Source organism: Saccopteryx leptura, chromosome 8 (assembly GCF_036850995.1).
Source record: "Saccopteryx leptura isolate mSacLep1 chromosome 8, mSacLep1_pri_phased_curated, whole genome shotgun sequence".
NCBI lineage: Eukaryota > Metazoa > Chordata > Mammalia > Chiroptera > Emballonuridae > Saccopteryx > Saccopteryx leptura.
Genome location: NC_089510.1, coordinates 7832228 through 7898620, shown reverse-complemented (window position 1 = coordinate 7898620; position 66393 = coordinate 7832228). Strand labels below are relative to the sequence as shown.

Sequence of the window (66393 nt, the reverse complement as noted above, 5' to 3'; positions counted from 1 at the left end):
GGGTGGACGCTGCTGGTGTAGAGCGTTTGAGTATTACTGGGTAGATTCGCTCATCATCCCTCAATGATTATTATCTGTTTCTAGGTTATAGGAATCATCTCCAGTCTCCAGCTTCCATTTTCTTACTGTCCTAGTCCATCCTACACACCACCTCAGAGTCTTCTTAATTGTGACTTTTAGTGATATTCCTCAAATGACCATTTAAATTCCTTGTCATTTATGACTTTCCTTAAATTATTCTCAAATTTCTTGACATTTAAAATTATCCATAATCTAGCCCCCAAGCTGATATTCCAAGTTTGTCTCCATAGTTCATTTACAGTATCCTTTTTGTGTGTGTGTGGGGGGGGGGGAGCGAGAAGGAAGGGGAAAGTTGTCTAATTAAGGGCACAGCATGGAGTTAAGGAGACAAGAGCACTAGAATCAGACAGCTCTTGGTTTGTGTAAAGCCAGAAGCCAGGGCCAAAAGGACAGCCGCCCGGCCCATGCAGGTTCGCATTGGATTCGGACAGTCGGTAAAGAAAACAACGGAGCCAAAAAACTGGTGGGCCATTAGCTTTAATCCTAGCTTGCACCCGGCGGGCAAGTAAAAACACACACTGGGCTCCAAAACCCACTCACATTCAGTGCTCACAAAGCTACTGACTTATCCGAGTTTCCTAGAATCAAAGGTTTCTAGCTCACCAGACTTATTCACTTCTGTTCCTCATCTCCTTCCTTCTCCCTGCACAAACTCTGCACTAACTGGCTTCTCACTCAGCACTCCACCATCTTGGCTGCCTCTCCTGGCCTCCTCCACATGGCCTTTCTCTGCTCTCTGCTGTGCTCTCTCTGCTCTCTCATGCTAATCTCAGGAACCAAGAGAGCAAGCTCCCGTTCTGCCGCCATTTTATAGTGTAGAAACCAAAACCTTTAATCCAATATACAAAATAGGGAAGTCTCTAATACAAAGTCACTTATCAGAGACATGATGGGATTGTACCACCCCACATCAAAAAGGGTGGGAAAGGCTTAATCCCAAAACCAAGCCCCAGGCTACAAGGATTCTGCCTGCCCACAGCCCCCAGAGACACACATTAATATCACCTGGGCAATGGCCTCCACATGGGCAGCGCCATCTTTAACAAAGTGAGCATAATATATTTTATCTGCCCAACAGTTTGGATCTTAATTCGGCCTCTTTCTAACTATGACCTGTATGTGATTGTGGAACTTTCAACTTACAAAATGATAATACTGTTACTCACCCACTTAGGATGTTGTGAAAATTGAATGAGACAGCATATGTTTAGAGGAGCTTGGAGACACATAAGGAGCTGACACACATCTGACCAGTCTTATTTGCCTCCCTTTCCCCTGTTGTTAGAGTGCGCTTGGTAATATGATAGTCTACAAGTTTTGACCTGTGTAGGATTTAGCAACTGTTGCTTATAACGAAAAGACTTACAGCCTGACCAGGCAGCGGAGTAGTGGCTAGAGCATCAGACTGGAACGCAGGGGACCCAGGTTCAAAACCCTGAGGTCACTGGCTTGAGCGTGGGATCATAGACATGACCCTATGATTGCTGGCTTGAGCAAGGGGTCACTTGCTCTGCTGTAGCCCCCACCCCCTCCCCCAGGATCAAGGCACATATGAGAAAGCAAACAATGAACAACTAAGGTGCTACAACAAAGAATTTATGCTTCTCATCTCTCCCTATCTGTCCCTCTCTCTGTCTCTGTCACCGAAATAAAAAATAAATAAAAATTAAAAAAAAAAAAAGACTTAAAGCCTCATCATTTGTGAGTTTTTCACATTTGTGAATTCTTTGGTGAGTTTCAAGATGAAGCTGGTCAAACAGTCTTGTGGTTTGGTAGAGTTGGATGTCACCAGCAGATTGAAAGGAATCCAGGACTGTTAAGCCTGGAGCGATGGGGGGTGTGGAGAGACTGCCCACTGGAGAGCCGAGAGAAGCGCCTGCTGCACAGCCCTACACCCTTTCGGAGACAGCTGTAAAGGCTGGAGAGAAGGCTAGGTCAGACACAGTGGATCTCGTGGGAGAGGGCTTAGAGATGGGCTCTCCGACCTCAGGGAGGAGATCCAGCTGGGTTGGAGCTCTTTGGCAGTTACAGCCTCACAGGTTTCCCTCTGGATGTGGAAGAACCGCCCCGTCACTGGCCTGGAGGAGCTGTTTAGAAGGACCCGCCCATTGGGTGGGGAAGGGGGCAAGGTTGGGATTCCTTAAATGGGCTTTCAATGCCCCGTTATGCAGAAATTCTATGACTTCCTTCCTCACCCTCCCAGGAACATCGGTTTTGCTCTGGAATGTGAAAAACAGATGGTCCAATCAGTTGCCATTTCCCCCCCTCAGTACATATCCCAATAAGTACCAGGAAGTCTAGTCTATTCAAATCGAACAGATCCACCTCCAGCTCCCACTGCACCATTTCCTAACTGCCTGACTTGGGATGAGTTTCATAATCATTTCGAACCTGAGTCCCCTTATCTGTAATAAGAAAATAATGATAATTGAAGCTTAGCAGGCCCTGGCTGGTTGGCTCAGCAGTAGAGCATTGGTCCAGCATCTAGAAGTCCTGGGTTCAATTCCCAGCCAGGGCACACAGGAGAAGCACCCATCTGCTTCTCCACCCCCCCCCTCCTTCCTCTCTGTCTCTCTCTTCCCTTCCCGCAGCCAAGGCTCCATTGGAGCAAAGTTGGCCCGGGCCCTGAGGACGGCTCCATGGCCTCCACCTCAGGTGCTAGAATGGCTTTGGTTGCAGCAGAGCGACGCCCCGGATGCCCCCACCCACCCTGCCGCTTCTCACTTCAGAAAAATACAAAAATAAATAAATAAATACAGCTCAGTACTCCTGTGAGGACCTTACATCTAACCCAGTAGAAAGAAAGCATTCAGAGAAAGTTGACATTCTCCCCCCCAGACAATGGAAATAGTGTTGGTAAATATTTTTTGTTTTCTTTTCAGTATATGTCTAGAAAAATTGACATCTACTTTTTTAAAGTTGATATATTTTATGATGAGTCAAGATGAAAATAGTTTTTGCAGTCTGGTCCTTCCCTTTCTGCCTAGCTCTCAGTAGATCAGTCTTTTGATACAGAGGTATTTAAAGTTGGGTCACCATTATTCAACTACATTCTTGGTTTGTAGTCCAAGAACATAAGGCAAGACAGCTAACTTACTTAGCTAAGTTTGTGTTGAATCTTGCCCAAAGATGTGAACTCAAACATTCCAGAAGAAAATTTGAATTATTTCCTGTTTGTTTTTCATTTATTTATTTATTCATTCATTCATTTATTCTGTGACTCATAATAAGCTTAAGAAACAAATAGAACACATGAAAATATGGATAAAAATCTAATGACGATGGCACCCTAGCTTTGTAAAACAGCTTTCCGATATATAAAATATCTTTTTAAAATATTATGCTATGTAATCTTTAAAACACTCTCAGAAAGTCAACTAACTTGTCGCAGGATGAGCACTTCCAAGTGACGGTGCCAGGAGTCAAATATAAGTTACTGGGTTCCCAGGTCAAGGTTGCCTCCACGCGACTTCACTAACTGGCTTCAGTAGTTTGTGCACGTACTTCTGTTTTAGCAACGACGACCGCCTTTTGCTCAGAAGGTATGACTAAGTGTATCTTTCAGCCAAGCAGACCAACGGGACACAAACGATGGGTGCAGCCCGGGGAGATGAAGGACAACGGGGGAGACGCTGTCAACTCTCACACCATTTCTGTTGCTTCTACGAACAACCATCATTTGTTGAAAATCAGAGCTTCCTTTGCCATGTTCTAAACCTGAGTTCTAATCACATCAGCAAATCCTAAGAGGGAACTTTATTGACTTCTTTTACTAGACGAGGAAACTGGCACTTGGGGGTTTTAAACAACCTGCCAAGGCAAGTAGGTGTCATTGCCAGAATTTAATCACAGGCATTAAAACACGGTAGATGCTTATACTCCCAAGCGCCCAGCTTAGGCGACTGTGGGAAACTATCAACCAGACTAGGAGACTTTCAAGAAGCAGAACCACTCGCACCAGGTGCAGACAAGCACACTTGGGGCAGAGTTCTGTGTCCCCCTCGACACAGCTGTGTAAACTGCAAGCTTTCACTGTATGGGGCAGAGTTCTGTGTCCCTCTCGACACAGCTGTGTAAACTGCAAGCTTTCACTGTATGGGGCAGCCGCCCTGAGGGACCAGATGCCCACGAAACAAGGCATAGAAAGAAGTGGTGGGAAGATGCTGAGGACCCGTGAGGAAGAGCAGAGCAGCCCCTCACGTCCAGAGCTGGCTGGGCTCCATCAGTTCCACCCCGGCCTGGCACTCCGGGCCAGGCCTTGGTCTTCTCCTGTTGGACATACTTTCCAGATCACTAACATCAGCAACGCCTCTGTGACCAAGACGGATCGAGGCTAGAACTCCATAATACTGTCCGAACACACATGAAGAACATGAACATTGTTCAAACCTTTTAAATAACCGAATGCTCCCTTCTCCCGACGAGACTGCCGTTTCTCTGCCAACTTGAGCTTTCGTGCTGCTTCCCTTCTCCGTCCCATAGATCAGATTCGTTACGATATCCGACTATAAAATGACCCTTACTCCCTCAACTCCTGTCCTGTTCACCTGAGGCAGAGCAGGGGTCACATACAAGAAGGAACACTTGGGAATGTCACAGGCCGGAAAGGAAGGCCGACTGGGATCTCTGAGAATGTTATATAATGCTCTTCCTTTCCACACCTTACCTCTATAAAACAGAGCTCCAGGGGAAGAAGAGTGGATTCTAGCTGACAGAGCTATAAGACACAGGCTGTCCCGGCCCTGGTTTGTTGGAGTCCCAGGTTCGATTCCCAGCCAGGGCACACAGGAGAGGCGCCCATCTGTTTCTCCACCCCTCCCCCTCTCCTTCCTCTCTATCTCTCTCTTCCCCTCCTGCAGCCAAGGCTCCACTGGAGCAAAGTCGGCCCGGATGCTGGGGATGGCTCCATGGCCTCTGCCTCAGGCGCTAGAATGGCTCTGGTTGCAACAGAGCAACGCCCCAGATGGGCAGAGCATCACCCCCTGGTGGGCATGCTGGGTGGATCCCAGTCAGGCTCATGCGGGAGTCTGTCTGCCTCCCCATTTCCAACTTTAGAAAAATACAAAAAAAAAAAAGGATGCTAGAGGAGTTTGGAGCCTCTGACATTTACAGTTGCAGCAAACATTAAACACAGTCCAACTCCTAAGCTAGATTACCATAAATCCTCACACTGTAGGGTTGCTTACTCAATCCCTATTACCAAAGACAAAACTTTCATCTTTGAGTGAAAAAAATTACCAGGCACACCAAAACAAACAAACACTCAACAAGGAAAAAAACAAAAACAAAAACAAGAGAAAACAGTCTGGAGAGACAAAGCAAGTATCAGAACCAGACTCAGAGATGACACAGGTGCTAGAATTGTCAGACAGTGAATTTAAAATAACTAGGACTCATATGTTAAGGGCTCTAATGATAAAGGTAGACTGCATGCAAAGACATAGTGTAATATAAGTAATGTAAGTACAGAGACAAAAATACTAAGGAAAAAGCGATTGTCACAGAAATGAAGAATGCTTTCAATGCTTGTAGACTGACACAACCAAGAAGAGAATCAGTCAGCTTGAAGATCAGTCACTGCAAACTTCTGAAACTGAAATTCAAAGGAAAAAGAAAAAAGAAGGAATGAAAACAGCAAACAAACAAACAAAAAACCCAAGAGCTGTGGGATAACTTCAAAAGATGTAACATACACAGAATTAGAATAAATACCAGGTGTAGGAAGTGAGATAAATAGCTGAAGTAAGGAAGGCTAAAAACTTTCCAAAATTAACGACACCAAACTACAGATCCAAGAAGCCCAGGGAACAACAAATTTCAGAATAAACAACAACAACAACTTACACCTAAGTACATCGTATTCAAAATACAGAACACCAAAGACAAAGAGAAAAGCTTGAAAGAAGCCAGAGGAGGGAAAATATCTTATCTATAGAGAAACAAGGGTAAGAATTACAAAACTGAAGTGACCTTACTTCATCCCCCAAGAGCCATTCCGGTCACTGTCTTTATCTCGGTTAGTGGAACTTCAGGCTTCTCATAGCCTAGGCCAAAAAAAAAAAAAAAAGGTTGGATTTATCCTAGCTCTTTCTCACATTTCACATTCAGTCTGTCACCTGTTCAAAAATATATCTAAAATCCAGCCACTTCTCATTACGTCTAGTGATACTTTTTGGTTCAAGCCACCATTGTGCCCCTCTAGAGGACTGTGAAAGTCTCTTAAATAGTTCCTTTGCTTCTGCCCTTGCCTCTCAACACAACAGCCAAAGCGACCCTTTAAAAATATAAATTTTTTACTTACACACTTGAAACCAGTCTGGCTTCCTGCCGCCATGAAAACCAGTAACACAACGCGGGTGCTGGTGCAAAAGAAAGAGGTTTACTCAAGTGCTGGCCACCTGAGAAGGTGGGGGACTCCTGTGCTCAAAAACCCATCTTTCTCTTCTGGTGCAGGCAGGGGATTTTATAAGGAGGGAGAAGGGGCGATGTACAAAACAGAACGAAGGAATCCAAAGAAGAAGGAGAGACTTCTGTGCTGAGGGGCTCAGCACACTTTGTTCAGAGAACCGATTGGAAGCCACATACATGTCTTCAGAGCTGGCACCTCTGAAAGTCAGAGTCCCTTCCTTTGGTTGTTCTAGGAACTGAATGAAGCCCAGCAAGGAACTTCTAAATTAGGTTTTTTGTTTCATGCAACAAGTGTCTGTCTATTCCCACGGTCAGGCTGTCTTCTTGGCCTGGAACGAGAATCAGAATTGCAAGCCTCATTCTGTGTGGTGGGAGTGAGAAGTGGTTATTTCTCTTGCTCAGATGTTAACTCTTCGTGTGCATCAGCCAGAGGGGAACAAATCTTGTCGCTGTGACGAGAGCTTGGCTAGAGGTGAAAGCACAGGATTGATTATACACTATTATGGGTTACAGAATACGTCACTGTGATTACTAAACCAGCAATATTGGATCGTGGTTATAAGAGCGACAAGCTGGATTTAGCATTTTACAGGAATCCTTTTACACACTGACTTTGTTAATACCTTCTTACTTGGCTCTACATTGTGGCTGGTCAGACTAATACCAATCGGTGCTATCGCCCGTTTATTTCTGGTCACACCCTCAAAGCCTTGCAGTGTCTCCCTCTGACTTACAGCGTGAAATCAGTCGTTCTTTGTGTGGCTCTCAAAGCTCCTTAGGGATCTCCTCTCCCATGACCTCCTCGGTCTCACCTCTACTCCTCTCTCCTCTGCTCACTCAGCCCCAGCCAAGCTTGCCTCCTCGCTGTCCTGTGATCACACTGGCCACACTCGTGGCAGGAAGCCCTTGGACTCTGTCGGCCCGAGTGTCCTTCCCTCAGCTGTCCTGCTGGTTCCCTTCTTGGCCTCCTCCGGCCAAGTCTTCACTGTGACCCTCTCAACGAGGTCTGCTCTGGCTACCGGTGGAATGATGCCATCTGCTCCACCTCCCTTCTCCCCAACACTTGGGATCCTCCCTATTTTTTCTTTTGTCCATAGCCCTTATCTTCTAATTTGCTATAAATATTTCTTATTTATCATGTTTATCATCTATTGTCTGTTTCTCCTTACTAAAATGTAAGCTGTATAAGGACAGACATTTTTGTTGACCCTGTTGACGTATCCCCAGCCTAATGGGCCTAATACTTATTGGCTGAATGAATAATACATCATAGGTCGCTTTGTAACTGGTAGCGTGGCCTGGGAAAGCAATGACAGCATCAATAATAATCATCATAACCATTTCAGGGGTGCTTTCTATGTGGTAGGTGTCTCGCAGCCTAAGGAGCAGGAAGGAGAACACCTGCCCAGAGTCACACAGCTCGTTGGAGACAGCGCCAGGATTTGGACGCCCAGGGATTTTGGCTCCAGTGCCCACGTCCGCAGCCAACCTGATGTGCCGGGGAAGCAGATGATCTCTGCGCCTCAGGCATTTTTCTCTTTGGTACAAAGTGTGCTAGATTATTTTAAGGTGCCTTTCATAGCCACAAAAATCTATGCTCTGTCACTCTGCTGCAACATTTTACCTCCTTCACTATTTTAAATCAGCTTGGCTGGTTTCAAACATTCAGATTAATCAAAACTAGCATAACGCCAACTCTTGCTGTTGGGAATAGTCGGGACTCTTGAGAAAGAGGAACTGGGGAAGCTTGGAACAGCTTATTCAATGGCCAGAGATACTGGCATATAAAAAGGCAAGTTCAGCCTGACCAGGCGGTGGCGCAGTGGGTAGAGCGTCGGACTGGGATGCAGAGGACCCAGGTTCGAGACCCCGAGGTCGCCAGCTTGAGCGCGGGCTCATCTGGTTTGAGCAAAAGCCCACCAGCTTGAACCCAAGGTCGCTGGCTCCAGCAAGGGGTTACTCGGTCTGCTGAAGGCCTGCAGTCAAGGCACATATGAGAAAGCAATCAATGAACAACTAAGGTGTTGCAACATGCAATGAAAAACTAATAATGATTGATGCTTCTCATCTCTCTCCGTTCTTGTCTATCTGTCCCTGTCTATCCCTCTCTCTCTGACTCACTCTCTGTCTATGTAAAAAAGAGAGAGAGAGAAAAAAAAGGCAAGTTCAATTGTATTGGCAAGAAAAAAAGGGTTTTTTTTTTCTTTTTTGTTTACCAACTATGAGCCGTTTCTACTTCACTGTGTATGAGAACTATACATGTTTAAGAAGTCATGTCGTCATTCCTGTATTCACTGTTCAGCAAACACTCAGGGGGAGTGTGTATGTGCTGAGCCTTCCTCCAGGTGCTAAGAGAGCAATGACATTTGTGACATCGGGCAGCAGAACGAGGACAGGGGGCCTGCAGGTGGTGGTACGGCCCCTCCAGAACACGGCCCATAAGAACACAAACCTTATTTTCTGTCTGTGCTTCCAAATCAACTGACCAACTTGTGTATTTATTGACTACCAAAACCAGTCTCCTTCAGTGGATGAATATGACATCTTGAAAGACAGTAACTGTCAAAAAAAAAAAGGGGGGGAATTTCAGGGCAATTTTGGAAAGGACTCAACAACAGCTTGGAAACATGGCTCTATCATGAAAATGTCTATAACCTACCAGGGCAATGACATTGAGAACATCTGCATTCATTTGGATATGCACATTCTGGTGTGTTTCTTATTAAAATGGTTATAGTATGTTACACAACTCTTCAGCTAAAAATAATGGGTTGACTGCAAAAATTGATTGTTAATTCCTCAGCTGCCCCTCAGGATGATGTCTCTTCCGGTGAAGCCTTTTCCAATGCCGTTGTAACCTCAAACGTAGGTAAGATAAACAAGGCGAACTGCTGCTGAGGAAAAATGGCCACTTAAAATGAATCCACATGAAACTGGAAGCAAAATATTTTTTTATTTTTTTAAATTTTCATTTATTTATTCATTTTAGAAAGGAGAGAGAGAGGGAGAGGAGAGAGAGACAGAGAGAGAGAAGGGGGGAGGAGCTGGAAGCATCAACTCCCATATGTGCCTTAACCAGGCAAGTCCAGGGTTTCGACCTCAGCATTTCCAGGTCAACGCTTTATCCACTGCGCCACCACAGGTCAGGCCTGGAAGCAAAATATTTGATGAGAACTCTATTGTTAGAAATAAATCCAATTAAGAAGATACGATCATTTTATCTTGCATTAGTTTAAATCCTACTTTTTTGACTTACAAAAATGACAGCTTTACATGATCCATGTAATTTTAATTAGGCTTGTAGGTGCACTAAACCTTAGAATGAACCGAAAATATGAAATTCAGGGTCATTTGGACTTGAATAACAGAGCACATATGGAGCCCTCAGCTCACTTCTGACCTTGCAGTACCTTCATGAATAAATATTAGAGCAATTCCTAAGGTATTTATTAATCTACAATATTCAAATCATTCTTTTGACATTCATATCCTGTCCTACTTTTCGACTTTGTTTTCTTAAAATATTTACTTGTGTAACTCTGCCAGACCTCATCAGAACTGAGTGTGCGAGCAGTTCCCCGTCACTTTACATCCTGGATGATTTTCATCTTGTTTTCATTTTATTTGCAGCAGGGAAGTATCAGATATATTGACACAGGGAATTAGAAAAGATATTTGTGTCACACGGAAGAAATGTTTAAATGGAGATTAACATCGTAAGTGATCGTGTATCAGTTCTCGTAGTTTATTGGTGGAATCCTTAGGGTTCTCTACAGACAGTAGCACATCCCCTGCAAATAATGACATTTGAACGTTTCCTTTCCAATTTGGATACTTTTTATTTCTTCTTTTTGCCTGATTCCGTGGCTAGGGCTTCTAGTACTGTGTTGAATAAGAGTGGTAAAGTGGACATCGCTGTCTTGTCCCCAATCTTAACAAAACGCTAGTAGTTTTCGCCCAGGGAGTCTGATGTTGGCTGAGGGTTTGTCATATACGGCCTTTGTTAGATTGAGGCATGTTCCCTCGATTCACACTTTGGTGAGAGTCTTCATCATAGATGGGTGTTGGATGTTATCAAATGCATTTCCTGCATTTATTGATCTAGTCATGTGGTTCTTATCCTTCGTTTTGTTTATGTGGTATATCACGTTTATTGATTCGTAGTTATTGTACCAACTTTGCATCCCTGGAAAAATCTTACTTCATCACGTTGTGTGATTTTGTAAATGTATTGCTGGATCCAGTTTTCTTTGCTGAGGATTTTAGCATCTATGTTCCTTAGAGATATTGATCTATCTATATATTTTTTTCCCTTGTAGTGTCCTTTTCTGGTTTTGGAATTAAGATAATGCTGGCCTCATAAAATGAGCTTGGGAGTCTCCCTTCCTTTTGAAGTGTTTCAGAAATTCTCTGAAGATATCAATTACATCTATCTGATCTAGTATGTCACTTAGGCCACTGGTTTTCTTTCTCTTTCTTTCTTTCTTTCTTCTTTCATCTTTCTTTCTTCCTTTCTTTTAATTTTATTTATTGATTTTTTTAGGGAAAGAAAGGGGAGGAGAGAGAGAAAGAGGGAGGAGAAGGAAAGAAGCAAGAAGCATCAACTTACAGTAGCTGCTTCCTGTATGTGCCTAGACTGGGCAAACCCAGAGATTTGAACTGGTAACCTCAGCATTCCATGTGGACGCTTTACCCACTGTGCCACCACAAGTCAGGCAGGCCACTGTTTTCTTGTCAATTTTTTGTTTGGAAGACTTATCTACTGGTGCCTATGGTGTGTCAAAATACCCAACTATGACTGTGTATTCCTGTCGATTTCTCCCTTTATGTCCATCAATATTTGTTTTCCATATTTACATTCTCTTATGTTGGGACATAAATATTTACAAGGATTATACCCAGGGGTGGGATTCAGCCAGTTCACACAGGTTTGGCAGAACCGGTAGCTAAGTTTCTTGTTGAGTTTGGTGAGCTGGTTGTTAACATGGCGCTTGTACTCAGGGTTCTCTCTAAGGTGGGCGCCTGGGCAGCCGCCTGGTGTGGGAATCACACATTGACATTCTTTCTTCTTTTAAACGTTCATCTGCAAAACAGCATATTCTAAGCACCCGTAGTCATGTCCATTTCAGCCAGAGGTGAAAAGAAAATTGCAAGTAAAGACGCCAATCAAGAAGCAATATGAAAATATCTTAAATAACACTTTTATTGTTTTTTGTCAGGTATCCTTTAATATTTTTTCATTAATATTTTAATACCTTTTCTTATAATCTAGTTTTGTGTACCTCTTTTATTGTTCTTATTTTAAGTATCACATGCCTAAAATAATAAAGTACTTTCCGTATATCGTTTTTTTATACTTAAAACGGACATTAGGGCAGAGAACCAGTTCTTAAATTATTTGAATTCCACCACTGATATATATATATATCTATATATATATATATATATCTATATATACACACACACACACACACATATATATATATGTGCGTGTGTGTGTGTGCGTGTGTGTAAAGAAATCCCAGACCAAGCAAACAACCAAAGAAGAAAGATAGTAAAGATCTGACCAACAAAACTCAAAATTAGCAACTTCACCAATTGGACACATATAGATGCCTGCACCCAATATTTGGAGAAAACATATACTTGTACATAGAACATTTACAAATATTAGCCATAAAACAAGTCTTAAAAATGTTCAAAGTGTCAGAGTCATACAGACCACATTCTATGATCACAATATAATTAAGATAGAAATACATAAAAATGACAAAAACTGATATATTTGGGAATTTTAAAGCACATTTAAAAATTCATAAATCATAAAGTAGAAAATATTTTTAACTGAATAAAATAATGCCACATTTCAAAGCTTATGAAATGTAGCCAAAGTACTTAAATAGCAATGCATAGTCTTAAATGCTTATTTTAAAAAGAAAGGTTGAAAATTAATAAGCTAGGCAATCAATTTAAGAAGTCAGGAAAAGTATAATGGGATAGAAGCAATGGAAATAAGAGAGAAAGAATCAATAGAAGAGCATGCATGCATAAAATAGAAAAAATTCTCAATTAGGATTAGCTGGCAATACTCTCCGTCTTTCTGAAAACTAGAAAATAAAAGGGTAGGAAAAAGGGCTGTCACACACAGACGTCATGTCTCGTTCTTTCCTTCTTTAACTCCTTAAATGGATTTTACAGAGAAGATTAGAGGAAGCACTGGCCGGGTAGCTTAGTTGATTAGAACAGTGGTCCCCAACCCCCAGGCTGCGGACTGGCACCAGTCTGTGGGCCATTTGGTACCGGTCCACAGAGAAAGAATAAATAACCTACATTATTTCTGTTTTATTTATATTTAAGTCTGAACGATGTTTTATTTTTTAAAAATGACCAGATTCCGCCTGACCAGGTGGTGGCGCAGTGGATAGAGCGTCGGACTGGGATGCGGAGGACCCAGGTTCAAGACCCCAAGGTCGCCAGCTTGAGCACAGGCTCATCTGGTTTGAGCCAAACTTGGACCCAAGGTAGTTGGCTTGAGCAAGGGGTTACTCGGTCTGCTGCAGGCCCACGGTCAAGGCACATATGAGAAAGCAATCAATGAACAACTAAGGTGTCGCAACAGCACGTAAAACTGATTGATGCTTCTCATCTCTCTCCGTTCCTGTCTGTCTGTCCTATCTATCCCTCTCTCTGTGTCTCTGTAAAAAAATAATAATAATAAAATTTAAAAAAAATTTAAAAAAATGACCAGATTCCCTCTGTTACATCCGTCTAAGACTCACTCTTGACGCTTGTCTCGGTCATGTGATACATTTATCCGTCCCACCCTAAAGGCTGGTCCGTGAAAATATTTTCTGACATTAAACTGGCCCATGGCTCAAAAAGGGTTGGGGACCGCTGGATTAGAGCATCCTCCCACTATGCCACGGCTGCTGGTTTGATTCTCGGTCGGGGCACATACAAGAATCAACCAATGAGTACAGAAATAAGTGGAATAACAAATTGATGTTTCTCGCTCTCTCTCTAAAATCAATAAAAAAAAACAAGATTAGAGGATAATTGTCTTTAAAGTATTTATTCCTTCTAATTATTCAAGTAATACATTTTCAAAGGAAGATTTTAAAATACAGAACAATGTAAAGAAATATATTCCATAATCTCATCATTCAGTGATAATTATTATCAACATTTAAGTATGTTTTTCAGTCTTTTTCCTGTGTATCTGAAGATTCGTACATGTCTACTTGTAATTATACTGTTGTTTAAAAAGCTAGGGCTCAGCCTGCACATAAAAATCTGTATGGAGCTCTTTTAATCAAAGTTGCATCATTGGCATATTCTCTTTCAATACTGACTTTTGAGTGGTTGTGTTAAATTTCATTCAGTGACAGATATACTGTATTACCTTTGACTGGGCCCCTGTTTTTCGGTAATGTTTCCAGTTCTGTGGTGGAGTCGTTCAGCAGATACCTCCCCACGGCCCTCTCTAGATAAGGTACCACGTTGGACTCAAACACGGCTGAGACGGTCTAAATGTGTCTGACAAACCAATTCAAAGTCTCACCCAGGAATGACTACCAGTCCGGTCCGGACAATGTTTGACCCTGGGCTAAGAGGCCGCGGGGGGTCAGCTGGCTGCCTGTGGCTTGAGCGCCCGTCTCGGGTGTGTCGGCTGGGTCCAGGGCAGGGGGGGTTCAGGTGGTACCCAGCGTGGCCTGCTCTCCAGAAGCTCACTTCAGCAAAGGCCGTGGGCGGGGCAGCTTCTCTTGAAGAAGGCAGTAGGCTGAACGGGCAGCACAGAAAGAGGTGTCCTCCAGACCGCTGGTTACCACTGCTCAGGTTTGGCACGGGGTCACTGACGTGCTGGCTCAGCATTGTTGACAGCGCCCACGGAGGAGAGTGGTGGGGAAGGGTCAGAAGTGTTGAGGCCCGTGGGTCTCTGATGGAGACAGGTGCTCAGTAGGGCAGCCACGAAGAGCAGAAGGGCTTGGTTTGAATAGCCAACACTGAGGGGTTACTATGCCCATTTTGTGCTGGGCCCCGTGGGTGATGGGAAAATATCAGACATGGCTGCTGTTCTCAGGGAGGTCTTGGTCAGTGTAGGTAGAAGAATTATCAGTGTTTAGGAAGAATTATCAATGTTTTGCTTAATACAATTTAAAAAAACAATAAATACAGATAGTGATAACTCACCAGGACAATTATCAACGGGTCAGTGGTCACTTTCTCTAACCCACTGACCATGTCCTCAACTGCTGTCCCTTGTAGCACACCACACCCATCACCAGGAGTGAGAACATAATGCCAAGGGCTCAGTTAGGTTCTATAAATATACCTAAGACTTTTTTTGGCTTATCTATTTTACTACTTTCCTCGTTGATCATTAATTAAAGTGTTATTCTGTATAACATTTACTGGCCCTCAAGGTTGAAAAAGCATAAGCTTTTTTACAGGTTAGAAAAACAGAAAAAAATTTTAATAGTAAAACGAGTTATTAAAAAGTATTTTGATAGTAAAATATAATAAATCTTGGAAAATATCAAAAAGTAGGAAGAAGAGTCACCTATAACCTAAATTCAACCACAGTTGACATTTTTATGTAAACCCTTCTAGACTTAGTTTTTTATCTTATGTTTTGAGTATTTGGTGTTTTGTTTGTTCTGGCTGGTTATGCCTGTACTATAAACATACGTCTGCTTTTTCACATAGCACTATTCATAATAATTCCAACATCATTTGTCATGACCATATAATATTACAACTCATGGAACACTCTTTATTTAATCTTTCCCCTGAACTTCAAATTTTTGGTTGATATTTCTAATTTTCCAGAATATTAAATAATGTGGAAATGTATGCATTTGCATAAATTTGCATCTTTTAAAGTTTATTTCTTTCCATAGTATATGTTATTAGAAAGGGACTTGTTTTATCAAAGTATATAAAAACATTTCTAGAGATCTTGACACATCCTGCTTATTTTGACACCTATTGCTTAGGAAAAAAGTTCTGAATAAAAGTGTGGCATAAACTTGCATATGCAGTGAGGGCTGTAAACTTCATAAAGGGGCACAATAAACAGCAACTGGAGAAAAAGGCCTCTGACTGTTGCCCTCAAGTCTAAATATGAAACGTAGGGAAACGATGAAGACTTGATAACGGAAAACATTCTTGTCCTGATTCAGATGATTCCAGGCTATAAAAAACAAAAAGAAAAGAAAAACCAAAGTGAGTACAGTGATAAATTTGACTTGATTAGTGACAAGTTTTGGTAGTAACCGAAACTTATAGTTCATATTTAAAACATAATGGACTAGGAAAATATCTAGTTGAAACTACTAGGAAAGGAATTATCTAATACTTGTTGTTAAAGAAGACACAGGATATCTCATTCATGATTTCTCTCTACTCTGGACTTGCTGGATGGGTTTAGCAGTTTCAGCTAACTAGATGAACATTAATATTTTAGCAGTTGACGCAGAAAGTTCCAACAGATAAAGACAGATTCCACTTCTTAGAAACCACTCTTATTGACTCAGTATGAAAGATTATTAACTGAATGGAACAGCACTCAAAATAAATAGGATAAGGTTGTGAGTCATTGATGATTTCATGAACAGGAAAATTCTCAACAAATGCATATATTCATTGGAGTTTTGGGTTATATCTACACAGAACACTGAAATGTTGCTTGTTGAAAACACTGGGCGAGAGTAATGGCGGGGTAGGAAGCGATACCGATAAATCTCCCCCAAAACTCAACAAGATCTTCAACCAGAAACAGAAAAACCTATCCTTGGAGCCTCCAGATGTTTCGCAATACACCCGAAGGTATGGTAGAGCGAAAACACTAGGCAGTTTTCCTCAGACCCCTGGTCAGCAAACTGCGGCCCTTTGGCCCCTCGAGTGTGGCTCTTCCACAAAATACCACGTGCGGGTGCTACGTCAATACGGAATGTACCTACCTATATACTTTAGGTTTAAAAAATTTGGCTTTCAAAAGAAATTTCAATCGTTGTACTGTTGATATTTGGTTCTGTTGACTAATGAGTTTGCCGACCACTGCCTCAGACAAAACAGAATGCAGACATAACTATTCCATTGATTCAATCCATCTAGACAAACCAACACACACATCGGAATATTGAGAAAACTAGAGATATTCGAAGTTGAGTCAAGATGAGGGCCATGGCCTGACCTGTGGTAGCGCAGTGGATAAAGCGTCGACCTGGAAATGCTGAGGTCGCCAGTTCAAAACCCTGGGCTTGCCTGGTCAAGGCACATATGGGAGTTGATGCTTCCAGCTCCTCCCCCCATCTCTCTCTCCTCTCTGTCTCTCTGTCTCCCTCTCTCTCTCCTCTCTAAAATGAATAAATAAAAACAAATAAATAAATAAATAAATAAAAAGATGAGGGCCATAGAGATAGACAGGAAGTGATGGAATTCAAAAAGCCTTTGAACAAAACCCATTGAATCCCGGCGGTGGCGGTGGCGGTGGCGGGTAGGGGGGGAGGTAAGACTGCGGAGGTGCGGGTGCCAGCCGGGGTCTGTTACCTGGATGATGACTGAGTAGGTGCCACACAGTATCCCGGATAACTGAACGGCTACTCTGATGAGGCAGACAAGCACCTGAAGCCCACTGAGCGCTATGAGAATGGAAAACAAGATGATGTTCCACTCCACCACATGAGCAGGTTCCAGGCACTGAACCCAGAGGCTGGAGTCTGTCAGGAACCTGGGAGAGAGGAAGGAAATGGTAAGACCCAACCAGGCCAGGCCTGCATTCTTGGTCCAAGGAAGAAGGCGACAGTTCTATGTTTGGGACACTAATATAGATGATTAAAATACATAATATCACTGACTATGAATTCATATAGTTTTTAAAAAATCACTCAGTATATGTATTGGACACATAGCGTCTATAGCACTGGGTGCTGCTTATGGTGCCTGCCTCAGAGACAATTCTAATTCCATTAGCAAGCAGGGCTCTTTACTGAAGAATTCCATCACAGGGAAAGGCAGCGGAGGGCAATACCAAGAGTGGTCAGGACTGCCCACTCTCTGGGAGTCCAGAAATTAGCCTGGGCTGCCAGGGACAAGGCTGAGCTTGGGCTGGGTATAAAATCCCACAGGTGGCAAAATAACAAAGAGACATTCCACTGGCATTCCTAGACTCTGTCCCAAAGCCCTTTAGGACAGCGGTTCTCAAACTTGAGCGGACGTCAGGGTTGGGTGGGGGGCTGGTGAAAATGCAGATTGCTCAGCCCCACCGGGGTTTTGACTGAGAAGCTGTGGATGCGGCTGGAGCCTCGGCATTTCTACGTTCGGCGGTGGTGCTGATGCCGCCCGTCTGCCGGTCACGGTGTGCGGAGCGCTGCTTTCTGCTTTCGAGCGGCGCGGTCTGCAGCTCTTAGGAAGGTTCAGATTGTGAGGTGGGGACACAAAGGACCAAGAGAGCTGATCGGACTCGTTTAGCACGGAGCTGTGCGACTTCAGCGACTTCCGGGGTAGCTGTAAGAGCTGCTCGGCCTCGTTCAGCACGGAGCTGTGAGGCTTCAGCGACTTCCGGGGTAGCTGTAAGAGCTGCTCAGGGAGCTGTGCGACTTCCGGGGTAGCTGTAAGAGCTGCTCGGCCTCCTTCAGCACGGAGCTGTGAGACTTCAGCGACTTCCGGGGTAGCTGTAAGGGCTGATCGGCCTCGTTTAGCACGGAGCTGTGGGACCTCAGCGACTTCCGGGGTAGCTGTAAGAGCTGATCGGCGTTTAGCACGGAGCTGTGAGACCTCAGCGACTTCCGGGGTAGCTGTAGGAGCTGTGAGGCTTCAGCGACTTCCGGGGTAGCTGTAAGAGCTGCTCGGGGAGCTGTGCGACTTCCGGGGTAGCTGTAAGAGCTGATCGGCCTCGTTTAGCACGGAGCTGTGCGACTTCAGCGACTTCCGGGTAGCTGTAAGAGCTGCTCGGCCTCGTTTAGCACGGAGCTGTGCGACTTCAGCGACTTCCGGGGTAGCTGTAAGAGCTGATCGTCCCGGTTTAGCACGGAGCTGTGAGACCTCAGCGACTTCCGGGGTAGCTGTAAGAGCTGCTCGGCCTCGTTCAGCACGGAGCTGTGCGACTTCAGCGACTTCCGGGATAGCTGTAAGAGCTGATCGGCCTCGTTCAGCACGGAGCTGTGCGACCTCAGCGACTTCCGACTTCCGGGGTAGCGTCACAGCCACACGGAGGAGACTGCACTGACTCCCGCTCACTTCCAGGTCTGCCGGGACCATCACCACCTCGACCAGTGATGTTCTCTCTCCGCGCAACCAAATCAAAATGGAAAACTGGTCTCCCCCCAAACAAGTCCTCCGAACAAAATCAATCAAACCTGTTTACAGGGCAGAATTCTCTGTAGCTATCTTGTCAATAGTAAGATGAATTTTCTTAAAACAGCAGTTCAGGTGAAGTGCCAGCCAGGTGGCCCTGTGTACGAACGTCTGTGGCAGGAAGGGGCGAATTCTGCGCTCTGGTGACTGCCGCCAGCACCGTGACCTCTCTCTCCTCTTTGCCTTTCTCTCTCCCTTCCTTTAACTCTCTCCCACTCCCTATGCTGCAGGACACTCAGAGGCACTCCGGGAATCTCTTGGTATTGCCACTGGCCCTTAGGTCTCAACTGGTGAAGAGCATCGGCTATGAAGTCAAAACTCCCAGATCTGCAGGACCGTGGACAGGGGACTTGACATCGCTGACCTCCAGTGTCTTCTCTGGTCAACGAGCTTCCCCTGTCGAACCCTGAGGTTCCTGTGACTGTCCGTTGAGTTCTGTGAAAACGCTTTGGAACCTATAAAGCACAAAAGAGACCTAACGTCCCTTACACTCCTAACTCAGTCTCTGCCACCAGGGAAGTTCATCTCTTTAAAAATCCTTCGTCCCGACTGGTGCTCGGACGTGCGCTGCACGGATCATCCAGCACTGGAGAGCCAGATGACTGGCGCAGTTTCTGCTGTTCTTCCAGACTGTGGGGCTCTTTATTCTTGTAAACCACGGAGAGTCACACGTGCACCAGCAGGATCGGCAAGGGGTAGAACCTGGAAACCGGTGAGTGCAGACACCCAGGGCGGCTTTCAAGAAGGAACGGTGAGGCGTGTGGGCAGCGCGAGATTCTCCCGTTGAGAGAGAGGCCTCTTTGGTCTTGGGGTGGGAAAAAGCTCAGGGGCTAGTGGCATAAAAGAAAGGATATTTTGTAGTGGGACTATCTCCGGGTCCCCATTTCTGAAGCCCTTCAGCCCCACAGGGCTGCCTCCTCCAGGTGCTTGGAAGCCCTGGGGTGTTCCCCGGTTCCCCTGACCGGAGGGAGAGCCCTGGCCGTAGCTCCTTGCGGAACCTCCACATTCAAGGTTCAGGTGACCGTGGAAGACCGCAACAGATGTGGCTCTTGAACAAGAAAGCCCGTCAGAGGGAGTGGAGAAGGGAAGGTAACTTCCCCAGGGGATGGGACAGACACCCCCTCATTTTATTCTGTTAGAATTCTGGGCACAGGTCGGGACAGGGGAGCAGCAATGCCCTCTCCCGTGTCCCTGTCTGGGCCCTACAGCCTTTGGAGCCACCTCTGCAGAACCTGGGAGCAGGCCGCCCGGCACGATGCCAGTGCAAGGCGCTCTGTGACCCAGGGTGGGGCCCCTCAACACCTGGCTGCACGAACATCCAGGTTCTGGAGCAGCCTTTTAGCCCCTGCGCTCCTGGCGTCTTCTACGAGCTCCCGGCGTCTTCTACGAGCTCCCGCACCCAGACGAGCCACTGGATCTCAGACCACACTCTGCCACTCACCCTTCCTGGCCCCATCTCCGCGCAGCCCCTGCTGGGACCGCCCTGGGTGGCACCGTCCAAAGGCACTGCAATGCGCTCTCAGCTGAGCCCCATTAGGTCTGTAACACACTGCATGTCCACCCGGGCCACAGAACAGGACCAACGTCCCAGGACCACCCGAGTCCCAGGCTCCAGAAGCCGCCCGGCCACAATGACCATGATGCCCTCTTGTCAAGTACGGGAGAAACACCACCTTCATCTGGATCTCTCCGGGACGGTCTCAGCACAGCGAATGCACACGGCATTCAAAGATTCGAAAGAAAAAATCATATTGGTCTGCAGATTCGTAAATGAACAGGAAGAGTCTATGCTACACTAGCTGTCTGGAACCTCAAAGCGATCGCAGAAAATAAGCCTGAAGTCAGGCATTTCTTGACCTTCTTGCTTTGGGGAGCTGTTCCTTACCGTCCTGCGGTGCCTTCAAAGGCGTATTCCCAGCCATTGACGGTGTGGCAGTAGGGGCCTTGGACAAGGCCCAGAGCCGATATAACCAGGCAGTATCCAGAGAAAGCAATTCCAAGGGCAGAAAAGATAATTGACAGCAGTGTCTAAATTAAACACAGAAGAAGGAGGTTAGTGCCACAGAATGAGACAAGGAGATATGTGGGTAAATGATCAGACATGGACCCTCCCCTACTCATTCAAGCCTACCCTATATAACACCAGATGTCCAGATACAAATGAAAGCAGTTTATCCAAACCCACTTGATCTTTAAAATAAGTTATTATTTTTGTTTTTTAAGTGAGAGGAGGGGAAATAGAGAGATAGACTTCTGCATGTGCCCAACTAGGATGCACTGTCTGGGGCTAATGATCAAATCAACTGAGCTATCCTCAGCATCTGGGGCTGATGCACTCAGACCAGCGGAGCTATACTCAGCGCCTGGGGACAATGCACTCAAACCAATCTAGCCATAGCTGTGGGAGGGGAAGAGAGAGAAAGAGAAGGGGGGGGGAGTGGAGAAGCAGATGGTTGCTTCTCATGTGTGCCCTGACCGGGGATCAAACACAGAAGGTCCACATGCTGGGCCGATGTTCTACCAGGGCCACTGTGTCTTTCTGTATTATAGAAGACTTGTAGGTATTCTAATTCAATGTGTTATAATTCATAACTTTTATTATTCTTTTAGATGCTGAGATGGTCCAAATAGGGCCAGTGAAAACATCTATTCACAGTCAATTCTTGTGCCCTTCGACATGTCCTTATTATTCTTTGAACACTGTCTTGTTTTCTGTCACAGATATCCCAAGTGCATCTTGAATTTATGTTGCCCTAACCTGGAATAACTTCTTTCTTCTGACAAGTCATATAGCTGGTTTTTTGAGCAAGGATGTGATATAAATCAATATATGATTTTGGAAGATTTCTTTAACAGTGATGTCATGCCAGCTGGAAATGAGAGAGCTCAGGAGTAAGGATTCAGTGTGGAGACAACTTCAAGTTCAAGTGACAAAGACATGCACTGAAGAAAAAGCATTATTCACAGTGGCCAAGACATGGAAACAACCCAAGTGTCCCTCAATAGGGGACTGGATAAAGAAGATGTGGTACACACACACACACACACACACACACACACACACACAATTGAATCCTACTCAGCCGTAAGAAATGAAGACATAGTGACATTTACAACAACATGGATGGACCTTGAGAACATTATACTGAGTGAAATAAGTAAATCAGAAAAAGCTAAGAACTGTATTATTTCACACATAGGTGGGATATAAAATTGAAACTCATAGAAATAGACAACAGTATGGTGGTTACCAGAGAGACAGTGGTAGAGGGTAAGCAGAGGGGGCCAAATTTATGGTGATGGAAGATGGTTTGATTTTGAGTGGGACTACAATGCACTCTACAGGTCATGTATCATAGAAATGTACACTTGAAAACTATATAATCCTATTAACCAATGTCACCCTAATAAATTTAAAATAAAAATAAATCAGAGAAATAAAAAAATAAATAAAAACTAATCTGAGTTATAAAAAGCTCCAGCAGGCCCTGGCTGGTTGGCTCAGCGGTAGAGCGTCGTCCCAGCATGTGGAAGTCCCAGTTTCGATTCCTGGCCAAGGCACACAGGAGAAGCGCCCATCTGCTTCTCTACCCTTCCCCCTCTCCTTCCGCTTTCTCTCTATCTCTTTCTTCCCCTCCCACAGCCAAGGTTCCATTGGAGCAAAGTTGGCCCGGGTGCTGAGGACGGTTCCATGGCCTCCACCTCAGGTGCTAGAATGCCTCGGGTTGCAGTGGAGCAATGCCCCAGATGGGCAGAGCACTGCCCCCTGGTGGGCATGCTGGGTAGGTCCCAGTCAGGCACATGCAGGAGTCTCTCTGCCTCCCCACTTCTCACTTCAGAAAAATACAAACAAACAAACACACAAACAAAAAGTTCCAGCAAAGCACACTTGATAGAGCCTATATGGTCATCACTATTCTTTTTTTTTTTCTAATTTCTTTTTTTATTTTATTTTTTTATTTATTCATTTTAGAGAGGAGAAGGAGAGACAGAGAGAGAGGAGAGACAGAGAGAGAGAGAAGGGGGGGAGAAGCTGGAAGCATCAACTCCCATATGTGCCTTGACCAGGCAAGCCCAGGGTTTTGAACCGGCGACCTCAGCATTTCCAGGTCGACGCTTTATCCACTGCACCACCACAGGTCAGGCCGTCATCACCATTCTTGATGCACTTACATAGAAAACTAGGCCATGTTTAATGAAGCCAGACTTATTTTGCGAAGAAATGAGTATTACTTTGAGTATCTCTGATACAAATGGTTGTGATTATAAATACACATACATATGTTTTAGTAGAAAACCATGACACTCTCTTGTGGAGATCAGATTCTGGCCCTGCTGATTGTGAGGTTTGGTTATCAACCTGTAAACTAGACTGGACCCTAAGTTTTTATCGTTTCCTCCAATATCTGGCTATAACTTCCCAAATTCATGTTCTCCATTTTCTACCCTCCTCTAACTCTAAATCATTGAGAACTACAGCTGCCCTTTCCTGGGGCCCCTGCAAGCTATAGCTGGGCAGCTTGATGCACGCTTCAGAGAAAGCAGCAGAAAGCTCGTGTTTAGACAATGTTCATGCTGGTTGTTGTCGAGCTACTGTACTCAGTAAGCTTACCACAACACCTGATAACATCCCTGGGGACATTCAACGACAGACCAGGAGGCTCAGTCAGAGAACCACTGTCTGCCCTTATTCTAACCTAAGCTGCTCGGAGCCCAGCGTGAAGAAGTCCTCTTAACTGACTGTCCTCTGGACTTAAAAGCAGAGGTCACAGTCTGTTCTATTAGCCTTTGCTTTTCCATAGAAATGCCCCGGACTGAGGCCCTGCTTCAGTGGGTTATGGGACAGTCTACTAACTCAGTCTGTGGTCTATGAGACTGCTTGGGGGAAGTTTCAGATGGGGTTCAGAAAATGCTATCCCCCAAACATGGCACCTTGGAAAACTAAATATGTCAAGCTGAAACAAGTGTGAGAAAGTGGCAGAAGCAGGAAGGTCACTCTGACCAAACAGCCTGCCCGGCCTTGTTTCCCCGGGACCGGTCAGAGAACTAACTCCCTGTGGAAGGCCCCCTCCCTGCGCCAGGAGGAAGGAAGCCGTTCATATCACAGAGACAAGGAATTGGGGCCGAGAAATCTGTAAATCTGTGTAAACAAACCAATGACACTGACCCTCTTCTTCCCAGTTACTTCTTACCCGTTTACTAACCCAAGCCTTCTGCCCTGCCCGTTCTTCACACATCTGTTTCTTTATCTAAAAAAGTGTGAAAACTGGATGCTCTGGCTACTTCCGGTCCTTAGTCTCTCGTGAAAACTAGCATGCACGTGTATAGAGTTATAAAATGTGTGTGGCTTTTCTCCTGTCAGTTTATCTTCTGTCAGTCTAATGTTTCAGATCCAGCCGGGGACCCCCAAGAAGATCAAAGTGAACCTTCCCCTAAAAAGTGAATCTTGCCCTGGCCGGTTGGCTGAGTAGTAGAGCGTTGGCCTGGCATGCGGGAGTCCTGGGTTTGATTCCCGGCCAGGGCACACAAGAGAAGCGCCCATCTGTTTCTCCACCCCTCCCCCTCTCCTTCCTCTCTGTCTCTCTCTTCCCCTCCCGCAGCCGAGGCTCCATTGGAGCAAAGTTGGCCCGGGTGCTGAGGATGGCTCTATGGCCTCTGCCTCAGGCACTAGAAGGGCTCTGGTCGCAACAGAGCGACGCCCCAGATGGGCAGAGCATCGCCCTCTGGTGGGCATGCCGGGTGGATCCCAGTCGGGCGCATGCGGGAGTCTGTCTGACTGTCTCTCCCTGTTTCCAACTTCAGAAAAATACCAAAAAAATAAAATAAAAGTGAATCTTGGGGGACAATGTCCATCTGGAGCTTTAGAAGTTACTACCGGGACAGACTCCAATCTGGCCTGCAAGGTGCACTTTAGTTCATTTAAATGAGAATTCATTGCCAGCATTTTATAGTTGAGAGGTTTTAGATAAAAACTCATTTTCTACTTTTTACTGAACACAGAATTATTGCCTGGTTTTGTCACGGTGAGAACTGGCTGGACCCGGGCAGCTGCTATCGTCCTTAAATGGAAATTTTGCTCTCACACTGACCAGGCTGACTTCTTTCATTTCCGTCAGATATTGGGCTCCTGGGGACGTCTGAGATGGGACTTCGATTTCAGAGCCTGCCCTGAACGGGCCAAGCAGGGCATTGGGGAACCCTCTCTTCCTTCCTCCTGTCTGGCCCACTGAGACTGCGGTCATCTCATTCAGTGCTGACTCTAGGACCCCTTCAGACGCTAGCCTATGGCTGGCATCCGTTTGGGCTGAGCGTGCCAACACTGAGTTAAGTCAAGTCGCGCACATTGATTTTTTTTTTTTTTTTTCATTTTTCTGAAGCTGGAAACGGGGAGAGACAGTCAGACAGACTCCCGCTTGCGCCCGGCTGGGATCCACCCGGCACGCCCACCAGGGACGCTCTGCCCACCAGGGGGCGATGCTCTGCCCCTCCGGGGCGTCGCCATGTTGCGACCAGAGCCACTCTAGCGCCTGAGGCAGAGGCCACAGAGCCATCCCCAGCGCCCGGGCCATCTTTGCTCCAATGGAGCCTTGGCTGCGGGAGGGGAAGAGAGAGACAGAGAGGAAAGCGCGGCGGAGGGGTGGAGAAGCAAATGGGCGCTTCTCCTGTGTGCCCTGGCCGGGAATCGAACCCGGGTCCTCTGCACGCTAGGTTGACGCTCTACCACTGAGCCAACCAGCCAGGGCGCGCACATTGATTTTTATTGGCACATACATTTGTTTTCTAGAATTCTCCTGAGCTTCATAGCTTAAATTCACCTGAATCCATTACTTCACCTAGGCAATTTAAAAATCTTTTTCCTAAGTACACTACCAGCGGTTACTGGGGGATATCTGAGTCAGCTGTTTAAGAAAACACACACGCGTGCGCGCGCGTATTTAAATTTTTTCAATTTTTCACCAAGGGCACAGTGTAAAATAAAGCAAAGAATTTAATCTCCCAAAGGCATTAAAGAAACATCTTGGCTGCACATTAAAATCTGGTTGCACCTAAGACCAAGTAAGTCGGGACTCTAGGGGTGGGATTCTGACTCGGAACTCCTATGGCTGTGATGGACAGCTAAGGTGGGGGGCTCCACTGCAGAGCCTGCCTGCCGGGCCTCTGGGAGCGCCCGCCCAGCTCCCAGACCACACGCTCTCTCTGAACCCCAGGCGACGTGCCTATGAAACCGGAGTGAGCATGATCTGATTCCCTTGCTACATACCAAAGAACCACAGAGTGCTGTGAATGAGCAGTGATCATGAGGAAGAGGAGAGAGAACACTGGTGGAAATGGAGCAGCCCAGCTCACCCCGGTTCAGCACAGGCTTCACGAATTTGGGCCTATTATTCTCTCGATTCTGTTTAAATTATTTTTAAAGTTCCCATCCAAATATACATTGCCCATACCCAACAACAAGGATGAATCCAAAATCATTACGCTGAAGGAAAGAAAGAAGCCAATACGAAAGACAAATACTATTATGATCCTGTTGATACAAAATATAAATCCACCTATAATAAAAGATTAGTCTTCTGGGTGTGATGAAAATGTTCTATATCTGGATTGCGATGGTGGTTTCATGGGCGTATTCACCATCAAAACTCATGGAATTGTATTATTTTAATGGATGTCATGCCTTACATGTAAATTAGTCTGCAATAAAGTTGTTAAGAAGAAAAAAAAAATGACTCGAAGAGACCCAGTTAGAAAAAGGTGGTATTATTTGCTGATTTCATGTACCTTTAAATCCCGAATTTCTGGAAGACCATCGGCAGAACAAGGACTGCAAACAAAATGGGAGATTATTTTTGGAGTGAACTCTTGGGCTCGATACTAAAAGGATCATGGTGAGGGCAGCCTAGTGTTCAAAAATGTTGTGTGTGTGTTTCTGAGTGAGAGGAAAGAACGCCAGAGCCCACGGCACCATCTGCACGAAACCGGGGCTCTTACCACGTATCTTCTGCTGCAGTTTTCACTCTGACAACACGCAGAGCTGTTCTCGCCCTCCAGGACCAGGAGAGCGGCCGCGACCACAAGCATCTACGGCAGGGAAGAGAACAGCGTCAGAGACGGGAGAGTCATGACCACTGTAGAGTCATTCGGAGCACAGATTCTGGGGTCGGGGAGATCTGGGTTCGAATCCCAGTTCTGCATTATTTCTAACTGTAAACTCGAGAGTCCTTCCTTATACAATGGTGTTATTAGGGCATTAGAAGGTAATGTGTGTAACATTCTGACCGGCGTGTTTGATTCACGGTAAGTGAGTAAGAAATGTTAGCTCTTGTCATCATGGAGGATCAGTCATCAAAAGCTAGCAATTAAAGCAGAGTGAATGGTGTGGGCGTTGGGAACGCCACCTGGCAGCAAACCTGAGTGTCTCACTCACCTGGTTGTAAAAAAAACGGGAGAACGCTTCCCAGACTGCAGTTTGCCAGCCTCTCTGAGCTGGCTGGGATTGGAGGTGTGGGGCACGGGGAAGCTGAAACGATAGCTTTTCTTTTTCCCCTTAATTTTAAGGAAACATGTATTGTGCCATAGCTGAATAAGTACAGAATACAGGCATACCTTGGAGATATTACAGGTTCCGTTCCAGACCACCACAGTAAAGCAACTATCACAATAAAGCATGTCTCACATTTTTGGTTTCCCAGTGCATATAAAAATTAGGTTCACACTGTTCTGTAGTATATTAAGAACGCATAGCATAATGTCTATCTAAAAATACAACTTGCATACCTTAATTAAAAACTTTATTATTTTTTTGATTATGCATTTATATTCTTTTTTCTAATTGATTTTAATTTCTTGTGTTTACATAGATTCTAGTGTCCCCCGGAATGCATCCTCCCTCTGTGTTCCCCTCAACACCCCCCTTGCCCCCTCTTCCCAACGCCCTCCCTACTTCCTTCCAGGATTTGCTTTTCTGCTCTCTATAACATTGTGTCATGTGTATATAATCTCACCAATCTCTTTCCCTTCTCTGATCCCATCCTCTCATCCCCTTTCCCTCTGTCCGCTTTCCCTCTGGTCCCTTTGGTCCCGCCTCTGTCTCTAGTCTGCTGAAATGACAGCGTTTAATTCCAAAGTAAAGTAAGTCAATCTCCGCACCCCACCCCACCCCCAGCAGTCAAGTCATCTGAGGGTCACATTTCCCAGAGTGGCTTGTCTGTCTGCAGCAAGGAATCAATGTGCTCTGCTTCCTTTTATTTATTTATTTTTTATTTATTTATTTGTTTCTTAGGCAAAGGGTTGTGTTTATTTTGGAAAAACATGAATTTCTTGGTTTTTATAATTCCTGGTTGGGGCGGGTATGGAGCACAAATTGCTTCTGGCAAATTCTCCACCTGTCCTTCACTCTCAGTTTCCGAATCTCAAATCTTGAAGCTAAAGTTCATTGTTGTTTGACTGTTTGTAGTCAGCATTTTCAGTTTCCAAATTCCTTCCGTCTTTATTTATTTATCCATCAATTTAATTATTTATCTCTATGCTTGTCTTTTCTCTTAAAAGGATTTGATGTAGTAACAATATTTTTCAAAACAAAAAAAAAATCTTAGGCAACGGAACATAGAAAAGAGGTTTTCTCCCCAGTTTTAAATTTTACATGAATGTCAGCTGAAGAGTCCTATCTTCCTCTCCTCTCAACACCCTTAGTTATCACAGACTTTCTTGGATGTTAACTCCACCATGCTTTGCAACTCTTCTATGTACTACAATCACCTATTGAGGGAAACAATGAGATAAGGCACAGTAAACCAGATACAGTAGCCAGCTTCATTATAATATTGGATAAGATCATTAGACCTGGCCCTAGAGTCCTGTAGCAAAGGAGAAACACAGGCACAGCCCATGTTACAAGAGAAACTGCTCTCTTTTTTGTTGTTGTAAAATATAACAGCAATACAGGGAGCTCCAAATAAGGGAGGAAAATTACCCATAATGCCATATCAAGTGAATGTATCAGATTGTTTGGCCTCTTCTATGCTAGGATGCTTTCCAGTTGTTTACTATTATACATAATGCTGTCACAAACATTTGTGTCTTCATCTCTTTTCTTATTTTGGATTATTTCCTTAGAATGAATTCTCAGATTTAGGATTCCTGACTCAGAAGACAGAGCATTCTCGTGGATCTTAATATGTCATTTCAAGATCTTCTCCAAAAGCTTAGACTTATTTATAGAACTGCAACCACTGTCTGTTATGTCCCTGTCACACACACAGCAGCTTCCATAGCTGGGGATGAATATTCTATAGTTTACTGACTTCGTATGCAAGGCAGTCACACAATGAAAGCCGTTTTCCAACATAACTATTCAAGAATTATGATAATCAAACACCCACAGAGATGTCGAGATAGCTCAGGGTGGATTCTCTCCTAGTGACTGGCGGCACAGTGAGTTTACAGAGTACTGTGTAGTGTTTTTAGCAATGAAGTGACCGGGAAAAGTATCTTTTCCTCTGCGTTGCCGACATGACTTTTTTTTTTTTTTTTAAGAAAAGTCATGAGGAAAATATCCGTGGATTCTTACTCTGCATAATTTGATTTAGTTTTTAAAAATACCTTCCATTTTTAGGGATATAATGCCACACTATTTAAAAATGATGTGTCTGTCCCCGTTCTTCAATAAGTATTTATAATCACAGTAGCCACTGGGGACTCCTGCATGTCAGTCTCCGTAGAGGGCACGCCATCCAGGAGCTCTTACTTAATCTTACTTAATCCCCACTATTACCTGAAAAGTAAGTCTCATTATTCCCATCTTTCCAAATGAATACACTGAGTAACTTACTCAGGGTCTCACGGCACAAAGGACAGAGCTTAGATTTGAACACGAATTTGAATCTCCAAATCTCCAGCTTTTTTTCATGCTGTCTTAACACCAAGCCAGAGAAACGGTGAGTGCAGGTGGAAACTGTTCTGGACAGGAGCAGCACCACCGGACAGTAAATAACTTGACCTGACACGGAGCTCAGGAGGAGACGCTGTTTCCACAGGCCAGAGTCCCACAGGCTGGTGTTAGGACTGATTTCCTGCCCTGCCGAAGTCACACACGCGAGCAGCTTTACTGAGTGAGACCCAGAGCTACTCTTCAAGTCCTGAGGGACTACCTGCTTCGCCACCCCACCCCCTCCATTGTCCAAAGCCCAAACCCAGGGTGATTTTGCAGAATCATTTTACCATTATTCATGTTTTTTTTAAAGAACAAAGCAATTCTCAGTAAAAACAAGCAAACAAACAACAACAACAAAAAAACCTTACAGAACTACCTTTTTTGTGATCCCAAGTCTCCAAAGTCACACTTACCATAATCCCTGAGAAACAGATTCCTTCGAAATACCACACGTAGTTGGTGAGCTGATTGCTGGACGCATAGGCGGTCTGGCCATTCGGGAAGTACAGTAACACGTTCACGGTTATGCTCCAGAGCGCGAGCGGGACCAGCAGGCCACTGAGGCAGCGCCCACACTTCCGGGACCCCATCTCCCTCCGCTCAGAGCCTGCGGGACGAGTTCAAGGGTGGAAAATGACATAAAGCAGGCTTTTCACTCCACCTGCCTTTTTTTTCTTTTTCTTCTCTTTTCTTTTTGCAATCGCCTACCACTTTCTGGGTCACAGCTCTTCACTCTCTATTCATCAGGAGCCCCGGACTCAGGACGGCCGCCCACGGTCTCCCCGTGTGAATTACCGGCGGACCGTCTGAGAACAATAGACAGCGAGCTGCCGCTGAAGAGCTGACCTGGTCCCCATCCTGTGCCAAAGGAATGCGGTGTTTTTACTGCTTTTAAAATAAGTCATTTTCCTCTGGACGAGACCACTCCAGGCTGAACCTTGAGCCTGCTGGAAGGAGGGAGGAAGCAGGGGTTGGGTTTGGCACTGAGTCCGGCACATGTCATCGAACAGAGGACAGGGGTGGAAGAGAAAACGACCAAGAGAGCTTAGAGCGTGGTATGTGGTTTGTTTTCTCAAATGTCCTGTCTTTAGAGACCTGTCTTTTACTCAATGTTCTTTATTGCGGGCGCCCTCCTCACTAAGACATTGTTTAAACTGCAGGGCGCACAGAAAAGACAAAGAAAAGGACAGACGGGCTGCTGGTTGAGAGAAACAGGACATCACAGCTGCGGAGTTTATTGTTACAACACCAGGCCAGCCTTCTATCCAAGAGTTCCTGTTTGTTTTCTCTACCTGTCTGAAAAATAATAACAGAAATAAATTCATCTCTTCCTTACTGCTTAGGAAAAGGGAGTGAGAGGAGTTGGGTAGTTTGATTAAGACTTTACATGTAATTACTAAGGGAAAAAGAAAACACACTCAATCGGAAATGAAAGAAAAGTCATCACAGACAACTCAGATACACAAAGGGTTATAGTAGAATACTACGGAAGGCTACATGCCACCAAACTCAGCAGTCCAGAAGAAATGGATACCTTCCTAGAAATGTAAAATACTCCCAAACTAAATCGTGAAGAATTAGAAAACCGAAATGAACCAGCAAACAGTGAGGAAATTGAAACAACCATTAACACCCCCCCTCCCCAGAATAAAAGTCCAGGACCAAATGGCTTCACCAGTGAATTCTATCAAGCATTCAAGAAGATTTGGCACCTATGCTTCTTAAACTCTTCCAAAAAATCGAAGAAGAGGCAATCTTCCGAACATATTTTATTAGACCAACATAACCCTGATGCCAAAACCTGTCAAGGACAACAACAAAAAAGAAAGCTACAGATATGATGAATACAGATGCAAAAATCCTAAACACAATACTAACAAACTGAATAGAATGATACATGAAAAAAATATATATATATCACGACCAAGTGGAATTCATTCCAGGAACACAAGGATGGTTCGACATACACAAGTCGATTGATGTAATACACCACATTAATAAAAACAAAAGACAAAAATCATATGATCTTTCAATAAATGCAGAAAAGGTGTTCAATAAGATACAACATTTATTTGTTATTAAAATGCTAAAATAATGGGTATAGAAGGAAAGGACCTCAAATAATAGAGACCACGTATGATAAACCCTAGCCCAAATCATACTCAGTGGTAAAAAGCGAAAGCTTTTCCTCTGAAATCAGGAACAAGACAAGGCTGCCCACTCTCTCCACTCTTATTTAACTTAGTTCTAGAAGTCCTAGCCAGAGCAATCAGGCAAGAGAAAGAAACTAAAGGCATCCAAATTGAGAAATAAAAAGTAAAAGTGTTACTTTTTGAAGATGACATGATTCTGTATATAGCATACCCTAAAGACTCCACCAAGAAAACCTATTCAACACAATCAACAAATACAGTAAAGGTACAGGATACAAAAACCAGTGTACAAAAATCCACTGCTTTCTTATTTAACAATGAAACTTCAGAAGAAATAAATGAAAAAAATATTCCTTTTGTAATTGCAACTAAAAGAATAAAATACCTAAGAATAAACTTAACAAAGAGTGTGAAAGACTTATATACTGAAACCTACAAAGTGTTAGTAAAAAAGATTGAAAAAGACACAACAAGATGGAAAGCTAGTCTGTGTGCATGGATTAGAAGAATTACCATAGTTAAAATGGCCATATTACCAAAAGCAATATACAGATTTAATGTAATCCACATCAAAATTCCAATGTCATTTTTTAAAGAAATAGAACAAAAAAATCATCATATCTGTATGGAAACACAAAAGAACAGCCAAAGCAATCCTGAGAAGAAAGAACAAAGCTGGAGGTATTGTACGACCTGACTTCAAATTATACTACGGAGTTGTAGTAATCAAAACAACATGGTATTGGCAAAAAATAAAACAGACCAGTAAAACAGAAATGAGAGCCCAGAAATAAACCCACATGTATAAGGTCAAATAATTTTTGATAAAGGAGCCAAAACACACAATGGAGAAAAGAAACCTCTTTAATAAGTGATGTTGGAGAAATTGGAAAGCCACAAGCAAAAGAATAAAAGTAGGCTACAGTTTGTTCCCATGTACAAAAATTAATTCAAAATGGTTCAAAAGCCTAAATATAAGATCTGAAACAACAAATTACATAGGAGAAATTATAGGTACTCTACTTATGAATTTGACCCCAAAGGCGGGGGAGATGAGTGAAGGGGCTATATCAGACTAAAAAGCTTCAGCATAGAAAAAAATAAAACCAACAAAACAAAAGGCAACGAACTGAATGGGAGATGATTTTTGCAAACAACAGTTCCAACAAGAAGTTAATATCCAAAATATATAAAGCACTCATACACCTCAACACCAAACAAACAAATAAACAATCCAATTAAGAAATGGGGAGAGGACCTGAACAGACACATCTCCCAAGAAGACATACAAAAGGCCAACAGATACAGGAAAAGATGGTCAAATTCACGAGCAGTTATTAGAGAAATGCTAGTCAAAACTACAATGAGCCCTGGCCGGTTGGCTCAGTGGTAGAGCGTCGGCCTGGTGTGCAGAAGTCCCGGGTTCGATTCCCGGCCAGGGCACACAGGAGAAGCGCCCATCTGCTTCTCCACCCCCCCCTTCCTCTCTGTCTCTCTCTTCCCCTCCCGCAGCAAGGCTCCATTGGAGCAAAGATGGCCCAGGCGCTGGGGATGGCTCTATATGGCCTCTGCCCCAGGCGCTAGAGTGGCTCTGGTCGCAACAGAGTGATGCCCCGGAGGGGCAGAGCATCGCCCCCTGGTGGGCGTGCCGGGTGGACCCTGGTCAGGCGCATGCGGGAGTCTGTCTGACTGTCTCTCCCCATTTCCAGCTTCAGAAAAATACCAAAAAAAACAAAACAAAACAAAAACAACAACAACAAAAAAAACTACAATGAGATACCACCTCACGCTTGTTAGATTGGCTGTTATCAACAAGACAGGTCATAACAAGGTTTGGAGAGGCTGTGGAGAAAAAGGAACCCCCATTCACTGCTGGTGGTCCAGCCATTATGGAAAATAGTAGGGAGGTTCCTCAAAAAATAAGAATAGAGTTACCATATGACCCAGCAACCCCTCTTCGGATTATCTACCCCTAAAATCATATTTGCTGGAGCCCTTGGGGTGATGGGAAAGCAGTAACATTTTTGGTTGAGTGCTTCCTGTGTGCCAGGCACTGATCTGGGAGCCCGGGAGAGGTCCCTGGACAAGACAGTGGCCCTCGGGGAGCCAACGTTCTACTCCAGGGAAGACTAACACTGGAAAGTGGGTAAGTACACACAGCTCACCGCGGAGTGAAAAGTGTGGCGGAAATAAATCAGGCGAGGGCCGCTAAGGGTGCTGGCGAATCGGATGAGGATGGCATTTCAAACAGAGTGTTGGGGGAAGACCTTACTGAGGAGGTGGCACTTGAGCAAAGTTTTGAAGGAAGCGGAGGTGCGAGCCATGTAGAGACTTGAGGGGCAGCATTTTAAGCAGAGAGAGCAGCCAGGGCGCCGGAGCTGGGAGGCGGCAGCGACCCCGCCCGCCGCCGGAGACCGCTGTAGCTTGGAGCAGGGGCAGGGAGGTGGAGGAGGGGCGGGGAGGAGGAGGAGGAGGAGGGGCAGGAAGGAGGAGGAGGGGCAGGGAGTGGAGGAGGGGCAGGGAGGTGGAGGAGGGGCAGGGAGTGGAGGAGGGGCAGGGAGGTGGAGGAGGGGCAGGGAGGAGGAGGAGGGGCAGGGAGGAGGAAGAGGGGCAGGGAGGTGGAGGAGGGGCAGGGAGGTGGAGGAGGGGCAGGGAGGAGGAGGAGGGGCAGGGAGGTGGAGGAGGGGCAGGGAGGTGGAGAAGGGTGATATCTGAGGTTAGTTTTGAATGGAGAAATGACTTCATATGTTAACAGGCTCACGCTGGCTGCTGTGCTGTGAATGGGTCGGAAAGGGGGCTACGTGTGAAAGAAAGAAGATGAGTTCTGAATCCATTTCAACAACCACCCAGCCTCAGCACGGATGACACCGGATCAGACCGCCACGGCAGGAGCAGAGCCCGTGAGAAAAGGCGGGATTCTTTGAACGTGTTGAAGACAGAGCCAAGTACGTGGTGACAGATCGGACTGAACGTAAGAAGCGACGAGTCCAAGGTGAGTATTTAGCCCGGGGCCTGAGCAACTGGAAGAATGAAGTTGTCATTAGCAGAAATGAGCAAAGCAGCAGGTGGAGCAGAGTTGGGAGGGAGAGGAGGAGGTGGTCAGCTGCAGACATCCCAAGCTTTGAGATATCGGATCAGAAACCCAAGTAGATATATGCCCTTGAGGTAGGTGGATGCACAAATGTTCTGAAGGTCGAGGCGAGAAGTCTGGGTTGGAATATACGAGAGTTGTCAGCATGTAAATGGTACTTAAATCCACAAAACACTATTGGACTGAATATAGATGGGAAAGCGATCCGAAGACCAAACCCTCAGTGGTGCAATGAACTGCGTCCGGGCAGATGGCGGGGACCAGGAGGTGTCAGTAAGTAGGAAGAAGAGCCAAGAGCTTATCCTGGAAGTGAAGTTCCTAACTGCGGTCTGTGGCCCAAAAAAGGTCGGGGACCACTGCTCTAGAGCACGCAATATGGGAGCCTGAGAATGGACTCCTGGCGTTAGTAACACGAAGGTCACCGGTGACCCTGGTAAGGGACACTGAAGTGGTGGGTGACTCTAAGGAGAGTCCAGCTGCAGTAGGTTCGGAGGGGAACGGGAAGAGAGGAACTGGAGGCAGAGGGAAGTACCTTCTCTGAGAGTTTTGTTATAGAGCAGAGGGGAGGAATGGGGCCGTAGCTGAAGGGAAAAGAGAAAGTCAAGGGGAAAATTCAATGGGAAAAATGACAGCATGTTTGTACAGTGATGGAAATGTTTTTGTTGGGGGCAGGGCAGGGAGGTGGTGGCTGACGATCTGAGAGAGAGAGAGAGAGAGAGAGAGAGAGAGGAGAGTGGCTGGAACAGTGAGTGGCTGTGAGTCAATGAGGAGGGGTGGGCATGCGGGCACAGCTGGAGGGCCGGCCGAGACGGCAGCATGGGCAGCTCGGTCCTAGTTCAGAGGGGAAGACAGAGCACATGGGGCTGGAGGTTGTGGGGGCCTCTGAGGGCTCACATTCTCGGTGAAGCAGAAGCAAAGTGTGTCAGCAGAGAGAGAGGGGTCGGAGAAGGTGTTAGAGATTTAGAGAGGAGAAAGTACGAAACAGTTGGGTGGTGAGCAAGCTAGAGAAATGTGGCAGGGTTGCCAGCAGGCACGGAGATGCCCCCCCGAGGTCATGAATTTCCAGGGGGCCTGGGAGGCTTGGCGGAGTGTTACTCCCAGTGAAGTCCTGCTATAGAGGTGAGAGCAGAGTAGTAAGAAACCCGAATCAACCAGGACTGGGACCAGGCAAGTACCACGAAGATAAAGGAATCAAGAATACGTGTAAGGGAGTGATTATGGTGATAGGCTGTGGGACTTAATCCGAGTAAAGGCACGAGGGAATGTGAGGAACAGTGTAAAAAAAAGGGGGGGAGTTGGATTGTAGCCGATGTGTCCTAGTGTGTTTGAAAAATGATTGGTTCTGAGTAGCAAAGAAAGACCTGGAAAGATAAAATTGTGTAAGAAGTGGGATCTTGGAATTTGAGATTAAGTTGTTTTATGAACCGGTGAAGACAAAAATCTATAGGTGTTTTATAAGTTAAATAGCGTCCTCAAAAATTCATGTCTTGAAACCCTAATTCCCATAACCTTAGGATGGGACTACATTTAGAGGCAGGGCTTTTAAAAAGGGTGATGAAGTTACAATGAGGCTGTTAGGGTGGGACCTAATCCAAGCTGACTGGTGTCCTTAGAATAAGAAATGTGAGGCCCTGGCCAGGTGGCTCAGTGGATAGAGCGTGGGCCCAGCGTGCGGACATCCCAGGTTCAATGCCCAAGCAGAGCACACAGAAGAAACGACCATCTGATTTTCTTCCCTCTCCCGCTTTTCTCTCTCTTCCCCTCTTACAGCCAGTGGCTCGGGTGGTCTGAGCATTGGCCTCAGGCACTGAGGATAGCATGGTTGATTCTAGCATTGGCCCCAAATAGGGGCTACCAGGTGGATCCCAGTCAGTGAGCATGTGGGAGTCTGTCTCTCTATCTCCCTTCCTCTCACTTTAAAAAAGAAGGAGAAGGAGGAGAAGAAATTTGAACATACAGACAGCCACGGGGGGCGTCTGTGCACAAAGAAAAGGCCACAGGAGGACACGACAAGAAGGTGGCCATCTGCAAGCCGAGGAGAGACTTCTCAAGAGGAACCAAACCTGCTGACGTCTTGATCTTGGATTTATTGTTTCCATTACTGTGAGAAATCAATCTGTGTTGTTTACACCACCTCCTCTGTCATATTCGCGATGGCAGTCCTGGCAGGCCGGTCCGGGGCGTGGCCAGAGTGTGATTGGCGGCCGGAGGGTGGGAGGCAAGAGGATTGGAAGGAAGGGGCTGAGAGCACTGGGTGCTGCGGTGAGGACTTAGAATGAACGTTAAAATCAACACCGTGACGAGGGTCGTTTCGGAGTCAGTGACAGCGCTTAAAGAGCCAAGTGCTGAGCTCTTCGAGGAATGAGAGGAAGTGGCCGGAGACGGAGTGACTGAGGGTGGAGAGGACAGCACCCTACGTGGCCGGGACAGCACCCTACGTGGCCGGGAAACCGAGGGTCTCCTCGGCCCGCACTCAGCCAACTTCCTGCTCAGCAGCGTTGAAGCCAAGCTGTTGAAAACACTGAAAGTGTTCGGTCTGGCTTTCAGTTTTCCTCCTTGAAGTCTCTCGTGATAGAAATTCTAACAGGCGCTGAAACGAGGAGCCAGCGGCCGAACAGGACGATCTCTGGAAAGGACAGCTGGCCACCAGGAACGCCCGGAGCAGAGCGTTTCACCAGACGTATCTGCGGGCGCTCTGAGGGTTTTGCTGAGATTGCATGCACGTATTTTACTGCCAGTGCTCTGTTCTTTGGAGACGAGTGACTACGAATACCTTCTGTTAAAGTTCACGGTCCATGGACTCACCGAGCCTTTCTCATCTTGTGTTGATGATCAGCATGTGAAGTTGTGGCTTCCGGGAACTTTCCGTGTCAGTGAGGGGAGCTGTCACCCCCATTCAGGGCGTTCCTCAAAAGAATTATGACAAATTGATATCTTTGTGCTATGCATTGTGCTAGAAGCTTTCATGCACATTAAAAACAAACAAACAAGGCCCTGGCCGGTTGGCTCAGTGGTAGAGCGTCGGCCTGGCTGCAGGAGTCCCGGGTTCGACTCGCGGCCAGGGCACACAGCAGAGGCGCCCATCTGCTTCTCCACCCCTCCCCCTCTCCTTCCTCTCTGTCTCTCTCTTCCTCTCCTGCAGCCAAGGCTCCATTAGAGCAAAGTTGGCCCGGGTGCTGGGGATGGCTCTGTGGCCTCTGCCTCAGGCGCTAAAATGGCTCTGGTTGCAACAGAGCGACGCCCCGGATGGGCAGAGCATCGCCCCCTGGTGGGCATGCCGGGTGGATCCTAGTCGGGCACATGCGGGAGTCTGTCTGACTGCCTCCCCGTTTCCAACTTCAGAAAAATATAAAAAATAAATAAAAAACAAACAAACAGAAAGTATTCTCGCACGACACAAAGGGGAAGGCATTATTATTAACCCCATTTTGAATGTGAAAAAAAAATGGATCCAAGAAAAAAACATTTTTTAAACTTGCCGGGGAACTAGGAGTTCAGCCTGAGTTTCATCTGCGTTGGACTCTTCCACCACGTTCACCATTGCCTGATACGCACACATTTAGGCACTCACCCTCTCTTCTTCATTAGGCTTGCAGCTTGGATATTCTGACCCCCCCGGCAGTGACTGCCTACCGCGCTGGTTTGAAGACACGCTGGTTTCTGTGGGAGGGACGTCCAGGTCGGCCATGTTAGCTGGATAGATTACTGACGCCCGTCGGGAAGACAGGGTCAGGGAAGGCCAACACACATGGCTAGTATTCCCCAGTCTCGGTCAAGCCCAGAACGATGTCTCTGGTGATGTTTTCATGCCACAGATCGCTCTGAAGGCCTGTCATTTGGAAGACTGTTTAATAAGAGTGGCAGAAGAGAATGAAAAGGAGTTGACAAGCTAGAAAACTTGATAAAACTGTGAGAAGGAGAGTTCAGCAATTCTCCTGTCTTGGGTTATTCCATGAACCAAAACATCCAATGAAGTCTTCCTGGACAGCTAATATTTTACTTAATGCCATTCCTAAGCAAACTCTTGTTTAACCTACCTGCTGAAAAAAATTTTTTTTTCTTTTATACTTATAAAAAGCATTTCCGAAGCCATTTGTCTTCAATAAAGTCTCAGTTTTCTTGCCAAGGAATTCTTACTAAATCAGGATTTCTCTTGCGAGCCCTCCAGGAACCGGGATGAATCACTTGTCACTCACTGGGCTTCTGTGCTTATCGGCGGCTCCTGGCCTTGGCCTCCCGTTTCCTGCAGCCGAGCTGAGGAAATCCGCAGGATGCCTGCTACCCGGGGACAAGGCGACTCCGGAGGAAGCGCTCCACCTAAAACAGTCTCCGTGCGCAGCCTCTGCGTCGCTTCAGAATCAGAGTGAGTATACGATCCTGAAATTAATCCCAGAGGTGCTGGGAAGTGGAGAAGAAGGAAGTAGCTGAAAGAAAGTTATCGGAGCGTTTGCCGCAGTGACAAGAGTTTTGAATGCAGCAAATGCTAATATTCCGAGAGAAATGTCCCGCCGGGGAGTTCAGTGGTGAATTATGATTTACCCCACTGACCAAGGGCACCCAGTGCTGATCGTGGTTCAATCAACCTAGGCAACCCACCGGAAGTGGGTATTTCCTTGAAAACACGTGACAAAAGCATCAGCAGAACAGCTGTGTAAACAGAAATGGACCATTGAGTTGCAGTGTCCTTGATTTTTTTTTTTCTTTTTTTTTTTCTTTTTTTTTTTCTTTTTTTTTTTCATTTTTCTGAAGCTGGAAACAGGGAGAGACAGTCAGACAGACTCCCGCATGCGCCCGACCGGGATCCACCCGGCACGCCCACCAGGGGCGACGCTCTGCCCACCAGGGGGGATGCTCTGCCCATCCTGGGCTTCGCCATATTGCGACCAGAGCCACTCTAGCGCCTGAGGCAGAGGCCACAGAGCCATGCCCAGCGCCCGGGCCATCTTTGCTCCAATGGAGCCTTGGCTGCGGGAGGGGAAGAGAGAGACAGAGAGGAAAGCACGGCGGAGGGGTGGAGAAGCAAATGGGCGCTTCTCCTATGTGCCCTGGCCGGGAATCGAACCCGGGTCCTCCGCACGCTAGGCCGACGCTCTACCGCTGAGCCAACCGGCCAGGGCTAGTGTCCTTGATTTTTGTGTTTATAACTCTGTCTCTAGAATTATCTGGCCCAAAGTGTCTATGGTGCCGCTGGACTGTGCATCCCTCTTCAACCAACCGTCATGCAGCCAGTGTTTTGCTTACGGAGAGAGGTGAAGGAGTATACAATTCTTATTCAAAGCTCCTCAAGCAGTATCCTCTGGTTGAGATGGCCTCTCAGACCCTTGTCTGACCTGCCTTGTCCTCCCTTCCCTCGGGAAGCCTCCACAGTCTGTCTGTTCATTTATTCCCGCTCTTCACAGTGAGGACCAAGGTGCTGCAGTCCACATTTACCCTTTAAATGTGTTAGGGGCAATTACCACCTAGCAGGGAGGCGAAGAACAATCATTCCTTGCCCCCAAGATGTTCTGGGTCTGCTTGGCATCTATATATAGTTGGGGAAACAGAGAAGTTCAGCTAAAGGTCTGTAATAAAAAAAAAAATGTTGACTCTTCAATGAATTTAAACATAAGCTTCTTGAAAGGACAGCAAGGCCCAGGAAGCTTGAATGGAACTGGGGGTTTGTGGGAAGTTCCTTGGAAGAGTGGGAGTGGGGACAGAACCAAGTCTTCCAGGGGAATAGGAGCGAGTGGCTGGGCAAACGGAGACTCAGACAGCGTGGAAATGGCCACCGGTGGTAAGTGCAAGGCGTGATGCTTGATTCGGTCTTGGTTTGGGAAACAATGTGGTGAAATATATTTGGGGGCCAATTGGAAAAATACAAATAGAGATAGTATGAGACAATATTGAAAGGTTGTTTTACATTTCTTTCAGGTATGATAGCGGTACAGTTATGAAGGAGGTTGTTCTCATTTTTAGGAGATACATTCACCTGACATGGACTTACCAGACGGTCTAACACAAATCTGAGATCTGAAAGGACTTGGCAGGAGGAGGAGAAGGTGGGAGGGAGCTGTGCGGGTGTACGCCAGACTGACAAGTGAGGTAAACCTGTCGGCGTGGTGACAATTGTTGAATTCAACTGGGGTGTTCATTGCACTAGTTTTTCTACTTTCCTGAATTCTTTGAAACTTTTCACATAAAATAGTTGAAAAAGATGACGCTGGCCTGACTGGGCGGTGGCGCAGTGGATGCAGCATCAGACTGGGATGTGGAGGACCCAGATTCAAGACCCCGAGGTCACTGGCTTGAGCGCGGGCTCATCTGGTTTGAGCGACCCCCAAGGCCACTGGCTGGCAAGGGGACACGCAGGCTGCTGTAGCCCCCAGTCAAGGCACATGTGAGGGATTAGTCAATGAACAGCTAGGGTGCCACAGCGGGAAGTTGGTGCTTCTCGTCTCTCTCCCTTCTTGTCTGTCTCTCTGTCCCTATCTGTCACTCTCCCTGACTCTCTCTGTCTCTGTCACACACACAAAAAAGATGATGCTGGTAGACATTTGGTTGCATACACACGAACATTACCCACAATTCAGAGGGTGTTTCATCCTGGGATTTTGAAGTAGAAAATCGAAACTGCTCTAGCCAAACAACTGTATTGGGCTGCACAGAGGCACTAAGTTAGGAAACGGAGGCCCCTCTACAGCTCGGGCCCTCCCAGCGCGGCTGTGTCTGGCTCCCTGGGTGGGAGACGAGGGATGTGGTTGGGGCTGGGGTGAGGAAGGAGCTCGAAGCTCAAAGGTCTTGTTCATGTCAGGCTGAAGAGTCTGGACTTCATTTGGAGGAAGCCAGAGCCACACAACAGTAGACAGCATTCTGATATCATCTCACACCTGTCAGAATGGCTATCATCAATAAATCAACAGCCTGACCAGGCAGTGGCGCACTGGATAGAGCGTCGGACTGGGATGCGGAGGACCCAGGTTCAAGACCCCAAGGTTGCCAGCTTGAATGCGGGCTCATCTGGTTTGAGCAAAAAGCTCACCAGCTTGGACCCAAGGTCGCTGGCTTGAGCAAGGGGTCACTCGGTCTGCTGAAGGCCTGCAGTCAAGCACATATGAGAAAGCAGTCAATGAACAACTAAGGTGTCGCAACGAAAAACTGATGATTGATGCTTTTCATCTCTCTCCGTTCCTGTCTGTCTGTCCCTATCTATCCCTCCCTCTCTGTTTCTCTCTCTCTGTCTCTTTAAAAATAAATAAATAAATCAACAAACAACAAGTGCTGGTGAGGATACGGAGAAAAGGGAACCCTCGTGTGCTGTTGGTGGGAATGCAGACTGGTGCAGCCACTGCGGAAAGCAATATGGAGTTTCCTCAAAAAATTAAAAACGGAGCTGCCTTATGATCCAGTGATTCCACTTCTGGGAATTTATCCAAAGAAACCCAAAACACTAATTCGAAAGAACATATGCAACCCTATGTCCATTGCAGCATTATTTACAATAGCCACAATTTGGAAGCAGCCCAGTATCCATCAGTAGAGGAGTGGATAAAAAAGTTGTGGCACATTTACACGGTGGAATACTTTATGGCTGTAAAAAAGAAGGACATCTTACCCTTCATGACATCATGGATGGGCCTGGAGAGCATTACTCTGAGTGAGATAAGCCAGTCAGAGATAGACAAGTACCGTATGATCTCTCTCATGTGTGGAATCTAATCAACAAATGAACTAACCGGCATAATGGAGACAGACTCACAGACAGACCGCAGGCTGACAGGTGTCAGGGATCGGGTTGGTAGGCTGGATAGGGGTGTGTGTGAAAAGATTGAGCAAAAAAGAAAAAAGAGGCCCTGGCCGGTTGGCTCAGCGGTAGAGTGTCGGCCTGGCGTGCGGGGGACCTGGGTTCGATTCCCGGCCAGGGCACATAGGAGACGCGCCCATTAGCTTCTCCACCCCTCCCCCTCCTTCCTCTCTGTCTCTCTCTTCCCCTCCCGCAGCCAAGGCTCCATTGGAGCAAAGATGGCCCGGGCGCTGGGGATGGCTCCTTGGCCTCTGCCCCAGGCGCTAGAGTGGCTCTGGTCCCGGCAGAGTGACACCCCGGAGGGGCAGAGCATCGCCCCCTGGTGGGCAGAGCATCACCCCCTGGTGGGCGTGCCAGGTGGATCCCGGTCGGGCGCATGCGGGAATCTGTCTGACTGTCTCCCCTCGTTTCCAGCTTCAGAAAAATACAAAAAAAAATAATAATAAAGAAAAAAGAGAACCAGCTCACGGGCATGGACAAGAGTGTGGTGATTTCTGGGGGGAGGGGAAGTGGGGGGAGGCGGAGGGGGGTGCGGGGGTAAACAGGGAGGGAGGGAGCCGGCCTGGGTGGTGAGCAACGTGCAGGTGAGCACAGTACGGTGTGCAGACGACGTGTTGTGGACCGGGCACCTGAAACCTGCATAATTCTGTTAACCAGTGTCACCCCAATGAAGTCAGTGAACAGTTGGGGGGAGAGCAGATGGGATGTTAAGGCTCATTCTGGTTTCAGTTTGAAGGCTGGGTTAGAGTCTGAAAGGTATGGAGCTAAGAGATCACTCCAGAGACAACGGCAGTCATTCCATCAGATAGAAAGAAGGCCCGACGCGGTGAGGACGCGGAGCAGCAGGAATTCTCGTGTGCTGCGGGGGTGGGAATGGGAGACGGTACAGCAGTTCCTTCGGAAAATGGCTTGGCAGCCTGTTACCAAGCTAAACATACCATACAACCCAGCAACCCCCATCCTACTTATTTGCTTTAAAAAAATGAAAACATCAGTCCACACCAAGACCTTTACAGAAATGTTTATAAATCACCCCAAATGAGAAGCATCAACTGGTAAATGGATAAGTAAGCTATATATTTACAAACGGAATGCTATGCAGCGAAAACAGAAGGAACTATGGATACTACAACACGACTGAATCGCAAAAGACGTACGTTGAGTGAAAGAAGGCAGACTACCTACTACATGATTTCATGGAAATGACATCCTGAGAAAACAAGGCTATTGGTACAGAAATCAGATCCATGGTTACCAGCGGCTGGGACAGGAGAAGAGTTGACTACAAAGGGCCACATAGAACTTGCTAGGGGGATGGAAATACTTTGTACAGTATTTTTATTGTGCTGATGACATAGCAGTATACATTTGTCAAAGCTGTACCATCAAAGTGTGAACTTCACTGTATAAAGATTTTATATCAATATCGCGCACTGTAAAAAAAAATGGGGAGACGGGGAGAGGGAGGTTGGGCTGGCTGGCACCATGAAGGGGTTAAGGAGTACAAATTGGCCACTGGCTGATGTAAAGTGCAGCCCAGAAAACGTGGTCAATATTGTCACAATAGCTATGTATGATGCCGGCAGGCTACTAGACGGGCCGGGAGGATTGCTTCGTAAGTTATATAAGTATCTAATCACTGGGTCGTACACCTGAAGCTAATATAATATCGAATGTCAACTGTAATAGAAAAATAACAAAAGGGGGAAAAGAATAATAAGACTTAGGACTTACTAGACAGAGAATAGGGGGAGGAAGAGTGAAAGAGGTTCTGATGATCAAGAAAAGAGACATGAAAAAAAAGAAAAAGAAAAGAAAACAGACATGCTGGCCCTGGCTAGCTGGCTCAGCAGTAGAGAGTAAGCCTGGCATGTGGAAGTCCCGGGTTCGATTCCCGGCCAGGGCACACAGGAGAAGCGCCCATCTGCTTCTCCACCCCTCCCCCTCTCCTTCTTCCCTGTCTCTCTCTTCCCCTCCCGCAGCCGAGGCTCCATTGGAGCAAAGTTGGCCCAGGTGCTAAGGATGGCTCCATGGCCTCCACCTCAGGTGCTAGGATGGCTCCGGCCACAACGGAGCAATGCCCCAGATGGGCAGAGCATCATCCCCTGGTGGGCATGCCGGGTGGATCCCCGTCAGGTGCATGCCAGAGTCTGTCTGCTGCCTCCCGTTTCTCACTTCAGAAAAATAAATTAAATAAAAGATACGCTTGCACATGGGCATATGGGCCAACCAAATAAGAATACTACTATCATATTTGTGGAATAATTTAATTCCCCATTAATAAGAAACTAATTCAATAAATTGTGGCATCTCTATATAATATGCAATACTATGCAACTGTTTCCAATGAAATAAATCTCTGTGTGTGGATTGCATTGATAGCTGGAGTTCAGAAAACACTGTCCAGAATGTTACTATTTATATAACAAAAGAGATGGATGCACACACACATCACATAGACATAGCCTATCTCCAGAAGATGATGACAAGATACTGTTCTGTCCTAATTCCTGTCCATTCAGGAGATGGAAATGACGCCATCATCTGCATAGTCAAAGTTTAATGAAAAGAGTAATGAGTTATTTAGTAGGTGGGAATAAGAGAGCTTGGAAGAAGATGCTAAAGCTGAAAAGAGGACCTCAAGGCTGGGCCCACACCTCCTTGGAGAGGGGACAGCCCCCTGAATACTGTAATAGTCAGCTGGGTTACCTCATGCCAGAGCTGGTCCACAGTCCACAGGCTGGAAATTCTTCCACGGGGGCCCTGGGAGTCTGAGGCTAGAGGAGAGAAATCCCTCGCTGGGGGTGCTGATGAAACTCACTGGGAAATGGCTGTGGAACCTGACGGGAAGCTGGCTGGTCCACAGAGGGGGCCCCCTGGAAAGATGCCAGGACGCTGCTCACCGGAGTGTCGCTGAGCTGGCCCGGGGGAAGTGGAACTTGAGGGGGTGAGTCCCCTGGCTGGCTCTCCCACACACCCACCCAGCACCCCAGGAGCAGGAACGGAAAGCCAGCCGCAACCAGGAAGAGGCCCATGGACCCTCCGAGTCCCCCTGGCGTCCCCTACCGGCAGGCTTTCACAGCGGCGTGTGGGCTGGCAAAGGAAATGTGTCCTTATCACAGGGCGAGCAATGAAGGGAGACTGGGGGCTGAAAGGCAGTGAACTCACAAATGCCACAGCTGGCAACAGGCGTTCCGGGGTGGGGAGGCTCGGGGGTGAGAGAGGAGCTGACTTCTCACTGCCAGTCTTCGTACTGTCTGATTTGGAGGAGGGGCGTTGAGGAATTTCTTGAAGGCATTATACTGGGTTTCATACGACAAAATAGTGCTGTTGAGGATAGGAACACGCCAGCCGCTGTTCCGAATGCGTTAACTATGTTCAATCACCTAACGCAGGGGTCGGGAACCTTTTTGGCTGAGAGAGCCATGAACGCCACATATTTTAAAATGTAATTCCGTGAGAGCCATACACAACCCGTGTACGTTATACATTATCCAATAAAAATGTGGTGTTGTCCCGGAGGACAGCTGTGATTGGCTCCAGCCACCGGCAACCATGAACATGAGCGGTAGGAAATGAATGGATTGTAATACATGAGAATGTTTTCTATTTTTAACGTTATTATTTTTTTTATTAAAGATTTGTCTGCGAGCCAGATGCAGCCATCAAAAGAGCCACATCTGGCTCACGAGCCATAGGTTCCCGACCCCTGACCTAAGGTTTCCCCAGTTACTATGAGTAGATCCAATTTTTACATCAGATGAAACGAAGGTGGGAAGAAATGAAGTAACTTGCTGGAGATTAGCTGGGAAGTGATTGATCTGTAAGTAGTAATCTGGCTGCAGAGCCTGGGCTCCTACCCGCTACACTATTACCTTCCCACATCGATTGATTTTTACTGTGGCACAAAACACGAACACAGGGATAGTTGCTGATACTGTTCGTCTGCTGTTTCCCGATCCCCGACTCGCTTTAGGGGTCAGTGGGAGCACAAGATTAGCAGGTGTGTGTGTCTGTTCCGGGTAGGTATCTCATTATTTGTGAGAGATTCTCCATTCTTGCATGGACTCTCTGTGTTGAGCAAGAAATAAACCTTTGCTCTTCTAAGCTCTTGATATTTTGATGCTGCTTCTTACTGAAGTAAAATCTGGCTTTATACAATATTCTGATTAGTCAAGTTGCACTCACACACACACACACACACAAGTTTTATAAAATGTCAAATAAGATATATTACTATTCTAAAATTTTTTATCTTGAAAAATTTTGAACTTAGGAAAATGTCTTTTAAATTATAATTACGTAATGACTACTGTGTTACGAGATTGATTCATCGATGTTCATACACTGTTCCCTTGGCTTTATGTTTCTCACGTGTTGTTGTTGTTTTCCAAATCATTTCAAAGAAAGTGCCTATATGATAATATTTCACTGGAAAACTTTCTTTTCTTTCTTTTTTTGTTTAATTAGGTGAGAGGAGGGAAGGCAGAGACAGATCCCCGCATGCACCCTGACCAGGATCCACCTGGCAAGCCCCCTACCAGGCGATGCTCTGCCTGTGTGAGTTGCTGCTCCATTGCTCGGCAATGAGCCATTTCAGCCCCAGAGGGGAGGCGTGGAGCCACCCTCAGCACCCAGGGCCAACGTGCTCAAACCATTCGAGCCATGGCTGCGGGAGGAAAAGTAGGGGTTGGGGGTAGAAAACCAGATGGTCACTTCTTCTGTGTGCCCTGACCAGGAATTGAACTGGGACTTCCATATGCCAGGTCAATGCTCTACCACTGAGCCAACTGGCCAGGGCCGGAAAACTTTCAATAGGTATTGTCTAAGACCAAGAACATTCTACAGGACCACACCAAAAATTGTGGTTCTTAATAGTAAATCCATTTGATTTACTCCACAATATATTTAAAAGAATAGCTTTAGAATTATAATCCTAATATTACTATCACACATCTATGAGCCAGAGTTTAGATTTTTTGCAGTCCTTTTTCCTTTAGAAGATAAGGAGACCAAAGCTAAGCAGTCAGGGCACCGTGTCTGGTACAAAACAAAGTAATTCAAGTAAACTTTGAACACAATCCTTAGTGAAACACAGTCTAAGGTCAAATGGGCCTGCAAAGAAATCTTGATAATAATTTGATACAGAGATTGATTTGCTTCTTTTTATCAGTACCACGTGGCTGCCTGGTAAGGGTGAAGGAAAGCCACCAGCAACTGCCTTGGTTACCTGAGACCCAAGAACAGGTCAGCTCACTCTCCATATTTACTTAGACAAATGGGTCCCACCCTGGCTGCACACTTATTGATGGTTAAAAATCCTGAAACCCAGCACCAGGCTCTGGGGATGGAGTCTGGACATCAGCTTTAAAACTTCCCAGGTGATTCAGATATGCAGACAAGGTCAAGATCCAGAGAATTAAAGAGAGATGGTAAATCTCATCTTCTCTAAACCTGCAACTCTTTATTAAATGAGTCAACTCTTGATATGAACACATCATCTGATTGGTCTGAAAATTTTTTTACTTTTTTCCATGATTACAATAAAGCTCCATCCTGCTCAGCACTGCCCTTTGCCAGTACTATCTAATTTAAATTTCTCTTGAGTATTATTCTCTCCGATTCACAGGTAAGGAAGCGGAAGCACTTGGGGGCTTAGTGTCTGCTCAACATCACACAGCTGCTAAGTGGTGTGGGATTGGGATTCAGACCCAAGTAATCTTGGCTCAAACACTCAACACATTTAACATTTAAGCATCATTGCTTGAGTGAGAATTATTGATTTTGTGGGCCGATGCTTTGTTTGGTTGTTGGCATTTCTTTGTGCCTTTATGCCTCTCAATACCAGCGGTAGCAGCTAAGCCTGGCTCAAGTCTTCCTCCTCTCTGCTCTGTTCGTGCCTTTTGATTCTCTCCAGACAGGCAGGCTGCCTGGGGGAGAAGCCGTGTTCTGTTCTGTACCCCTCTCTCTTCTCTACCCAGACCAATGCCCGACCCAGAGAAAGGTTCGCACCCTAACTATTATGTGACCGAATGACACTTGAGCCCACGTGAACTATATACCCAGTTGACTAGTTTACACAGTCATATTAAAATAAATATGTAAATGCTTTGAGAATCGATACAATGGTGTTCAGCTAGAAATAAAATGAAATATTTAATCAATTAAAACTACATAGTGTACATAGTGAGTCATGCCGGGGTTCATTACGAGTTACCCCCAACCTGTGCCTCTGTGGTCTAAGTGTTCCTTTCAGCCCTGCCAACTCAAGAGAAACTTCTGCCCCACCCCTTAACTATCTAGAAGAATTTTAAATTAGGGACCTTGCCGAATAGGAACTATTGTCAGAAATAAGCTTTTTTTTTTAAAAAAACTTATCTACATAGCAGGAAAAACATCTGATTACCGAAAACCTGCTTTTCTTATCAGTCTGCAAATGAGCCTCTTCCCTTCTGAAGCCTAGGGCACCTAACATCATTCCTTAGCCCGAGATGTCATATCTACCTCATTTTATCTGTCTCTGAACCTCTCGTGGATGTGAGGTCTCCGGCTCTCTCATGTATGTGGGGTTCCCATGTGCACATAGGTAATTAAATTTGGTTGTTTTCTGTCGTTAATCTGTCTCACACTGATTGACTATTAGACCAGCTGAAAGAACCTTGAGGGTCGAGATAGAGAAAATTTTCTTCCTCCCCCTCAGCATCATGGGTCAATTTTCCTGGAGATTCTTAACACATTAAATAGTTCCATATAAAATTGTAAACATTTGAGCCGAAAGGTACCTTAGAGAAAAATGTAATGACTTCAGGGTAGCCTGTCGACATCAGAACATCCAAACCTATAAAGAATTTTTGTAAAAATTTATTTGAACCTGTAAAGCCAGTAGCCGCGGCCACCATCACAGCCACCTGGCCTGTGCAGGTTTGCATTGGATTCAGACAGACAGTAATGAAACAACGGAGCCAAGAACTGGTGGGCCATTACCTTTAATCCTAGCTTGCGCCCGGCGGGCAAGCAATACATACAGTGGGAAAACACTTCCCTTTCCATTCAGGGCTCCCAAAGCCACTGACTCATCCAAGTATTCCTAGAATCAAAGGCCCCACCAGCCTTATTCACCTCTGTTCCCCACCTCCTTCTCTCTGCACAAACTGGCTTCTCCTTCAGCACTCCATCATCTTGGCTGCCTCTCCTCTGCAATGCTAACTTTAGGAACTGAGAACATGAGCCCCTGGTATCCCTTATTTTATAGTGTAGAAATTAAAGCCTTTAAGCCAGTATACAAATAAGAAAGTCTCTGATACAAAGCCACTTATCTGAGGCATAAATAGGATTCCTCAAAAGAATGCACCACCTCACATCATGCAACAGTCAAGGGTGTGGGAAAAAGCTTAGTGTTGAGAAGATCTTAGTGTTAAAAGGGTGGGAAAGGCTTAGTCTTAAAACTAAACCTTAGGCTATAAGGACGCTGCCTGCTTACAGCCTGTCCCCCACACGCAATGCAAGCTATAAGCAAGCAAACATATACATCATATTTGCAAACTTATTTGACCCACAGAACAAACAGAGGATAAACATGAAAAACAAGATCTCATCAGACTGAGATAAACGCTTCCAATAATAACAGCTTGCAGTTTCCTCTATGAATCTGAGAAAAGGAGTTTGTGCAGAGAGAAGCAGGTGGGGAACAGAGGTGAATAAGGCTGGTGGGGCCTTTGATTCTAGGAATACTTGGATAAGTCAGTGGCTTTGGGAGCCCTGAATGGAAAGGGAAGTGTCTTCCCACTGTGTGTATTTCTTGCCCGCTGGGCGCAAGCTAGGATTAAAGCTAATGGCCCACCAGTTCTTGACTCTGTTGTTTCATTACCATCTGTCTGAATCAAATGCAAAAAAAAAGGGTTACATGAAGGGGGGATATAGTTAAGATTACATGCCCTTCGGCACCCTGTAGCAGGGGGGGGGGTTTAGCTAAAAAGGCGGTCAGCTATTACAAGGAGGGGTCTGAAAGGGGAATTTCAAAAGTGTGTTCATCGAGATGCACAGAGACAAGGGGCAGGGCTGGGCTGAGGCAAAGATAAGCTTTAAGGTGAAGAAGTTATGTGCCTGGAATGCAACTGCTCACCCTGACCTGCCCAGTTAGGAATTTATGATCAGGTTACCCTGTAATGTTACTTTCCATAGAACCACCTTTTTTTTTTTTTTTTTTTTTTTTTTACAAGTCCCATGTGATATAAAAAAATTAAGTCCTCGCACTCTTTCCTCTTCCTTCTTTTCAAAATACAAGTCAGCACACCGTCCGGTGAAAGACAGAATGAGACACAGTTTGTTCCGCGGCCTGCAGTGTGCAGTTCAGGAGCTCCAGGGAAACCTGCGAGAATCAAAATGACTTTCAAAAATGTTAAGTTGTCCATTTATAACACTTACTTTAGAATGTATTTAACCAGTATGAACTGCTTTCAACAACTCAAAGTATGGTGGGGAGGGGAAATTTTCCCTTCTTTTCCCTCCTAGCTCCTCTGCCTGGTCTCAATATCTAACTGACATGAGACAGGTGAACTGAAAATATAACCAGATTGAATGATGTATGTACGTATGAGGGTGCCATCAGATCATGACGCTTAAGGACAAATCAGGCAGTTGAGGCTTATTAAGGCGACCAATCGTCCTCCTTTAGGGAGGACAGTCCTTCTTTTGTAAGTTCCCTCCTCCCTCGAAAAGTGTCCTCCTACACGTCCTCCTTTTTGATATTGAAAGACTGTAAATGCCCATATTCAATCAATGCAGAGTTGATCCATTGCACGTGATGTGATGTATTTGTATTTGACATGACGACTCGTCAAAGATCAGTACAGTGTGGCGAGATGAGCTTATGAGACACATGCGCTCTGCACAGGAGACCTTGAGAGAGCGTGCGATATACTGAGCGTGCAAATGGCTTTGTGTACTTCTTACTGAAACACAACACGGCACATACGACACTGTAGACTCATGATTATTTCTTTCTCAGTGAATATTCAATCATAGACAGGTAGACACAATTCATGTTTTATTAATTCATTATCTATTTAATAATTTCCAAATACGTATAATTTTATTTACAAGCATTTTCCCGAAATTTGAGTTTTAGAGTGGAAACCTAACCTCAAACCATATCTATTAATAACGCATTTTGATTAAGTAGTTGCATAAAACAGATGATTTTTAATTAGGAAAATAATAAATACACCCAAATATCACTCCAAATTAGTGGTTTTGTTTGATATTTAGTTATACTAAATGAGTATTTTTTTCTTACAATTAGTATTAAAAATGAATAGGCATATAAGCATAATTACAATATAAAATATTACAAATGTTTTTATTATGCATTTATCACATTATAGTGTATTATTGTTGCAATGAACAAAATGTTTCTTTTATGATCTTGTTTTCTTCCATTTATTTTTGTCCTCCTTTCCATGGTAAAAAAGTTGGTCACCTTACATATATGCCACCTTGACCTAAGGAGAAAATGGGCAGTGTGTATGCCTGTGAGTGTGTGTGTACTACCTTGACCTAAGGAGAGAATGGGCAGCGTGTATGCCTGTGAGTGTGTGTGTGTGCCACCTTGACCTAAGGAGAGAATGGGCAGTGTGTTTGCCTGTGAGTGTGTGTGTACCACCTTGACCTAAGGAGAGAATGGGCAGTGTGTTTGCCTGTGAGTGTGTGTGTACCACCTTGACCTAAGGAGAGAATGGGCAGCGTGTATGCCTGTGAGTGTGTGTGTGTGCCACCTTGACCTAAGGAGAGAATGGGCAGCGTGTATGCCTGTGAGTGTGTGTGTGTGCCACCTTGACCTAAGGAGAGAATGGGCAGTGTGTATGCCTGTGAGTGTGTGTGTACCACCTTGACCTAAGGAGAGAATGGGCAGCGTGTATGCCTGTGAGTGTGTGTGTGTGCCACCTTGACCTAAGGAGAGAATGGGCAGTGTGTTTGCCTGTGAGTGTGTGTGTACCACCTTGACCTAAGGAGAGAATGGGCAGTGTGTTTGCCTGTGAGTGTGTGTGTACCACCTTGACCTAAGGAGAGAATGGGCAGTGTGTATGCCTGTGAGTGTGTGTGTACCACCTTGACCTAAGGAGAGAATGGGCAGTGTGTATGCCTGTGAGTGTGTGTGTGTGCCACCTTGACCTAAGGAGAGAATGGGCAGCGTGTATGCCTGTGAGTGTGTGTGTGTACCACCTTGACCTAAGGAGAGAATGGGCAGTGTGTATGCCTGTGAGTGTGTGTGTGCGCGCGTGTGAGTGAAATGGTTGGGACCTCAAAGGGCAAGAAGGCAGTTCACAGGAAGGAGGAAATGTTCGGTGAACAAGTGTCTGCTGGGCCGCCTTTCCCAGTGGAACACGGAGAGGACCCATCACGTGGGTCTAGCTGGGCTCCTCTCCGTCACACTCCGTTCGTGTTAACCCAGAGTTATCTGTGCTGACAGCCCCCGTCCTGGAGCAGGTCCTATATTGAAATCATTTTAAGTCGTTAGGGAGAAGAGCAAAGGTTCTTTTCAAGTCTTTTGTTTCTTAAAAATAACCAGCTTAAAATAATTAATATCCCCCCAAAAGGCATATTTTGGGGTGGCAAACTCTGCTCCCCCTCAGTGTCCGTACTGATCAAAATCGGTGTAGCCCCCACCCACCGAGCACAGCCACAAGAACTAGCACTTCTTCCTCTTGAGGTGCATGCTCTCAAATATTCAAGGCTGGGTTGGCTGGCCGGATGCCCTCGGCCACAGGGCGGACCTGGGGTCCCGCGCTGTCTTAACTCCTCTCTGCCATAAGGTGTCACTGTTGGGAAGCAGCTGGTTCAGCTGAAGATGCTCCCAGGTCACTGTGTGGAGCTGGCAGGGCGCCGGTCCGTGCAGAAGCTGCAGGGGCTGTTCACGGAAAACAGGGCCCACCTTCAGGTTCTGCCAGGGCCCCCGTGTGCTCCCCTTCCTCCTTCTTACCCGTCTCTTTCAGCTTCTGTGCAGCCAGAGCTGGTCCCGGAAGCTCTGAGTCAAGATGGATTCCCCTGATCACGAAACTTCCTCTGTCCTGTTCTTTCCTTCCTGTGATCACCAAGGGGCCACCGGGGGGCCTATTTCCACCCTCCGCCCCAACCTCCAACATGTAAACAGCTTCTCTATGTCACCTTTGCCTAGACAGTATAAATTACTCACCTTTTCCTCTCTACATCACCTCTGCCTAGACAGTCTAAATTACTCACCCTTTCCTTACAGGTCTCCTGTGATTTAAATGATATGTATCCTCTTAAGGGACCCCACCACCCTCCACCCAAAGCTATTTATTGTCTATCCTAGCCCGTGAGGGGGAAAAAACTTGCTCTTCTCTCACTAAAAAAGTAAAGAGATACAAAAAAAAAAAAAAAAAAAATTTCCATAGAGCTAAGATAAAATAATACCAAGTATATTTCCAGTCTATCATTTTTATTTTTCAGCCAAGTCACAGATCTTGTAGTATAACATCTTTGTGACAGTCAACGCACCCGGCCCCTTCGGCAGAGGGGTTTTATCCCCTCCTTTCGCCCTCCCTCCAGCACCGCCCATGCTTTGACTGTATTCTGCTTAACCCGGTCTAATGCCAGGTTTACTGAGAAGGGAGTGAACTTGGTCAAGTTAGGGCAAACCTGGGACCGAGGGCCCCGACTCCTAGGCCTCGTCCAGGACTCAGGACGGGTCTCCGAGCCCCGTGCTCTTTCTGCAGCACCGCTCTGCACCTTCGATCTGGAGACACTGCCGGCCTGGGAAAGCCCAGGGGTCACGAGGGGCTGGAAGGGAGATGGGAATGAGTCCGGGTGGGTGGCTGAGGCAGACCCCACAGCACCTGCTACAGTTTTCTGCATCCCATTACTGAATGCACACACCTTTTAAGAACTGCAGCTAGTCTTTGAAGATCTCTCACTCTTGTGGACCCCAAGAAGAAAGATCCATTTGATGTGAATCCCCAGAAGGAATTTATCCGCTGAGAAGGGTTTCTCATGGTCAACGGAGGGCCTAAATTTTATGAATAATGAGTCTAGTGGCCGCTTGCTGACAGGGGCTCCTCATGTCCTCTCTGTTCAAGGAAGGACCTCAGATTGAACTCTCGGCTTCCCACACTGCATCTGCCTGTAGACCATCTGAGTTAAGCACTTGTAGGGAGGCCCTGGTCTCATCTTCCTACCGGCGGACTGACACCTGCCCTGTCCAATCAGGACTGCATAAGTTTAGTCTTCATTTGCATCTGCAGAACTTGGAGATCTCATTTTGCATAACGAAGGGAATGGGACAGAACTTTCTGTCCAAAGGCAGCCTCCCATTATTGATGGCGGCAAGGTAGGGGACACAGTTTAGGTTGTTCCCTGAGTCTGTGGTCTCCTGGGCTGCAGTTCCTTTTGCTCAAATAAATGCTTTTTATTCTTTATTATACTCCAGAATTTATTTTGGTTTATACTCTGCTCTGTGTGGGGTCTCCATCAAATCCTCTTATGTATTATTTTTTGGCTACCTGGAATTCTTCTCTTCTTTTCATGGAGAGCTACCCCTTAGCCTTTCATGTGACCTTGGTGTGTTTGGCCCCTCCCAGCCACCGCTAGCCACCCACTGGTGTAAACACACGGCCCATGCGCAGATGGTCAAAAGATCTCCACTCCAGTACTGTAATGCCAGTAGCCACAGCCACCATCACAGCCGCCTGGCCCATGCAGGTTCTCATTGGATTCAGACAGACGGTAATGAAACAACGGAGCCAAGAACTGGTGGGCCATTAGCTTTAATCCTAGCTTGCACCCAGCGGGCAAGTAAAAACACACACTGGGCTCCAATATCCACTCATTCAGTGCTCACAAAGCTACTGACTTATCCGAGTTTCCTAGAATCAAAGGTTTCTAGCTCACTAGCCTTATTCACCTCTGTTCCCTGTCTTCTTCTCTCTGCACAAACTGGCTTCTCCTTCAGCACCCCACCATCTTGGCTGCTTCTCCTGGCCTCCTCCACGTGGCCTTTCTCTGCTCTCCTCTCTAATGATAATCTCAGGAACCAAGAGAGAGCAAGCTCCCAGTCTGCCCCACTTTATAGTGTAGAAATCAAAACCTTTAATCCAATATACAAACAAGGAAGTCTCTGATACAAAGTCACTTATCTGAGTCATAATGGGATTCTTCATGAGAGTGCACCAACCTACATCATGCAATCAGTCAAGGGTGAGGGGAAAAGCTTAGTCTTAAAACTAAGCCTCAGGCTATAGCAACCCAGCCTGCTTACAGCCTGTCCCCCACACCCAATGCAAACTATAAGCGAGCAAACATATGTCATATTTGCAAACTTATTTGACCAACAGGTGGCCAACCGGCCAGGGGACACGGAGGCTGCAGACGGGAGAAAGAAGGAGAACAAAAGCGCGTTCCCGATATTGTTTTGTTGCAAGAGAGCAAAACCTCGGAGGACTGACACTCAGATAACTATGAGGAAAAAGAGAATGTATTAATAAAAGCCGGCGGAGCACGCGGGGCTATAGCTCCAAAGACACGTGCTCCCCAAAATTAGATTTCTCACATCTTACATACCCTTTACAGAACACAAGTCACATTCATGGATCTCGTGATTCCTTGTCTTGAGGTATAGTCGTCAATCACATGATTTCAGGATGGGAGGGGGCTTACAGGATGCCAGAGGATTATTGTTTGTAAATAGCCCATTAAGGAGAGAGAAAGGGGAAGAGGAAAGGACTACTCAAATCTCCCTTCCCCCTCCTGCATTCTTGGCTGTTTTACCTTCTTTCACCAGGAGTGGAGATGGGAGGGGGTCTGAGTCTCCTTTCTCCTTCTATTCAAAACCTTCTAAGAATGAAAACCTCTTTATTGACAATATAACAGCCCTTCCTAAGCAGGAATGCAATCGGCCATCTTGAGCTGTTGTAAATCACACACAGGTATAAAAAACCATATTTACATACTCTCTCTGAACACTTGGCCTAAATTATAAAATATCCTTGAAGCCTCTTATCTCAAGGGGGGTTTCCATCCTCAGTTTGAGGCCTAGAGTCCCCAAACTCATGGGCCTTAGAGTTGAGTCTCTGCCACATCTATCTGAGAAAATTCTTCCTGACATTGCAGCTCCCTCTCACACTTTTTCCTCTGTGTGGTGTAAAGAGTGTATTTCATCGTTGTGGTCCCAGATTCCAGGCCCTGAATTCTGAAAACCCTTGTTATCACAATCAGCCCAATTCTATTACACCTAAGTGTCTTCTAGTGAGGAGGCTTAGGGCGAGGCCCCTAGACAGCCCCGGGATGGGGCTGGTCACCAAACAGACCCAGTGATACAATGGTTGGAATGTTATTTTTAGCCCCACCCAGTGACGACCTCCAGGAGATGCAAGAGAGGTTGGAGATTAAGCTTTATAAAAGCTCCTGAACCACAAGATTTGATGAGCTTTCCGGTTGGTGAATTCATCGAAATGCTAAGAGGGTGGGACGCCCAGAGAGGGCGTGGAAGCCCTAGGCCCGCCCTCTGCCCTTTTGCCCTAGTCCGTCTCCCATCTGGCTGCCTCATCCCAACAGTAAATTGGCAAACATGAACACAGCGCTTTCCTGGATTCTAGGAGCCATTCTCGCGCATTATTGAGCCTGAAGAGGTGGGGTCCTGAGAACAACCGAAGTACTCTGACAGGGGGGGCAGTCGAATGAGACTGAACCCTTAAATCTGCATAATCTGACACCAACTCCAAGGAGTTAGTTTCAAAATTGAATTGCATTGCTGGGCACCCAGTTGCTACCCAGAAAATAGGAACATCTGGTGGTTGGTGTTGGAAAACACCTACATTCTCACACTGGATGCTGGGTTTCATTTGCTTAAGACTGGACTGCTATGAAGAAGGCTGCACAGCTATTCCATGCTGTGGGGCAGGGGTGAGAATGTTCCAGATCTCCAGCCCTCCTATTTGCATTGTCTGCCTTCCTGAAACCCACGCTGAACACGTAACAGGTGTGCCCACACTCCTTTAAAGGGCTCGCACGCCCAGCCTGGAGGCCCTCTGTGCACCCTTCCCTACACTGTCACCAAATGCCCTACAAGGAACCATTCTCCTGACTTACGGGAAACACTCCCTTACTCTCCTCCGTAGTTTCATCGTGCAAGTGCATTCCCAAACACTACCTTTGTGTTGCTTTGGGGGGGGGGGGGGGTTGGTATCATGCCAAAGAGGATTTCACGGTGGGGAGTGGCTCCCAAACTCCTCAGGGAAGTGGTTCTCAAACTTGAGTGAGCATTGGAATCACCTGGAGCCTTCATTAAACACAGATGACTCACTGGGCTGCACTGCCCTGTGGGCTGATTCTGCAGCTCTGTGCTGAGGGCTGAGAATTCACATTTCAATCCACTTCTCCAGGGACGCTGGCGCTGCTGGGCCAGCACCACACCTGAGGCACCAGGGACTCAGGGTATGTGATACACATTCAGGGCAGCCCTAGGGTCGCCTTTGAATGACCAGGCTTCTTGTGTCTAATACTACCTTTAAAACCGGCCCCCAGAATATCCTGGTGCGTCTCTTTATTCTTCCCACTCTGCCAGCAGGGGAGGCGTTGCCTGCCGGGTCCTCTCGTGCCCCGCGGAGGGGCCTGGGTCTGAGACCCCGGGAGCTCTTGCTGTTTCCAGACCCTCACCTGGCGTCATGTAGCTGCTCTGTCAAGGTCAGAAGCAGTATGGTGGCTGAGTTGTCTTGGGTGACTAGACTTCAAAGTTTGGAAGTATTTCTTTCAAAAGAGAGAGTGGTCAAGTCCTCACCTTTTGCACACAAGCCAGAAAGCTAGCTTTCTGTCGCCAGCCAAAGCGAATAGAGCCGTGTAAAGCCAGAAGCCAGGGCCAGGGCCAGAGCCACCATCAAAGCAGCCCGGCCCATGCAGGTTCGCATTGGTTTCGGACAGTCGGTAAAGAAACAGCGGAGCCAAAAACTGATGGGCCATAGTCTTTAATTCTAGCTTGCACCCGGCGGGCAAGTAAAAATACACACTGGACTCCAAAACCCAGTCACATTCAGTGCTCACAAAGCCACTGACTTATCCGAGTTTCCTAGAATCAAAGGTTTCTAGCTCACCAGACTTATTCACCTCTGTTCCCTATCTCCTTCCTTACCCCAGATACAAACTCTGTACAACCTGGCATCTCACTCAGCACTCCACCATCTTGGTTGCTTCTCCTGACCTCCTCCACGTGGCCTTTCTCTGCTCTCCTCTGCTCTCTCTTCTAATGATAATCTCAGAAACCAAGAGCGCAAGCTCTCGCTCCATCCCCATTTTATAGTGTAGAAATCCAAACCCTTAATCCAATATACAAAATAGGGAAGTCTCTAATACAAAGTTACTTTCTGAGGCATGATAGGATTGTACCACCCCACAGCAAAAAGGGTAGGAAAGGCTTAATCCCAAAACCAAGCCCCAGGCTACAAGGATTCTGCCTGCCTTTAGCCCACCCCAACACACATTAATATCACCTGGGCTACGGCCTCCTCGTGTTATCTTTAACAAAGTGAGCATAATACATTTTATCCGCCCAACAAGCCGCTCACAGGACTGCATCAGCTCCTCTAGCTGTGCAGCTACACACACGGAATCCATGGGTTGGGTGGTGGTGTAAACCCACGTGCAGACCCCATCTCTTCCAACAAAGTCTATATGAGGTTAAAAAGACAAGTGCTATAGGCCCTGGCCGGTTGGCTCAGTGGTAGAGCGCCGGCCTGGCATGCAGGAGCCCCGGGTTCAATTCCCAGCCAGGGCACACAGGAGAAGCGACCATCTGCTTCTCCACACACCCCCTCCTTCCTCTCTGTCTCTCTCTTCCCCTCCCGCAGCCAAGGTTCCATTGGAGCAAAGTTGGCCCGGGCGCTGAGGATGGCCCCTTGGCCTCTGCCTCAGGTGCTAGAATGGCTCTGGTTGCAACAAATCAATGCCCCAGATGGGCAGAGCATGGCTCCCTGGTGGGCATGCCAGGTGGGTCCCGATCGGGTGCATGCGGGAGTCTGTCTGACTGCCTCCCCGTTTCCAGCTTCAGAAAAATACACACACAAAAAAGACAAGTGCTATAGGAAGGGAAACTAACACTTATTTCCTACCTTCTTTTTGTCACTCAGTGTGTTGGTTACTGTGATAGTAAGTCTCCAAGATGGCTCGTGATCACTGCCTCCTTGTGCCATTACTGGTCTGTGTGGCCAACAGAACATGGCAGAAGAGACAGTGTGTCACTTCCAGGTACAAGAGCCTGCAGCTCCGCTCTTCCGTCTTGGGTGCTTGTGCGCTGCCTGTGCTCTCTCCTCTCTCTCTCTCTCCTCTCTCTCTCTCTCCTCTCTCTCTCTCTCTCTCTCTCTCTCTCCTCTCTCTCTCTCCTCTCTCTCTCTCCTCTCTCTCTCCTATCTCTCTCTCTCTCTCTTTCTCTTTCTCTCTCCTCTCGCTCTCTCTCTCTCACTTTCTCTCTCCCCTCTCACTCTCTCTCTTACTCCTCTCTCTCTCTCTCTCACTCTTTCTCTCTCCTCTCGCTCTCTCTCTCCTCTCTCACTCTCTCACTTATTCTTATTCTTTCTCTCTCCTCTCACTCTCTCTCCCATTCTTATCATGACTGTTGGTCAAATAAGTTTGTAAATATGATATATATGTTTACTCGCTTATAGTTTGCATTGGGTGTGGGAGACAAGCTGTAAGCAGGCAGGGTCATTATAGCCTAAGGCTTAGTTTTAAGACTGTCTTTCCCGCCCTTTTAATACTAAGATTTTTTCACAACTAAGCTTTTCCTCAAACCCTTGACTGTTGCATGATAGGAGGTGGTGCACTCTCATGAGGAATCCCATTTATGCCTCAGGTAAGTGACTTTGTATCAGAGACTTCCTTGTTTGTATATTGGATTAAAGGTTTTGATTTCTACACTATAAAATGGGGCAGAGGAGCCCATGCTGGAGGAGAGCAGAGAAAGGCCACATGGAAGAGAGGAGAAGCAGCCAAGATGGTGGAGTGCTGAGGGAGAAGCCAGTTTGTGCAGAGTTTGTGCAGAGAGAAGGAGATGGGGAACAGAGGAGAATAAGGCTGGTGAGCTAGAAACCTTTGATTCTACGAAACTTGAATAAGTCAGTGACTTTGGGAGCTCTGAATGGAAAGGGAAGTGTTTTCCCACTGTGTGTATTTCTTGCCCACCGAGTGCGAGCTAGGGTTAAAGGTAATGGCCCACCAGTTCTTGGCTCCGTTGTTTCATTACCGTCTGTCCGAATCCAATGCGAACCTGCATGGGCCAGGCAGCTGTGATGGTGGCCGTGGCTACTGGCTTTACACTCTTGGAGAAGCCATTGCCTGTTGTAAGCCGCTTGTTGGAAAGGGCTGCCTCGCAGTGACAAAGGCCTCCTCTGAAAGCTACCTGAGCACTCTTGGAAGTGGAATGCCCAACCCCAGTTAAGCCGCAGATGACAGTGGACCCAGCTGACATTCTGACAGCTGCCTCCTGGCAGCCCTCACCCAGAGCCTGAGTTAAGCTGCTCCTGGACTCCTGGCCCCCAGGAACAACGAGAAAAGAAATAACTGCCATAAGCTGCTAACTTGTGGGGTAACCTGCTAGGCAGTGGGAGATGATGCGTCCAGGGGCTTCTCCCAGGTCATCCCATGCAAGCCTCCAGCGCCCCTGAGGGCGAGGGAGAGGGAGAGGGCTGCTGTGTTTCACTAAACCTAAAATGTCGTCCGCTGTAAGATGTCCCATTTATTCTCTGAACCACTAAGAGAGGAAAGAAATGTTGTCAATCAGATGATGACACACACCTTCGGTTCTAAGGGACACTCCAACTTCAGGCATGTTACAGGTACCGAAATTATGTGTGTCTGCGTCTTAGCAATAGATGAAATGTGTTGCCTGCATTTTGTGACAGGGACTTCCTCCCAGGCACTGGGGGAAAATAAAAGCTTTTTTAAATCGCCATTATTCAGCTTGGTGTGGAGGAGCCACTTCGTGAATGTCTGCAAGAGCTTTTGTTTTAAATAGAGAGGTCAGCTGTCCGACTGGACATAACCCGACTTCTAGGGCAAACCTGGATTCAACACGGAGCTTGTGTTTAACTAGAATCTCAACGTGGGAAATTTTACAACTTTCTCACGGTGGTCAAAGGCAGGCTCCTTTGTGGACTCTTTTTTTTTTTTAAACAGTAATTTATTTATTTATTTATTTATTTATTTTTTAGAGGCGGAGAGAGAGTGAGAGAGAGAGAGAGAGAGAGAAAGGGGGGAGGAGCAGGAAGCATCAACTCCCATATGTGCCTTGACCAGGCAAGCCAGGGTTTTGAACTGGCAACCTCAGTGTTTCCAGGTTGACGCTTTATCCACTGCGCCACCACAGGTCAGGCCCCTTGTGGACTCTTAATCAGCAGTATCCTCTACCTTTCCCCCTCCTGACGAGCCAGTGCACCCCGCTGCGGCCCTTTAAAAGCAGCCCGAGGCGCCCCCAGCTTCTTCGAGTAACCGACATCGTCAGCGCCCGGCTGGCATTCTTACATACATGAGGAGAACCCGGCATGATCATTCCCTCCGGACGTGTGAGTCAAGCGAAGCTGACAGACGCTGAGAAACTTGTTTAAGAAAACAAAACTAGAAAGTGACTGAGGCTGGAGCCCAACCAGGATCCTTCCTGCTGCTCCTGCCACGCCATGGCGCCTTCTCTAAGGAGCGTCCTGGCCTTCGATCTAGTCACAGCGAAGCAAAAAAGAGAAAAGAAAAGGGAGGCAGCCAACTCCCATGAGCCGTTTTCAGTGGCCTCTGAATAGGCCTGTCCGTGAATAGTGAAGAGCTCACTGTCTGTCTTTCATCTGCGGGATGCATAGTGTTTCATAAACAGGATCCCGTTAGTCCTGGTAGCATCAGCCGTTTTCAAAGGAATGAGCACGTGCTTGCAGCAAGTCCTTGAGAGTTGAAGACGCCAGGCACGGAATGGAGGTAGGGCGTGGTCCTCAAGCCCGAGCAGCTGTCACACAGTAGCAGCCTGGGCGGCTGGCTCTCCTGTGAAAATGCCGGGCTCTCCATATCACGAGGTCGAGGCAGGAACGGGGGAGGAAGGTCCCACAAAGCCAGCCTGGGTTTGGAGAGAGAGCAGGTCTGTGACGCAGCAACGCCGAAGGGAGCTGCAGGGGGAACCCTGGTCGGTTGTGGATGTCTGCCTGGTGTGCCGAGTGGAGGAGGAGCCCCGGCCACGGCTGGGAAGCGCTCTGGGGACGGTCAGTGAGGTCTGCCGTGGGTACAGGGCTGGAGAGCGTGAAGCGCGTGCCATGTTCCGGAATTTGCCCTTCTTGCTACAGGTCGGCGATTCTCCACCCTGGCGGCGTATTAGAACCATCAGAGCTCTTTAAAGAATTTTTAGTGCCTTGGCTTCATTCTAGACCAATTAATTGAATCAGAATTTCAGGGAGTGGGGCTTGGTTATCTACATATTTTCCTAAGAGCCAGGTGGTTCTAACGGGCAGCCAGTTCTAAGATCCACTGATACAAGATGACCGTCTTCTAGAGAGGTAGTTCTCAGCCTGGACTGAACGTTGGGATTTGTAAAGCCAGTGGCCACGGCCAGGGCCACCATCAGAGCAGCCCAGCCCATGCAGGTTCACATTGGATTCGGACAGTCGGTAAAGAAACAAAGGAGCCAAAAGTTGATGGGCTGTCATCTTTAATCCTAGCTTGCACCCGGCGGGCAAGTAAAAAACACACACTGGGCTCCAAAACCCACTCACATTCAGTGCTCACAAAGCCACTGACTTATCCGAGTTTCCTAGAATCAAAGGTTTCTAGCTCACCAGCCTTATTCTCCTCAGTTCCCCATCTCCTTCCTTATCCCAGATACAAACTCTGCACAAACTGACATCTCACTCAGCACTCCGCCATCTTGGCTGCTTCTCCTGGCCACATGGCCTCTTTCTGCTCTCTGCTCTGCTCCCTCCTCTAATGATAATCTCAGGAACCAAGAGAGAGCAAGCTCTCGTTCTGCCCCCATTTTATAGTGTAGAAATCCAAACCTTCAATCCAATATATCAATACAAAACAGGGAAGTCTCTAATACAAAGTCACTTCTCCGAGGCATGATTGGATTGTACCACCCTACATCAAAAAGGGTAGGAAAGGCTTAATCCCAAAACCAAGCCCCAGGCTACAACGATCCTGCCTGCCCACAGAGACACACATTAATATCACCTGGGCAACGGCCTCTTTAACAAAGTGAGCATAATATATTTTATCTGCCCAACAGGATTCCACGGGCTGTATTATTGCCCTGATTTAATTGATCTGGAGTGTGGCCTATAGGCACTGGGAATTTTTTAAACTACCAGGTAATTTTTTCTTTATACAGCTTGACTTTAGAGCAGGTTCCCAGCAAACTTGAGCAGAAGGTATCGAGTTTCGTTCCCATATGCCCTCTCTCCTCACGCATCCATAGCCTCCCCTGTTATGGACACTGCCCACAGAAGATAACATTTGTTACAATAGGTGAAGCTACAATGACACAGCGTTAGCAGCCAAAGCCCACAGCTTGCACTAGGGTGCACTCTTGGTGGTCTACATTCTGTGGGTTCAGATAACTATGCAATGACATGTATCCACCATTATAGTGTCGTACAGAGCAGTCTCACTGTTCTAAGCATCCTCTGGTCTCAGATCTTCCCCTCCCCCACCACCTCCCTGAACCGTGGCAACCCCTGATCTCTTCACTATCTCTGTAATTTTGTTTCTTCCAGGGTATCATACAGTTGGAATCATATAGTATGTAGCCTTTTCAGATTGGCTTCTTTCGCTTAATAATATGCATTTAAGTTTCCTCCATGTTTTGTTTTGTTTTTTCATGGCTTGATAGCTCATTTATTGTTAGCACTGAGTAATACTCCATGTTTAGAATATAGATGTACTAAAGTTTATCCATTCACCTTCTGAAGAGCAGCTCAGTTGTTTCCAAGTTTTGGCAATCATGAATAAAGCTAATATAAACATTTATGTGTAGGTTTTTGTGAGAATATAGCTTTTTAACCCATCTAGGTAAATACCATTGCTGGTTTGTATGGCAAGAGTATGTTTAGTTTTCTAAAAACCTACTGAATTATCTTCCGAGGTTTTATTCCCACTAACGATGACTCGGGTTCCTGCTGCTCCACATCCTCACTAGTGTTTGGTGTTGTCAATGTTTTGGATTTTGGCCGTTCGACAAAGTGGTGTCTTCTTTCAATGTGCAATTCCCTCATGACATCTGATGTTGAGCATTTTTTCTTTTTTTTTTTTTTGCCATCTGCATATCTTTTTCGATGAGGTGTTTAAGCAGGTCTTTTGCTCATTTTCAAAGCAGGTTGTTTTTTTGTTAAGATTTTTTATTAAGATGTCTTTTAAAAATACTTACCCCCAATCTGTGACTTATCTTTTTATTATCCTGACAGTGTCTTTCACCAAGGCAGAAGTTTCTGATTTTATCAATTATTTCTTTCATAGATTATGCCTTTGGTGTTTTATCTAAAAAGTCATTGCCATAGCCAAGGTCATCTAGGCTTTGTCCTATGTCATCTTCTAGTTTTACACTTAAGCATTTTACATTTAGGTCTGCGGTTTATTTTGAGTTAATTTTTGCAAAGAGTGTAAGGTCTCTATCTGAATTCACTTTTTTTCCCTTGTGTCTGTCTGCTCTTTCCAGCACTATTTATTGCCTCTGTTTCTTTGTCAGAGATAAGTAAGTGAACTATGTTTATGTGGGTTTATTTCTGGGATCTCCATTTTGTTCCATTGATCTATTGGTCTATTCTTTTTCCAGTGTCACACTGTCTTGATTATTGTAGCTTTATAGTAAGTCTTGAAGTCAGGTAGCATTAATCCTCCAACTTTGTTCTTTCTCTTCAATATTGTATCGGCTAGTCTGGTTTTTTTCCCTCTCCACATACAATACAGAATCTGTTGTTACCCACAAAATAACTTGCTGTGATTTTGACTGGGATTGGGTGGTATCCATAGATCAAGTTGGGAAGAATTAACACCTTGACCCAACTGAGTCTTTCTGTCCATGAACATGAACTATCTCTTCATTTATTTAGTTTTTCTTTGATTTCTTTCATCAGCATTTTTTTTTCTTTGTATTTTTCTGAAGTTGGAAACGGGGAGGCAGTCAGACTCCCACATGCGCCCGACCGGGATCCACCCGGCATGCCCACCAGGGGGCGATGCTCTGCCCATCTGGGGTGTTGCTCTGTTGCAACCAGAGCCATTCTAGCGCCTGAGGCAGAGGCCATGGAGCCATCCTCAGCACCCAGGCCAACTTTAAAGTTTTTCTCATATAAATCTTTTATATATTTGGTTAGATTTATACCTAAATATTTTATTTTTTAGGGTGTTAATGTAAATAGTAATGTATTTTTCATTTCAAATTCTACATGTTCATTGCTGGTATATAGGAAAGGAATATCCTTTTGTACAGTAACTTTGTCTATTGCAAACTTACTGTAATTGCTTGTTAGTTCTAGAACATCTTTGTTAATTATTTTGGATTTTTACAGAGAAAGTCATGTCACCTATGAATAAAGGTAGTGTGTATTTCCTTTCAAAACTGTATATC

General features: G+C 46.2%; 1 protein-coding gene across 4 annotated transcripts; it reads right to left on the bottom strand.

Annotated features, from left to right (window-relative positions):
- Positions 1-13497: 13497 nt before the first annotated feature.
- TM4SF18 (transmembrane 4 L six family member 18) lies at positions 13498-45634 on the bottom strand. Of its 4 annotated transcripts, none has more exons than XM_066347629.1 (6): positions 45510-45634; positions 30190-30383; positions 26836-26925; positions 20732-20874; positions 17041-17221; positions 13498-15682 (listed from the first exon to the last, which is right to left on the bottom strand). In XM_066347629.1, exons 2-6 carry the CDS (start codon positions 30364-30366, stop codon positions 15668-15670), a joined length of 606 nt encoding a protein of 201 aa, XP_066203726.1. In that variant the 5' UTR covers positions 30367-30383; positions 45510-45634; the 3' UTR covers positions 13498-15667. The 4 variants fall into 4 exon arrangements, with proteins under 4 accessions (XP_066203726.1, XP_066203723.1, XP_066203724.1 ...); XM_066347626.1 differs by lacking the exon at positions 45510-45634 and adding an exon at positions 30485-30712; XM_066347627.1 differs by lacking the exon at positions 45510-45634 and adding an exon at positions 30572-30707.
- Positions 45635-66393: the final 20759 nt, after the last annotated feature.

Bases quoted from the DNA above. Each gene is read 5' to 3' on its own strand.
- TM4SF18 (XM_066347629.1), bottom strand. From the start codon at position 30,366: ATGGGGTCCCGGAAGTGTGGGCGCTGCCTCAGTGGCCTGCTGGTCCCG. The intron at 26,926-30,189 runs GTAAGTGTGACT...TCCCTGCCGTAG, and splicing joins TCTGTTTCTCAGGGATTATG to ATGCTTGTGGTCGCGGCCGC. The intron at 17,222-20,731 runs GTAAGGAACAGC...CCTCTCTCCCAG, and splicing joins TTTGAAGGCACCGCAGGACG to GTTCCTGACAGACTCCAGCC.